Genomic DNA, 72,089 nt, shown 5'->3' with positions numbered 1-72,089 from the left:
AGAGTAGATGTCCCAGTTGAAATACCAAGACAACCCATAACACGGGAGGAATTAGGGGCATCTGAATTAAGTTCAAGCCAGGGTCCCATTGGACAGCCAGACCTTATGGTAACCTCACAGGTGCCATGGCAGTCATCGTCAGACCTTTTCACTGTTGGCCCATTGAGTCAACTTGTTTATGATGGAATCCTTGAGAAGTCCTGCAGCTCCATGGCTACTGTCCCATCCGGCCTTTCTGCCTCTACACCCAACCTGCCCCACAGCAGGTTGCAAGCAGAAGAACCACCACCAGCAGCAACAAGGATTGCTTTCCCGACTCCTGCATCTTCAAGTGAGACTGGAGATGAAAAGCACAAGGAAAAGGAAAAGAGCAAGAGATCCATGAAGCTTAAAAATCTGTTTAAAAAGAAAAATGATTCAGCTTCAGAGAAGCTTCAAAGTGGTCTACAGAAACTCTGATCATTGGCTTTTCTTTCTTTTTGTAAAGATATAATTGAACCAGACAGCCCTACAACTTTTAAATTGCAAATTTACTTGCACTTAACTGTGTGCTGTTGGGTAGTTTGGCCTTAGAATTAGGGGGTGAGGATCATTGGTGGCAGACTTGCCAAGAAAAACCTGATCCGAAGTGCGGCTCACTATTTTCCTGCTCTAAGGGTGCTTTATTTAGACAGTTGGAGGCACATACATAGGCTTGTTCACGACTCGTGTTCCTCTGTTTGTTGCACAAACACAGGGTCAGGCAGCAGTGCTCCTACCCCTCAGTTACTTATCAGTACTTATCTGATGTTCAGTGGAAAGGAGTTGTTGGCTGCAATTGAGGCCTGGGAGACAGAAAGCTTACATTTCTCCTGAAATCAGTATACTTCTTACTGCATTGTGCCGCTGTTCTTTGGATGCAGAAGATGAAGACATGCTCACTGCTCACCTCTACCAAGCCTAGTTCACCTAAAGACAGCTTTCAGCTGGGCCCTGTGCGGCCCTAAAGCCCCAGCCTGGAACAGGGGTGACGTGAGCCTTGTCTTTTAAACAGTAACTGCTGAAAGTTGCTGCATAGTTTGCAACATGTTTGCCTGGAGACATGCTTAGTTTTTAAGGATGATAGAAGAAAATCCTCTGATTAATTGGAGTTGTATTACTCCAAAAACACACCTTAAGATAATCAGGAGACTTAAGACAACTCTTTTTTGCACCTTGTGCCCAGATTGTGTGCCATTTACAGTAGATTGCAAAAGGGGGCCCTAAAAGCACTGTGCAGTTAGCTTTAGACCATTATAGCCATAGATTGATCAAATAGGGCTTTAAGTGTCTGAGTGGAGAGATTGACATTTTTTTCACAAGTCATTTTGTATTCAAAGCTGATTTATTTTTGTCATGAAGTCTTATGTAGGGGTATGGTTGAGATGTAGATTTCTTGAAGCTGTGCCTATTTTTCCTTGTTTTTTCTTGTTTTTGAAAATGTGCTGATTTTAAAATGACAATGCTCGTCTGTACAACAGAGACAAGGCTTGAATTGTATTTAAATCACTAATGAAGCTGTACTTCTTTTTTAATTGATAAGATTATTTTAAAGCCCAGTAAACATTTAAACAGAGATGGACACAATTAATCCAAACTTAAATTGGTTAACCGTTAATCCGATAAGAAAGACATTAACTTCTATGACAGTTAATCCGTCCATTCTGTTCAAAATGAACAGAAGTTACTGTTAACATTAAAACCATATGAAAGTCCGATGGTCAGCTGCCCTTGCGGCTACAACGGAAAGGGTCCTCACAATCCAAATACAGTAAAAGATTGAATCCAGAACACAGAATATCCTTAATGATTCACAAATTACCAAAGGCTAATTGCTCTTTCTCAAGTTATCCGTGATCCATCTTATTATGTAAGATCAGGATTTGGATCATTGCACTTTTAATGCAAAGAACCTCAGCATAGAAGCTCCTAGTAACAGGAATTTGGGTTATTTTTAGTGATCCAGATTATCTAGCTCAGCTCAGCAAGAGCTGGCTCTTACAGCTCTCAAACTGCTCTTTTTAATTCCTGAAAACTGTATAAAGTTTGGATAATATTTTTGTAGTTTACATCCACTTTAAAAGTGAATTAAAAAGTCATTCTGATATTTAACGATTAATGGATTTGGGGACGTGTCCCCAGCCTTACCTATAAGATAAGATAGATAAGATAGTCCTTTACTCGTCCCACAACGGGGAAATTCAAGATAGGATATTGGCCCTACTGCAATACTTTTTTTTAAGTAGGTGGGGAATAGGAAAACAGGATCATTTTAATCAGTATTGAACGGAAGTAGTGTATTTTTTTTAAACAAAGAAAATTACAGCTACACATTGCTTAAGAAAGGTACAAGAGTTTCTGAGTTTCTGACAATATTTGATTATCGCTACAGTAAGGAGGTTTTTTTTTCACATATTTACAACTGATTGTTGCTTCCTTGTCTTGACAAGTAATTTTACTCAGGTTTTATTTGGGTTTTAAAACCATGTTTTTTGGGTTAAAACAGCCTTTCTTTATTTCAAGAGCATTCAAAGTGTGAAATACACTTTGAAGGTGTGAATTTCCAGTAAATTGTTGCGTTATCAGGCACTAAATCAAGGTGATCTGAATCTCCTGTTCCCTATGCTGGCATCATTAAAGTTGCTTGCTGCTTTTTATTGTTTACTGCAGTCAGTGTTGTTTTTATGAGATGCTGCTTGACATTTTTGACAACTTGTTCACCAGAAAATAATAAGCAGCTTCAAGGTTTATGAACTGGTCGGATCTGACAGATTTATGTAAATGGTTTATCTAATCCTGTAGATCGACATAGACTCATTTAAGTTTATCTGAATTCTTCTGCGTGTAAAAAAAGTTTGCAAAAGGATTTTTTTATTCAGTGTATTTCCCAAAATGTTTGTATTGGAATTATTTATGGAGTTTTTTTGTTCCTTTAGTTGTTTACAGAAATAAATACAATGAGTAGCTTATTTATTATTTCTATTCACAACATTAAAAAAAATTTTTTTTAATTGCTTAAAATTGCGCATTTAATTTTTTTTTCTTGGCTAATAATTTTTTTTGTCACTGTAAAAATATTTTACTGCACAACTCAAAATGACCTTGTCTTAGACAAATGACATATAAAGCAATATCATGTGTTTTTGAAATATGATGATTTATTAACTTTAATTAATTTTGTATAGGAAATAAAAGTTGTGGTGAACTTAAGCAATTATTAGTTACGATTATTGTTGGTATTATTAAATAAACTGTCTAGGACAAGGGAGACCAGAGATTAACAAGTTAAGAACGTATTTCCCCCTGCTTCCTCTCTTTCTTTTATTTCCCTTTTATTTAGCATTTTTGGGACATGGTCTCAGTCACTTGATTTTTTGTCAGTCAGTTGACTACTAAGAAAGGGGAGACTTACCTTTTTGCACCTTTAAAGGGGTGAGAGGAGCCTCAGAAGGAGATTTTAAATTTGAAAAGGAAGAGTCCGATCCATGTTCATTTATTAAGTCAATTATACTTTACTCATGAAAGCTATTACTCAGAGAAGAAATAATGCAAATTGCAACTATTTTCATTTAAGGCCCATAGAGACCCCAATAGATGCCCTCCATTGGGGTTTTTAGTAGTTCCCTGCTCTAGATGCCCATGGAAGTAGTCTTTAATACAGTTTGAGAAAAACAACTAATGTAAGGGCGTGGAATTGGCCTAATGGATAAGTCACGCCCCCATATAAGGGGGAGGCCCGGGTTTGATTCCAGCTTGGAGCCTCTTTCATGCATGTCATTTCCCCACGTTCTCCCTGTTTCCTGCTACATCCACTGTCCTCTCCTCACTGAAATAAAGGTGTAAAAGCCCCAAATATGTATTAAAAAAAACAATATGTAAACAAAATGAGTATGGATATGACAGGGAACACATATACAAAGCAAATCTCCTTGTTTTGTCCATCATCGGGCCAAAACATAACCCTTGTGATGTACCCATCTTCACCCTTAAAGATAATTAGACACAGTTACATGAGTGTTATTATTACACTGCTTCTACCTCTGCAGAGATGTCTTTTGGTTGATGATGTCTAGCATTTGTTTTGCCGAACACAAAAAGTAAAAAAAGTTATTCTCAATGTTAAATAGAAAGAATTGTCCTGACCCGATTTACAATAGTTTCCTCTCTAGTGTTAGGTCTACCTGATAAACTTGAAGTTTTTGATCTACAAAGTAGTTAAGAAAATTAGTATTTATTGGCTGTGCAATGCTTACATATACAAATATTAAATAATATTAAACATAATTTACTATACCAAACTGTTGTAATGAATGATAGCAGTACCTGCTTTCTGACTGAAGTGATAAACTAGAATCAAGGAGAGGAAGGTGGACAGAACAGTTAAGGCTGGAGTGAACGTCATGCAAGATACAACAGGCACAACTGGGCATGGACTAGAGTCAACTGAGTCTGGATCAAATACACAATGTGGATTAGATGCCTTAAATGTATAGTTTTCAGTTTTCTCTGTGGTCTACAACACAACACAACACAACACAACACAACACAACACAACACAACACAACACAACACAACACAACACAACACAACACAACACAACACAACACAACACAACACAACACAACACAACACAACATGTTTGGGATCCACTTGTGGCTCCTTAAAATTTAGAAATGTATTCTTGTTACCTTTTTCCACAGATTGGAGGCTTAGTCTAGAAAGCTGACATTATTTTAGAAAAGAAGCACAGATAATTGAAAAATAAAAGTCAATTCAGTTTGCCTAAGTGCAAAGAAAACATGTACACTGTATGGTAAATAATGATTGGTACCTTAAAGAAATCCAGAATCAAGATGTCATTATTTGTATGACATTATAAGTAAAGACTTTTTTTTCTAAAGCTTGTGCCAATTCTGGTACCCCTGCAGACAAAACAATATGTCTTATCTCTTTGATGATCTCTGTGGATGAGTACTTGCTTTCTGGTGATAAAAAATCCATTCTGCTGTCTTTTAATAGCAACAGATATCCCTCACTGAGAATGCTGCAGAACATACAAAACAGGCTGCTTCAGTAGTGTTTACAAGCATAAGTATAGAAATTATGATGATAATCTCTTTAGCTTTGTAGGTCATAAAGATACATCTGAATCAACGTCCATCTATTTTATAACCAGCTGTAAATTCCTCACAGGAGCTTTAACTTGTTTTTTAAATATGTTTCTTTTTATCCAGATTCATCCATACCTAATGGAACATTTTCCAATAAATTATGAAGAACTGTCCAAATGCTTTTGTTGGACAAAATTTTTGCCAATGGTCATCCTACTTCCGTCTTCAGTGGAGTCAAATTAATTTTATTTACCTCATGCTTCAGTAATCTGGAGTTGTCTTTGTTTGGTATTTTTCTTTCCTATGTTTCTCTGTCAGACCGTATTATTGTTAGCAAACAATACTCAACACTTATTGATTTAAATGTTCATGTGCAAATGTATATTTTCTTTAGAACACTTTTAGTGCCCAAATTCCAATAAATAAGAATTGTGACTGTACCATGTTATTTAAAACACACACAATTACAATGTACAATAGAGGTCGAAACAGTGTGTTTACTAAATAGGACCCTAGTGTTCACTTTGCTGTATTCGTAAACCTTTTCTTGAGCAATTTTGCCCTCATTCCGTACTTTGGTCTGCTCGGTTCCACAGTAGCAAATGGCTGTTTTCGAGACGGCCCGCTATGTACTACCTAGAAATGTAGTATGCAGTAAGTACTGCATACTGCATACCGTGTTTGAATGTAGTATGTTGTATGTCTTTTCTGTTAGATCTGTTTTGCAGTATGCTGGGTCAGGCGTCACTAGATTTCCGGTTCCAGAAAACGGATGTAAACAACGGCCAAGCTGATAGCGAAACTGCTTCTTTAGCATTCACTTATATTTAAAAAGTTAAGAGGTGGTTTATATGGAATTTAATCATTTTCACAGCACCTAAAAAGAAGAAAAATTAAAAAGTTGAATATTAGTGCTGTGCATTGCGGGAAAAAGTACGCAAGGGAGACTGGTCCCATGCATACTGAGAAATTTTCCTGAATTCTGCTTGTCAAGGTCATCATAACAAAAAACTCTTTATCAAAGCATTTAGGTCTGGCAGCCAGTGTTAATAGAGGGACAGGATATTGTTTGGACTGTTGTAGACAACCCAGGATCAAACTTCTTCAGGTGTCTTTTTTGATAAATTTTTTACTCATCGTGTCTGGGCGGAAACAGAGTCAGCTGCCAGTCACGTTGAGAAGTGAGCCATTGCTGATGTGAACCATATAAACAATTTGCATCATTTTTACCAGTTAACTTATTTGACTTTCAGAATGAAGTGTAAAATACATTTCAAAAAGTAAATGAGAAATGTTTCAAAACCTAGGTGTGCGCTAACACCTTTGGGGGGAAAAAAATCTGACACTTTGGTCAGCCTACATGTCAGTGTAGTGCAGGGGCCCTTTTTTTTGTCAGTGTGGGTTTCCTGTTGCTCAGTCTACTGGGCGCTTTATACTGTTTACTTCTGGGAAACTGATTGTAGGGCTGTTTTTTTTTAAGGTAGTATACAGTGAAACTAATGTGTCAGGAAATACAACACCATGGACAACCATTTCGCAATAAATCACTTATTTGGTTACTTTTTTCATGGTCAATAAACTCTATAATTATTTTGTTGTTTCTGACACCCTGTGGGCCTTTACAGTTTTCAGAAAATGTATTGCTCCTTTGATGGCAAAAATTTAATTGTGTATGAGTTCATCTAGAGAGGATGTCTCAGGCTACAAGAAGAAAGTTACATCATCTGCATATAAGGTTAGTTTTGTTTCTATGCTATTTGGTTGGGCTTTTCAGGGGTCCAGATTAAACCCATATCATTCAGCGTTAAGTGTACCAATGGCAACAAAGTTGTTTCAGGAACACATATGTCAGTAAACCTTGAGGTTTTGTTAAGATTAATTATGAATGAATGGAAATTTACAAAATTTAAAGCGTATTCTGTATTTGGCAACTAGACAGTATGTAGCTTGTAAAAAATGTATAGTATTAAATAGCATCACTATAATCAAGTAAATGAAAGAAAGGCATTGTCCACATACCATTGTGGTATTAGATCAATGGTATTTTATGCTCGTACTTGAATCAGAAAGATGACATTAAAAAGAGAAATCTGATATCTCTACTTAAATAAACTGAAATGTGTTGATGGACAAAGAGGAGGATGAAGCCCTTTGCTGCTTATGAGGACATCGTTTTATTAGCACACAGTTTACTGATGACAGTGCAGAGATACATTTTGTGCTTCTCACTTGGTTTTGCATTGTAAATGTTTCCAGCCACAGGACAAAAACTACATTAACAGCTCCCTCAGTTGGTCTCACAACCAGCATTGGGAAGTGTGTCCTTTGTGTAAAGCATATTAACAGACATTAAGTCTTAACACAGAAACAAAACTAATGCTCGAAGTAAGGTGTGTCATGATTTAAACAGAAAATCAAAAAGCCAAGGACCCAACTGCAGACATGTGAAAGATTAAAAAAGCAAACACAAAAGGTGAAACAGAAAATCTTACTCAAACCAAATACAGGTGTGAGAATAAGACACCGGTGAAATAAAAGTTAGCAATCAAACTAGAGCGAAAACACAAGACTTATAACTAAACCAGGAGAAAGTACTACAAAATAAAAAAGGAATCATTACACGCACACACACCTACACACACACACACACCTACACACACACACACACACACACACACACACACAGAGTACCGAAACACAAGGGTAATGGGTAACAATATAACACGAGAGATGATAACTTAACAATGCTAGATAAACAGGAAGTAAAATAAGACATGTAAAACAAGGTAAAAAAATAGAACATAAAACAGGAACTGACTAAGGGATTACAAATCAAGCAAAATACAAAACAAAAAGAGCACATGTGAAATAATCTCCATAATACTACATGAACAGAAACAAACAATAGCAAACCATTATTATATTACAAATATATATTATAAAAAAAAACTAGATGTATAAGTAAATTATTAAAAAATGTTTTATATTCAACATGACATTTACTTTGTCTGTTATGTTTCTGTTAATATGAAATCAAGTCTGTCATGTTTGCAAGTTGTGTGCTAAAATTTCCTCTGACGTGTTTTTCTTTGTTCCCCCATAATTTGTCCGAAGGAACAATTTTTCCAAACCTGACACCACATTGAAACCTCTGTGAGGAACTTTCTGTTGTGTGCCTTTGGACATGTCTTTGCTGTTTTTTTCCTTTACAAAAATAGATTGTGTTTTCTGACATAATATCTAATCCTGCTCTCTTTTAACAGCCAAACTACTACTCACTGTGAATATCTTCTGTATTGAAAGTATTATTTCTTCAGGGTGCTGTCAAATTTCTGGTCTGAACCATTTCCCTTTGCAGTTGTTACAGGCATAACAAATTGCATAAAGAAACAATGATTCTCGGTTCTGTTTGTCTTGTTAGCTTGTATTGGTCATAAAAGGCCTCACTGTCACTTTTGGTCTGTTTCATAACCAGCTAAAAACTCTTCATCCTTCATGTAAGAATACACGAATGAAGTGAATGTCCAGGTAGATATCATTCCCTTATTCATGGTGTGTTTGCCCATCCTGAGGCCAGAACAAAACTTGTGTCAGACACAAGTCTTCATCCTGTGAGACAATTTGACATATCTTATTTTGAACAATTATTATTCAACTTCAGCAGTTGTGTTGTCATTTCATGAGATTTGAGACAGTTTTAAGATAAATACAATGAGAATACAAAGAGACAAGAATATAGTTGTAAGAGATGAAGATTTGTGTTAAGTTTATTACCTGATTCTGACCCATCCTGAACCTGCTGTCAGGTCTTGTCTTGAAACTTTGAGGTTCTTAAAAAAACAAATATAAAGTTATTGTGAAGTACTAGTCAATAGGGCAATTACAGTTATTGTTTTAATATAATTTAGAGCAGGAGTAAAAAAAAAGGGGATTCAGGTAAGCAAATGAGAAATAACAGATACCTGTTTTTTCACAGAAGTGATAGACCAAAATAAAGGAGAAGAAGGTGGAGAGAACAGTGATGGCCGGAGTGAACACAATCATCCAGGGCACAACAGGCACCTCACTGCTGCCGTTACAGTTACTGTTACCGTTACAGTTACCGTTATCTGTAGGAAATACAAATAGATGACATTGCTTTTAATCATTTGTCTCTCTGGTTTGGCTTCTCGTCATGCAGACAGCTACATTTTCTGATAATATATGAACCTCCGCTGTGTTAAAGCGCTAAAAGACTTGTTTTTTTATTTTTTGCTCCTCAAGGATAGAACTTTTCATTGTAAAAGTCATTTCAGTACAGAAAAACAAACAGTAAAACAGGGTTCTTCTATGACTGGTGAAACAATGGACTAAATGTTTTGGACAATACTGTTTGTTGCTGTTGTCTGCAGAGTCCCTGAAGTCTTGCAAAGGCATTTTTTTTGAGCATTTCAAATTATTTCGGAAGCGGCTTTGCACGCCATTTCTTGCCACGTGCTATGAACTCAGCATTGACACTCAATTTTGGCTCTAACACTTTATTTTTATCTGAATACAACTGCAACATATAGGATGTTTCAGGGCCAACTTAGCCAAAGAAAATGCCTGAACACAGAAAGCAGTAACTATGCTAACTGTGGGATAGTTTTGCTACACTAGAGATCAATAATACAGCTATGGTCTTGCAAAGCATAACATGGTTAGTTTCTATAACTCTACATCAAATCCACATAATCACAAGAGATGATATTCAATTTGAAAATCCAAAATGCACTTAATGAAAAAATGATGGCAATAGGTCATGAGGTTTCTCATTTTCAAATCATCCCTTGTAACTTCATGCATTTAATTACTGATTAGTATTGAGTCAGTTAGGATTCAAATCATTAACCTGTTCATTATATTAAGAAACATTTACTTATGTTTGACATCTCATTATAATCATTTCAATTATTTTTTACATATTTAAAGAACCGCTTGTACTATGTAGTGATCAGACTAACAAGATTCATTGCCTACTAAGACTAAAAAGAAAAAGGAAAAAAAAAAAGCCTGACCGGAATATGTTCTGAATATGATCCTTGTTGTGACGTTGCCATAGATGTAAATATCTCTAGGAACAATGTATCTTTCCTTATGCTCCACTCTTCGCTGACCAGTTCCACAGTAGTACAGGCCCTCATCAGAATCTGTGATGTTCTGGATCAACAGGTCGTAGGATTCAGAAGAAATGTTTCTAACAAACTGAAAACGATTAAAGATTGTCAAAAGATCAGTTGAGTCTGCTGCCTCTATCAGTGAACCTCGCTTTGGTTTTAGGACCAGAGAAGGCTGGTTCTCATGAGAGCAGTTTCTGTACCACACAATGTATATTCCAGTGGATATTTGGCAGTCACAGTAGAGAGTGATGTTTTCTCCTGGTTCGACTGTCATCACCAACACTGATTCACAAACACAGTCATGACTCAATGAAACAAATGCTGAAATGCAAACACAATAATGAGAGTAGTTTAAAATGAAGTCAGTGTTACAAAACTACATGCAACAACACATAAAGGTTCCTGCCAAACAAAACAACTACAATATGATTATTTCAAAATGGAACTAAATTATTGCTGTTAAATTTAGTGAGCTTCAAAAACTTACCTACGAGAATAACCAAGAAAAGACGCATCCTGCCCATGAGTGAAAATGAGTGTCAAAAGGAAGTGAAGCAGGTCTTACTCACAGATACAATGACTTAACATTAAAGGAAGTAAAGGTGGGGATTGACAGTATAGTGAAACATTTTCTTTGTGGCTATTTTATTTGGTACAATGTGATGTGATGTTCTTGACCCTGAGGAATCTTAAATAAGAATCTTTATTGTTACCATGCAACATCTTTTGATAGATAATTATTTCTGAAAATGCGGCCTTTGGGACCACAACTAAAGTTCAGTGTAAGCTCAGCTAGAATGGCTGTTTCATACCTTCCCTTTAGTCATTAATTCATTGTTTATTCATATCACTCTGTACGCCTCTTCCTTCCAATCCTTTTATTCCTGCTTCTCTCATCACTGATGCCTACTCTCTGAAGAACTTCTACAGTTCTACAGATGTCCAACCCTCCTCACATCCTGCATACTTCATTCACCACAGCTACCAGTGTCTCGACTCCATAGGTGGTGGTGTGTGGGTAGACTTTATCAAGAGTGAACAATTCTTTTTAATAATATTGCTTACTTGTGATAGTCTCTCCTGATTGAAATAGTGTTACTTAGTTATCAGTGATAATCTCATTGGCTTAGGCTTCCAATTCCAACAAGTCTGTATATTCAAATATGTCAAAAACTTGTTTTTCTTTTATGAAGGAATCTGATAAGAAGTCAGAGTATTAACAATAACTGAAGTACATTATCTCTGAATGGTTTTCCTCTCTGCATTGTGGGTCTTTGTCTTGTGAGTGAGGGAAGTGTACATGGACTGTTTCAAGTCTGAAAAATAGCAGCATCTTCTTTATCTGCCAAAAACACTTCATCCTAAAGTTTTTAACTTCCATTAGAGAGACGGTGTTGAGTTTGAGTGTAATATTGTCAGGTTTAATTGATTAGCTTCTGACTATTTAAGGCATTGCTAAAATCCTGAGAATAAGAAATAGAAAATTGTACTAAAATAAGAAATAAAAACTCAGTTGAAGTGATTTCAGTTGTGTTGGTGAGGTTCCAATTTTGAAACATTTTGCCTATAATGATACTACATACAGGATTTCAGTTTTAAATATTAATTCTTCATAGGGAATGTTTTTGCTATAATATATATTTCCATTTTGTTTTGCAAATACATAGCACTTTCATATCATCAGATTTTCTTGCAAACATGATGTTCCATGTCAAGGAAAGAATTTCTTCTTTTTTTGTTGTATTTAGCCGAAACAGCTCTACACTGTCACATCAGGGGCCTGCATGCAGAAACCACAACACTTTCCATCCATTTCTTTAGTGTCAACCTCACAACCACCGGAAACTGTTAAGCTGGTCCTCTCGAGTGGTGTGAGCATTTAGACATTTGTCTGAGACATGCAATTCATGACCGACTAAATAGCCATCTATTGAGTGAAATGTCGGCATTCATTTTTTACTCTCCTTTCTTGCTTATCACCTGGCTGTGTTAAATACTTGATTTTGATTAGTCAAAACCCCATAACAATGGTTATTGATTCTTAATAGCTACGTGGCACTGGATACAGTCTGATCACACACATCACTAACAGTACTAACATCATTATGATTTCACCTTTTCCTGTTGACAATTTGACAAAAATGTTGCTTTCTGTTAGCATTGGAAACATGGAGGATATTTTTAATACTACAGTTTACTTGGAGAACACAAAAGTTTAGATTGTTGGTAATAGCTGACCAATCACCTGATGAGAAAAGAAGACTGGAAAGGGTAAAAAAAAGAGTACAGAAATTACAGAGGGATATTAATACACCCAAAGAGCTGACTGAAAGAGATATTGACGAAGTTGAAGAATACAGACACAAAACAACCACAAACCACGGCAAGGTATAGGCTTTGGCAGTTTTACTACAGAAAAGTTGGGAAAAAGATCTTATTGATCACTTGTAGTCTCATGTCTATCATATTGTTACTTGTTAAAGTGGACAGGTATGAAACAGTGTTGACATTAGGCTACTATGCATCTTAGTCAATGATTATATTTGTGGTGGGTTTTGGGGCAGTAAAAGTAACAGGAAATAATATAAAAGAATTTGCCTACTTACAAATGTCAGGGACTCTGTCAAATGAGGTGAGTCACCTCGAGAGCACTTACATACATGAATAGGGAAACTTGCAAAGATCGGACTGAAAGAGTAACTGTTTTGCTGTTTCTTGGAATCTTTACAGATGTAGTTGAAACTTTAACCCTACCAAATTTCACTCCAAAAGATATATATCATTACATTATAAACAGTGTTTTTCTGCACTGCTGTCAGGATACCAAAATTTAACTTCCATACAGATTCCAATGTTTAGTGTTACGATACTGAATTGATATTTGAAACTGAAACAATACTTGTTCCATACTCGAAAAGCGGGATGTCTATAAAGGTTTATCACGTTTGGACTATATAGTCTAACCCATTTCAACATTTCAGTCCAAACCTTGTTTTGTCAGAAAAAAATAAATCGATATTGTGTCATATTCTCAACACCATTGTAACTGCAGTCTCAGTGGTAAAGATAACAATAGCATCATGAAACGGCTACAACCCTCTGTTCTAAGTAAGACACTCTACTAGATAAGCAACTCAATCACGTTTTTGTTTTGTATTTATCCAGGAGCCTCATGATCACTATGGGCACTGTTATGTTTGCGAAATTTACGTGGTAGTGTCTCTTGTTTACTGGCTGTGTTCTTTGATGCTACAGAGCCACTATGGAAGAAGTAGCAAGTACTGTTAGCAAGTAACCAAATGCTATTTAGCTGTTTAATTATTGTAATAAGCACACATGAGACCCCCAAATAATGGCAGCTAATTGCTTTTGCAGTTATGGAATCATATTTTAATAGGTTTGATATTAACAGGCTACTTTTTCACGTTACAATAAACTAAAACAGCTCTACACATCCTGCAAGCTAGCTGCTAGCCTATATGCTAACCTGTCATGTTTTTTACTCCTTGAAGAAATATGGGTGTCTGTTGCTAAACTGTTTGGGGAAGTTTGAAGAGTTTTCTCCCTTTTTTTTTTTTTTTTTTGTGATTAAGTGCCCTAATAGTGTATTCTCCCCATTTTATATGTAAGGGTGGCATGCACGGTTTGTGAGTTAAGTTTAACACCCTTAAAAGTCTTCTTTCATTTTAAATGTTTAATCTGTTAATTGTACCATTAGATGTATATTGAACTACTTAGTTTTAAAATGTACTTTTGAAAATAACAGATACAATTTACAAGAATATAAGCATATCTCCTGCTTCCACTGGACCATCTGTGACCCCTTCTGCTCCCTCTACCTCTGCACAACCAAGTGATACTGCATCAGGTACTTATAGATCTTTGTACTTCTGCACTGGATGGTTTGATATAGTATGTTCTGTTACATTATTTATTTGTTTGTATTTTGACATGTATTTTATGATCAATATTAGTGTTATAACAATTTTATTAATGTTTGTTAAGGTTTATTTTATTTTTAATTTGAAAAAATCTGTAAAACATAGCTGTAGTTTTCTTTAAGTGTGTGGATATTGTGTTCAGAGGTGGAGCTGGCTGCAAAACAAGGGGCACTAGCTTTAGTTAGCCTTGGGCACCAAATTGGTTAGGGCCTGCTCTGCATGTGCGGGCCGATTTCTGCATTAAAAAATAAAGGAGGGGAAGGAGAGAACAGTAAAGTTGGTCTGAACCTAGTTAGTTCACTGCAAAGCATCTCCATTAGAGATCAGTAGAGTGCCATGAACAGCTGATGTGGCTTACTGTTGAGAGATTACAAAGTGGCAATTTACCCACTTTTGAGCATTTTCCATAAATCAGTTAATATTTGTAAATACATACACTGAAATATCTGTAAGTTTGAATTATTACTAAAAAGTGTACTTGTCCTGGAGATAATCATCTACTTTGTCAAGTGCATGTGCAGATGAAACCACATTCTACATCCACCAGACAATAACTCGCATGCACAACAAGTGCAACCTGAGTTGACCCCATTGGACTTTACAAAGGTAGATGTGGTCACTCATAGGAGAAAGAATCAAAAATAAGTAGTCACCATATGTTTAAACTTCTCCTCTCTACACATCTGACCACTGCTTTCAATAAGTGGGCTATCGATGTGTCCTACTCAGTAGGCTACTGCTCTGTTTTCTTGCATGTGGAGCATTACAGTCGGATTAGGGTCTGTTCGTCACTGTGGGTTTTCTGTGAGTATAACTGATTCTTGTAATTCTGTGGTGGAGGGTATTTTGAACTTGTGGCAGACTTGAGATAAAAATAGGAAATTGCCTAAAACTTCTTTGTATAACAATAAAAAGTTATGTTTGACAGACTTTCTATTTTGAAATTAAAATGTCAAGTTCAGCCTTAGTAATTCAAGAAAACAGCACAGAGAGACAATGCTATCACTATGAAAAAAAACAGACTGTTAGTGTACTTCATCAGAAATATGTTGACAATGGCCTGGAATGCTTAAAGCATGAAAGGTCCCTCCTTTCCGACCACACAAGACCAACAAAGGGACACACACTACGGACCACCTGACAGTGAACATGAACATGTTGTTTGGAACTCACCAGCAAACACAAGTAATGAACCTATTGGTCAACCTTCCATTGGCTCCTGAACGCACCTGATTGTGGCTCTAATGTGCAGGGATGTGCATTACATTTTCGTTTCTACCGAAAATGTAATGTCATATGAACCTGTCCACACATTAATTTATCCCTGCTGGTAATACTACAACACTACGTACAAATGTGCAAATTTAATAATAATAATAATGATACAATATAGTAGTAATATAGTATAATATAATATAAAACAATATAAAATAATATATTTTAATATGATATGATATAAAATAATTAAATATTATATCATATTATATCACATTATGTGATTACAATATTGCATTATTATTATTATTGTTATTATCATTGTTATTATTATTATTATTATTATTATTATTATTATTATTAATAATAATAATATTAATATTATTATTAATATTCTTATTATTATTAGTAGTAGTATTATTGTTGTTGTTGTTGTTGTTGTTGTTGTTGTTATTGTTATTATTATTATTATTATTATTATTATTATTAGTATTAGTAGTAGTAGTAGTAGTAGTATTGTTGTTGTTGCTGTTGTTATTGTTATTATTATTATTATTACTATTATTATTATTATTATTATTAGTAGTATTATTATTATTATTATTAGCAGTAGTAGTAGTAGTAGTAGTAGTAGCACTATTATACCATATTACATTATATTCTTTTATATCATATTATTAATATTTATTACAACTGATTGCAACATGCAAAACCTTGAACCTATGAAAAAAGGGGGCCCAGGTTTCATGTTGTCAGGGGTGTTGTTTCGTAAATAGACGTCGTCTTTACAGAATTTCATCAGAATTATCTAATTTGAATATCCATCACTTTTGAATATTCATGTGGATTAATACAGAGTGTGTGTTCATTCCAACAAAAAGCACAACTTAAAATCTTTGACCCTGTGAGAAAAAGTAATGCTGAAGTTAGATTTAAACTTTTAAAATATATGTTGTCTCAAATATTTCTGAACAACTTTACTCATAAATGGGATTTTGGTTGGTTGTTCGTGTATGTTATCTTTACAAACAGTATAAATATGTATACTATTTCTAGTTACTTATAAATAATTTCTGATTTCAGGGCACACACACATTATTAGCAGTGCAAAGGATCACATTTGATCCTTGATCTGCACAGATCATGCTCCAAGGTGTTTAAGTAAGCAATGTTTAGAACCGTGTGCACCATGGAGATCCACTGTAGAAATGTGAAGACATTTTAGTTTGTATTTAATGTTGTAACCCGAGTTATGCCCAAACTGTTACAAAGATAAGGGCTGATAAGTGTTGATATTTCATTGTATCTGATAGCTTTATCTTAACTGCTCTCCCTCTCATGTCGTCTGCATTTATTCAGAGTATCAGCTGATTGCAAATGTAGCAACAACGCTCCTGCTGTAGCCCATAGCTGTTAAGTTTGTGTTAGTATACAAACTCTGTTGTACAGTGCAGATTCAGTCCCAACCTATGGTTCCAACACACATTAAAGTAGCAGCAAGTACACAGATACACAAGCTAAATGAACAGCATGAATATGTTACATGTTGTACTGATGCAGCTTTTTACATCATGGAATGTTATATTCTTATCGCACTTTCTAAATAAAAAGGAGTTTATGTTCTTCTTTGTACTTGTATTAATTATTTGAGTTGTGGCACTGTATATAAACTGTATATATAAGATAATAATTATATATATATTATTTTAGTGATTAAATTATCTTAAACCACAGTCACACATAGACAGCATACTTACTGAATATGATGCTTGTTGATGCATTGCCATAGGTGTAAATACTTCTGGATTCAATCCATATCCCATCCTTCACATTCAACTGTTGAGTTCCACAATAGTAGAAACCTTCATCTGACACAGTGATGTTCTGGATTAACAGGTCATAGGATTCAGAGGACTCATTCTTCACAAAATGGAAACGTGAATGGGCAGGTGGTGTCATAACATATTCCCTTGTTTGAAGGGCAAGAGGAGGCTGTTTCTTGTGAGTGCAGTTTTTGTACCACACTATGTAAACTCCAGTTGATCTTTTGCAGTCACAGTAGAGAGCAATGTTTTGTCCTGGTTCGACTGTCACCTCCAACACTGATCCACAGACCAAGTTATGGCTTAAGGAAACAACTGTATGAATGCAAAAACAATCATATAAGCAGTTTGAAATGCGCTGTTACAGGATTGTGTTGCAGAATTAGTCGGTGAATTATTTGTCTTATTCTCTGAAAACAAAAGTAAAAACATTAAGTAAATTATCCAAATAGGATATAATAATATGACGATCATTACCTGCAAGAACGACCAGAAAAACGTGGCACCCCTCCATTAGTGACGATGTCAGAGGTGTAAAAGACAGTGAACAAAGATCTCACAAATAACACACACACACACACTCTTCCATTAAAGGAAGCATAGGTGGTGATTGGCCAGTCAAGTGGAACATTTTCTGGTTGTTTTTTTTCAGAGGTGTCATGCATTTTGGACTTTGATGTTTCCCCCTCAGCAAAAAGTGTGTCATCATTCATAGTTCAGCTGGCAATACTATTCTTGTAGTGTAGATTTTTGTATTTTTTGTTGTATTTTGAAGGTAAGGATGCGTAGGTAAGAACATTTGACAGTGTTATGGGAAAAATCATCTATCTGAAAAAGGGTTGTGCAGCATCATTATCATCAGCATATACTGTAAATGTAAGGTTATACTGAAAGTTGTTGTTTGATAACACTGTAATGACTGCTACAACTTTAAAAGATGGAATGAGAATAGTTTTGAGTTGTCCTGTTTGTAAGACTGAGGACACTAGTGTTGTGGTTGAGAGGAAATGTTCCAGGTTAAAGGCTCAGTCAGCTTCAAAAGCTTATAAAAACTACCAATCATTGAAAGAAGCCAACAAGACAGTTTTCTGTTTCTGTTTCTGTTTTCCAGTTTTTTTTTTGGTTTGGCACCAGGTTTGATAAATGTTGAGAATGGCACAACATAAAGAACGTCTGTTGAACTGTGCGATAAAATATAAGCAACATAAACAAATATTTTACTACAAAGAGAATATATGTGTAAAAGTCATCGTTCATCCTTGATGTCAGACTATAAAAGTTTTTAAATTTAATATTGCATCAGCCCCAATATAATATTTCTACCACTATATCAGGCTGATAAGATGACACATAAATCATTCTCAAACAATGTAAGCCTTTTTTAAGGGTAGTTTTTGGCCTTTTGCATTTATGGGATAGAACAGCAGGGAAAAACTGAAAATGTGGTGAAGAGGGAACAGGGATGACGTGCGTGCACCAAAAGGCAGTGGGTTGGGGTCAACCCAGGACCGATGCACCAAGAACTTGGCCTCCAAAAATTTCTGGTGCTTGCTCTGCTAACTGAGCTACATTTTCACCTCACATACAAACCTGTGAATATTTAAATGCCATTCATTACACACTTTATCATATCGTTTGTGGGGTATGGACCTTAATAACATACAAATAGACAGTTATGTGAAAGTATCAGCATTGCCAATCGGCTGAATTGCATTGTAAAATATCAGCATATACATCTGCAAGAAATCCAAGATAAAGCATCCATACTGAACTAATACCTCAATTGGTACTTGACTTTCCAAAATTATACATACACAATGTTACCGTAGCCCTTAAATCTTAATATTATTTTACGGAGCCCAACAGCACCAGGGTTTTGTTCTACGCAAATACTGGACATTAAAACTGTCACTGAAAGTCGTGCAGGTACATCCAGTATGAACAATTAGAAACTCTGTAATGTATTTATTTGTTTTTCTCCTGTTGTTACTTATTTAGCCAGTAGCAATATTAACATGTCTATAGCATAGACTGTATAAGATATGTACGTAGTATCCGTGACGTCACCCATTGTCACGTTAGAAAAAAATTCACCCACCGTACAGTGTGTGCCAATAGAGAGATTAGCTACGAAGGGCCAAGATGTTTTTTGAACCAGGCTGTAAACATGTTTATTAATGCTGCAAAGATCGTTTTTTTTCACATTCATGTCTATGTGGTTTCCAGTGTTTCTGCAGCCAGCCTCAAGCGTATTCTCGATGAATTGCAGTGTATAACACTACCACATGAGCTTCATAGTTTGAGACTGGAGGTTGCCGCTTTGTCTATAGATGGGTTTCAGTAAGTATTTTGGTCGGTCAAAAGATCAGCTGGGGTCATAGTCTTTTCTCCATTTTAGTCAGACTAATAACCCCCAAATATACGTCTATGATCACAATTACAATTCTTTTGCCTTCAGAAGACCATGTTAGTATTAGTATAGTCATCTTGCAGCAGTTTCTTGTTTTCGCTGCCTCAAAAAAATGCCAATCTTACTATGAAACACACCCTTGGCTATCAGTGAACATAAAACATCCTCAATTAATCCAAATGTATTCTCATCATTTAGTTTCAGTTTAGTTGTAAAAACAGCCAATTAAGGAACAGCTGTCCTACCTTACAGGCAAATGTTTAAACGCAATTTTCATCAGTATCCTTCCATATAAATTGCTTTTCATGGCCTCAATTCTGAATCCACTGCCTTACTGTTGTATAGTACAGAGTCTATGCTGATCTAGTGATCAGTGGCTTTGATTTAAACACATCCCCTGACCAAACAGTGAGTCCTCACAAAGCTGGGACACACAGATGACACTATTGGCGACACTCCTTTAATGAAGCTGCGTGTTAACATAATAGACAGCTGGGTATATGCATTCACAGAGTCAGTGTGTTCCAGTTCAAGCAAAAGTGCAAGCATACCAGAAGTATTTCAAAACATTTTTAATGGGTCTGAAAACCATAGTTGCCAGGTCAAAGCAGTTAACCTGACAGCTTATTTGCTGTTTGGGCAGTTCATTTTGCTTAGACCTGGTCTTCCTGCATTAAAGGCATCAAAATGGCATAAATGAATCTGTCTGTATCAGAATGGTAGCTGGAAAGAGGAATTTAATTTGACACTAGGATTACAAACTTGCAGTTGTATGCCTCACCTATCAAATTAGAGTTCAGTCTGTCTGTGTTACTGCAGCTAGGATTTGGGGATGGAGGAGTATTAACTGAAAACATTTGAAATAATTCTTAGCCATAAAAACAAACAATGGCAGAAGTATAATGCAGGGGATGTAATCAATATGGCTGGACAAATATCTTAAGCCCCCTCCCTCTCTCTCTTTTTCTGGTCAATTTATCCTTAAATCGAGGGTATCATTTGTGCCATTAAAAAACAAGTTGTTCCTGAGATATAGGGTTCCAGACAGATATACCTACATACAGTGCATACAGACAGGGTTTTCAGCTTTGCTGTTTTCAGCCTCACTGCAGCATTGAGGGAGGGGCAAAGGGCCTGCAGAAAACCACAACTGTTTCCATCCACTTCTGAAACGTCAACCGGTGGGTCACCAACTGCAGCCTTGTGTTTGACTGTGTAATGTGTGTGTGTGTTGCATTTTCTTAGATAACGACATTTGCACAGGAAGTTGTTCACAGGCATACAGGGCAGTGTGAACCTTTAGAACTTTGTTTGACACTTGCAAATCATTACTGACAGAATAACTTGCCAGTGTTATAAAACTGGCCTCATAATCTGTCTTTTTCTTTTTTAAATTTCCTTAACCAGTGTGTACACCCTGCCTGTGTGTAATATGCTGTGATGGATGTTTATACCTACAGCACTATTCTATACTAAAGCAGCAGCTAATGCAACTTCAACTACCAGCTTTCAGGCTTGTTGTTCCTTGCAATATCGCTAGATGGCAATATGGCTGTTTATGAAGCCTTAAGGAACAAGCTGCCTGTTTAGTGCAACTGTTAGTGAAGCAGTGTTATTTTCTTGCCTTTGTTGCAGATTAATTATATGAGTGGTGATGATTTGTGGATTATTATTAGTAAGTATTAGTATTTAGGAGTTCTGCAATAATAACACTCAGTGATATTAGTCGCATCATGGCCACTTAACTACTTTGTGATAACCCTCTTTGTCTTGCATTGTGACATGAAGATAATTCACTTGGTTGAAGACTCTTTAAATGTAAATGTTCACCTCTGCGTCAGTTCCGCAGGCATAACTTTGTTCACAATTTTTAGCATCAGATCAGTGGTCATCACTTTTTTTTATTGCATTTGCGTCAGGTCAGTCCTCTTTGTTCAGTCACTGGTCATGGCTTTTAATTTTTTTTGCTTAATATCTGCAGCCTTTTTGCTGACTCATGTGCCAAGTCAGCGGCTGTCACTTTCTTACAATTTTCACTTTTTCATTATATTTGTGACAGGCCTGCAATGATCACTTTTTAGATGTTTTTAAAATTAGAGTCACAGTCATCACTTTTACGATAAATTTTGAATCAGGTGCAAGGACAACACTTTGCGTGGTCTTCACTTTTTAATGTTTTTTGTTTTGGTCACATGCTGGTCGACGATGATTTAGAAAAAATAAAAATAACTTTTTTGAAGTTTGCAATTTTCCATGAGGATTAGTCATGACAACTATTTCTATAGTGAAACAAAATTATCATGAGCAGATGCATTTTCCCCCCAGCTATTATGTAGATATTGAAATCATAACCAATCATTGGTCCAGGAAGTTACAATAATAAACACAGTTACCAACAACAAAAACACAGCCATCACATCAACATCTAGAACGCTAAAGAGACCCCTATAATTATTTTTGCAATTTAGAATGTAACAGGATGTAATGCAGCTCAGGTGCAATTGATAACTAGGTTTCACAGTAGCCCATTTTTTCAAAAATGTTCATCTTATCTACACGAATTCACTTCTAAATTATATAAGTCAGAACCCTGCTACAACTGGACCATCAGCAACCCCTTCTGCTCAGCCAAGTAATGCTGCAGCATGTACTTATAGATCTTTGTACTTCTGCACTGGGTGGTTTGATATTGTATGTTCTGTTACATTATTTATTTAGTATGTTATTTTGTATTTTTTTTACATGTACTTTATTATCAATATTAGTGTCACAACCATTTTATTAATGTTTGTTTCGGGGTCTTTTTTTATTTTAATTTTAAAAAATCTGTAAAACATAAAGCTGTATGCCAGTTTTCTTTAAGTTTGTGAATATTGTGTTTTGAGGTGGAGCTGGCTGCAAAACAAGGGAAGGGGCACTAGCTTTATTTAGCCTAGGGCACCAAATTGGTAAGGACCTTCTATGTATGTGCGGGCTGATTTCTGCAATCAAAAATAAAGGAGGGGAAGGAGAGAACAGTAAAGTTGGTCTGAACCTAGTTGGTTCACTACAAAGCATCTCCACTAGAGATCAGTAGAGTGCCATGAAGAGCTGATGTGGCTTACTGTTGAGAGATTCCAACGTGAAAATGTCCTCACTTTTCAGCATTATCCAATAAATAATTTACTATTTGTAAATACATACACTGAAATATCTGTACGTTTGAATTAGATTACTAAAAAGTGTACTTGTTCTGGAGATAATAATTTTCAAGTGTAGCCCTATGACTGTAGATGAAACCACATTCTGCATCCACCAGACAATAACTCACATGCACAACAAGTGCAACCTGAGTTGACCTCTTTTGATTTTACAAAGGTAGGATGTTGTCACTCATAGGACAAAGAATCAGAAATAAACAGGCTCTGGTGGTTGTAGCTCTGCTGAATGTCCAACTGAGGTTTTGCTTGTCAGTCGTCACCATATGTTTAAACTTCTCCTCTCTACACATCCGACCACTGTTTTCAATAAGTAGGCTATCGATTTGTCCGACTCAGCAGGCTACTGCTCTGTATTCTTGCATGTGGAGCTCTACAGTCGGATGAGGGTCTGTTCGTCACTGTGGGTTTCCTGTGAGTCTAACTGATTCTTGTAATTCTGTGGTGGAGGGTATTTTGAGCTTGTGGCAGACTTGAGATAAAAACAGGAAATTGCCTAAAACCTGGCAAACAATCAAAAGTTATGTTTGGCAGACTTTTTATTTTAAAATTAAAATGCCAAGTCCAGCCTTAGCAATTAGGTCAATAACTCATCAACACAACATTGATTTAACAAAAATGACACTTCTTTCCAAACACAAATAGGTAGACTGCTAGCCATCAGTGTGACTTGTCCTCAGAGCCGGACAACTTCCATTGGCTCCTGAAGGAACCTGACTGTGGCTCTGATGCGCAAGAACAGTCAGCAAAAACAGTCATGAAAAGAGAAGCTACAAAAGTATTCAATTATGTTTACACCGAAAATGTACTGTTATATGAATTGGCCCACACATTAATTGACCTCTGTTGGTAATACTACAACACTGACAGCAAATGTGCTTTTATACAATTTGGGGGATTTTTTAATCATTGTGCAACCATCTGCTTCCATGCAATCATTGTCTAAGGGGAAAAATACCCTCTACCGCCAATAGCATTCAGGGTCATATGAAATAAGGAGCATAAAAAAAATAATGAGGAGGCAAAGAAACATACTAGAAGACAGTTTTTTTTAATTTCTTTACGTGCGATAAAAGTATCTATATACTTTGATGATAGATAAAACTTTTTTATCTTCAATTTTAATGAGCATTTTAATTACTCTAAGAGATGATGAAGCTGGTAGTGGGTCATATACTGGTTGAAATTATTAAGCTTTTAGTAAGCCTTTTTTTTTTTTGCTGAGGTACAACAGTGATGGCTTCTTAAATGAATACAGCAGTATGAGTATGCACTTTCACCACTAAGTTCACTATACAATTTTCTAATTTAAATCCTACAGCCTATTATATCCTTGAGGTACGGATCGCAGAGTAGGTGCTGAAGTCAGAACTCTGTGTTTTCTTTTTCCTTAGTCTCTGTGATGGGGTTCGGATTTCCAGGGCAGCATAGCACACATCTTCATCCTAATATTTTCAATGTGTTGTGAAGAACCATAAACATGTTTCAATAGATGGTATGATTTGCTTTTTGTCATTACAGTTAAAAATAAACTTGAAGATATCAGCATCAATGTAAGGTCTTAATGTTAATCACCTGGTTTCCTCTTGTTTGGTGTCTGGAGTTGGCAATTTTCTCATCAACTTGTTCAGCTGTAAAATTGATATATCATTTAGCCACAACCTAAAAAATCACAATACACCTTAAAAAAAGGTGTCTTGGAAAGTATTTAAAGTTGGTAACCTGGTCAATTACTGTAAATTGTCAACAAGGTCAATTTTACAGAAGGGTTAGTTGAGGTAATTAATTAGGACAGAGGAAAAAAAAAAGCTGTGTGGATAAAAGTGACAAATAATTATTACCTTTTTTCAGACAGCAGTGATGACCCAGTAGAAATGAGAACAGAGAGGAGAGAACTGCAAAAGTTGGACACAGAGAGAAAAGAAGAATCCAGCACATGCCACAGTCCACACAAGTTTCATGGTGATTGGAGACTTGGACACTGGAGTCTGAAACACACAGTATTTTTCTGTTAGCTCTGTGATTGATATTTATATCACCAAATGTTTTGTACAGTTTTGTATAATCACACGGAGATTGGTTATTCCACATCCCCTGAATTCAAGAAATCCAAATATTTCCAGGAATGTGTTCAGCACAATGCCGGGTTCTAATTAATATTGGCACCAAAATTGTAGACCGCTTGTCCCTAATATCTATTCAGCCAAATAATCTTTGTATTGTTCTACTTAAATAACTCCACATTGCTTTTTGGGTTGAGTTGTCATACTGCTGAAAATGCACAGGGTATTGCTGAAATGCAATGCCATGCATCTGTAAGACACCATCATCTGTAAGCCTACCAAACAATTACATTTCAATATGGCAACTGTTGCCATATGTTTCAGTAAAACACAAGAGTATTGTGTTTCAAATCTAATACAATTTCATGCATGTTCACAACCACTTATTGAGGTCCAAGATAACTCTGATTTGGCAGGAATTATTAAAACAGCTATTATTCATTGCTAAAAAAATTCCCAATATGCTGCTCTCATTTTTTCTAATCATGATGCAAATCTAAATTGTTTGTATAGCATTCAAATGTTTGTCTACTTTGTCTTCTTAAAAGCCTGCAATAAAAAAGACCATGTTTTGTCACTTTCTGATGATTTGCTGGAAACATTGTTTAGTTATTTCTTGTATAATTCAAGCATTTGAATAAATCAAGCGATAACTTACTTATCATAATCCTTGTGACATTTCCATAACTGTAAATGCGTCCATGAGTAATTTTATCTTTATCTTCTACATTCTGCTGTTCAGTTCCACAGTAATACAGTCCCTCCTCTGACCCGGTGATGTTCTGAATTAGCAGGTCGTAGGATTCAGAGGACTGGTTCTTCACAAAGTGCAATCGAGGGACAGGATTCAAAAAGTCTTTGACTCCAGAGTAAAATCCATGTTCAAATTTGGTTCTAATAATGAGAGAAGGTTGGTTTTCATGAGAGCAGTTCCTGTACCACATTATGAATACTCCAGTAGAAATTTGGCAGTCACAGTAGAGAGTGATGTTGTCTCCTGCTTTGACTGTCTTTAACACTGATCCAGATGTCCCAACATAGCTGTATGAAGCAGCTCCTGTAATACAAAGACAGAACAAGGTCAATGCATGAAAATTAATTAATTTCAAGAATAGTTGATAAAGTTGTATTTGTTAAAAGATTACCCCAGATAACAGCGACATAAAATAGCAGCCTGTCCATGAAGACAATCAGGAGTTGAGAAACAGTGAAATAGTAACTGGCATGTTTGAACTGTGCAGACATTTCCCTACAAGGAAAGGTAACTCTTGATTGGCTTGCGTAATGGAACATTTTCTTTTGTGGTTGTTTTGTCACTTGTACAATTGAGATGTGGTGTCTTTTTTCCACGACTCAAAGCATAAGTGATGATAATATCAAGGTCAACTAACCATACTATAAATTCAAACTTAATGCAGAATTTTTTTCTCACTCTTAAAGCAACAGAGATACGCTCTTCTAAAATGCTTGTTGTTAACTAGTGTTAACTAATGATAATTACTAGAAAACTGGTTACCTGAAGTGTCATTAGTAAGTTATTCATATTCAATTACAAATGTCACATTAACAGAAACATGCTGATTTAACGGCCCTGTTTTGAGGAAATTCATTATTTGCACATGTGGTTTGGCCAAAAAACAGCCTAATATATCAACTGACTGAATGACAGCGGGAATAGGTGTTGTTGAAAACCAAAAAGTAATTGACTAATTCACCTCTGCCTGTTGACACTGTGGCAAAAGTATTAGTTCCTGTTAGCAGTCTAAATCGGTTGGATAAACAACATGGAGGAGCATTTATACCATTATATTTTGTCCTGTAATTCAGAGTTTGTTAATGCATCTGTAAGTTGCTGATTGATACAAAGTACTTTACACTGTAATGTGCAGTAATAATGGCAACATTGTTAAAAGTTGTGGGATTTTCCCTTTTTTTTTATGTTTAAAGGCATGTCATCTGCAAAGCTCTGAGAGGACAGAAGTTCAGTGAAGACAGAAATGTCAGCATGAATATTCCTGCAAAAGTCCTGGTTAGCTTTTCCAGCACATACCTTTAGTGGAAGTTCTCAGGTTAATGCGAATTTAAACAAATAACTGGGCTCACGTTTTAAGTTGACAAGGAATGTAAGTGTACAGTTTAATGCTATTGACCCTTCAGAACAAGACAAGACCACTCCTCCCCCTGTCAGGATACTGCTCATTGTGTAGGGGTTGTAAGTCACCTCACATTATAAGATAAGACAAGATGAGATGGATGGATGGATGGATGAGATTCAGATCAGATCTGCGTTGTGATCACTGATGCTCTGGTGTTTAAAACAGACTGTGAAGTGTGAGAAAAGATCAGGGGTTATAACTAGTTGAAAAAATGCCATTAATAAATAAAAAACAAAATAAAAAAAATATATATATCTGTCAGGCTGAGAGCATCAGGGGAGGATGGCATTTTAATATCTCAAGGATATTTAAGTCAATGTGGCTATTCTTGACTGTTTTTTATTTCTTCTAAAGTCTCAGAAGCTACAGTGCATAGTTTAAAATCAAGATGTTGAATAGTGATTGTGCTCATGATCAAACTTTACCCAGTGGTGTATTTTTATTTTTTTAAAGCTATATTTTTAGGCTTTTTCGCCTTTATTCGATAGGACAGCTGAAGAGACACAAGAAATGTGGGCAGTAGAGAGGGGGGGAGGACATGCAGGAAATGGTTGTGGCCGGGAATTGAACTGTTGAGGACTGTAGCCTCTGTATGTGGAGTGCTGGGACCGCTATGCCACCAGCGTCCCCCAGTAGTACGTATATTTTAATGTCAACGTCACTTCTCCACTAGAGGTCAGGAGAGTTTCAAATAAGCCCAGTTATACCAAAATTGAAGTGACTCTTAAAACAAGCTCTACTATACTTTAAATGTAACCCTGAATTACTTACATTGATCTATGTGGCCCCTGTTGACAATATGGTATGTCTTATCTCTTTGCTGATCCTGTCTTATGTGTGTGAAGAAAAACTCTACTCAAGTCCTGCTTCCTTTAACTGGCCTTATGTACAACTTTTTTGAAAATCCAGACATGGGCTATTTCAGCCTCAGTACTATGAACTCACTTTTTTGAAATATGACACATGGCAGGCATCAAAAACATCAATGTATTAAAGCTTCTTGTTGTTGGTCCTGTGTTTACCTTTCAGTAGCATTTAGCTAGTCCTTCTTCCTATAAAGCTGAATTAATTTGAAAATACTTAATAAGTAGTACTTACTATTTTTCACAGCAGAACAATGAGCTGTTTTTGGCCTGATTGGCTGGATTTTGTATGGTTGTTATTATTCGGGTCTTCTTCTATGTATTGTATTGCCTGGGAACTGTTTACGATGAAGCTGTGCTCTAACCTGCAGCGTTAGTGGGTTTGCTTATTGAGCTCTGCAGTGAGGGGCTGTTAGTCAGAGTGGGTTTCCTGTGAGCTGCTGATCCCGAGGTGTTAAGTGATACATTTGAGGTAGACATAGCTGCACACTCTTTCTTGTAACTTTTTTTGCGTAATTCCTTAGAAACTTTCAGTTCAGGCCATGAAGCGGCTCTGTCATTCAACCAGTAGCTGTCTTTTGTGGTTACTTTTTTTTTGATAATTCCTTTAAACTACAAAAGTTGTTAAAGTTTCATTTTCTCTTGCAGAAGCAGCTCTGACATAACAGATTCTCACTCTATCAAACTCTACTGGAGATGTGAAAGGGTTGATGGTTAACTTAAGATAAAAACAGGAAATTGCCTGAGAACAGTCGTGATACAGACCAGCAGCCATCTCAGCCGTTATGAAATGTTCCAGATCGATTTCAATCATGAAAAGGAATTTGAAGCTGAAGAGTAATCAACCATGAAAAACAAGTTCTTATCTGGAGTTTTTATTTATTAAGTTATTATTTTTACAGCTCATTAACTTTTAATCAGTCAATTATGTGGCACACAGAAATAAAATACACAAAAAGCACATTATCTGTTTAGAGTGTTGCAGTTCATAAAACCAACACTGATCAAAACAATGACTTAGAAAACATTGGAAGTGGAAGCATATAGTTGTAACTTGATAAGTAAAGTCAGTTGCAGGAGTATCAGTTGATTTAACTCTAGTCAAACATCACTGTTTTTTGAACCAGTAAAAGACAACAAAACAACTTTTTTACATATAAAACCCTCTAGAAATTGTAGACATGGCTGTAGATGAAAGCTCAGATTAAACAGGGACAAAACAGAATCATCTAGATGCAACAGAATTAAAAAATAAGGTTTCTGTTCTTTTGTTTAAGGCCTGTTACATCCTAGAAGTATTAATTGCAGAATAGGTGCTGAAGTCAGAACTCTGCAGTGTCTTCTTCTTTGGTCTCTTTGTTGTCTGACGGATTTTCACTGCAGCATAGCACACTTCTTCATCCTAAGATGTGACATTAGTTCTTTAGAAACTTGCTCATGCTCTGATTTTTTGTTGTGATTCATTTTATTGCTATGATACACCTACCTGGTTCAGTCCTGTAAAAGCTGTATTGTCAGGTCTTTGCTGACCACCTGTATGTTTTGCTGAAAAGATATAGCATCAGCACAGCATGTCACACACAATGCAACTCACAGAATGAAAGACATTTTTGTGGATAGTTATGTATAATATTTCTTACATAAATACATTGAGCTTTAAAAGTGACATGTTACCTTTTTTCTTACAGAGGCAATAGACCACAAGTGAGGAGAGGAGACAGGAGACAACTGCAGCAGCAACAGCTGTACACAGACAGAAGATCAGACTCCAGCACACAACACGGTCCTCAACGGGTTCTGTATCACAACTGAAATTGAGTGGTTCTGTATCAGAACAGAAGGTGAGTCAGTTGGATTCATTTATCAATGATCTTAGCAAAAAAAGGTCAAAATTACTGCATGAATGTTCTAAAATGTCCTGAACAAAGCTTTTTATGTTGATGCAGATTAATATAATAGTTGTGCCATGGCCACAGGAACCCGAAAACCATAGAATAGGTACATTTAACCCAATTTAGCAGATTCCGTCGGTAATGGGTAACTTATGCTTTCATTGAGAATAAAAAAAGAGGTTCAAGTTTCATGTTATTTGGAGTGTTGTCGTGTCAATAGACATTGTTTTCACTGAATTTCATCTGAATGATCTATTTTGAATACCCATCCTCTTTTTAAATGTATCTGGATTAATACAAAGTGCACAGTGTGTGCTCCTTCCATCAAAAAGCACAATTTATAACCTTTGACCTTGCTCGAAAAAGTAATGCTGAAGTTAGATTTAAACTTTTAAAATATATGTAGTCTCAAATATTTCTGAACAACTTTACTCATGAATGGGATTTTGGTTGGTTGTTCATGTATGTTATCTTTACAAATAGTATAAATATGTATACTATTTTTATTCAATTATACATCATTTCTGATTTCCGGGCACACACACATTATTACTGGTGCAAAGGATCACATTTGATCCTTGATCTGCACAGATCACGCTCCAGGGTGTTTAAGTAAGCATCGTTTAGAACCATGGCATGGAGATCCACTGTACAAATGTGAAGACATTTTAGTTTGTGTTGAGTTTTGCTCAAACTTTTATAAGGAAAGGGGCTGATAAGTGTTGATATTTCATTGTATTTTGCTAACATCTCATAACTTTATCTTTACTGCTCTTCCTCTCATGTCGTCTGCATTTATACAGATTATCAGCTGATTGCTGAATGTAAAAACAATGCTCCTGCTGTAGCCCATAGCTGTGAAGTTTGCGTTAGTATACAAACTCTGTTATACAGTGCAGATTCAGTCCCAACACACATTACAGGAGCAGCAAGTGCACAGATACACACGCTAAATGGACAGCGGGAATATAAACTGTGTGTATATATATATAGAGAATTTTGATGAATAGATTAACATCAACCACGGTAACACATAGACAGCATACTTACTGAAAAATGATGCTTGTTGATGCATTGCCATAGGTGTAAATACTTTTGGAATCAATGCATTTCTCATCCTCCACCTTCGGCTGTTGAGTTCCACAATAGTAGAAGCCTTCATCTGACACAGTGATGTTCTGGATTAACAGGTCATAGGATTCAGAGGACTCATTGTTCACAAAATGGAAACGTGAATGGGCAGTTTGTGTCATAACATATTCCCTTGTTTGAAGGGCAAGGGGAGGCTGTTTCTTGTGAGTGCAGTTTTTGTACCACACTATGTAAACTCCAGTTGATCTTTTGCAGTCACAGTAGAGAGCAATGTTTTGTCCTGGTTCGACTGTCACCTCCAACACTGATCCACAGACCAAGTTATGGCTTAAGGAAGCGACTGTATGAATGCAAAAACAATCATATAAGCAGTTTGAAATGCGCTGTTACAGGATTGTGTTGCAGAATTAGTCGATGAATTATTTGTCTTATTCTCTGAAAACAAAAGTAAAAACAATAAGTAAATTATCCAAATAGGATATAATAATATGACAATCATTACCTGAAAGAACGACCAGAAAAAACGTGGCAACCCTCCATTAGTGACGATGTCAGAGGTGTAAAAGACAGTGAACAAAGATCTCACAAATATCACACACACAGACTCTTCCATTAAAGGAAGCATAGGCGGTGATTGGCCAGTCAAGTGGAACATTTTCTGTTTTTGTTTTTTTTCAGAGGCGTCATACATTTTGGACTTTGATGTTTCCCCCTCAGCAACAATCAAGAGAGTGTCATCATTCAATACTTTGGCAATACTTTTCTTGTAGCATAGATATTTGTACATTGTATTTTGGAGATTCTGATGCATTGATAAGAAAATTTGACAGTGGTATGTGAAAAATCATCTATCCGAAAAAGGGTTGTGCAGCATCTTTATAATCAGCATTATACTGTAAATGTAATGTTATACTGAAAGTTGTCGTTTGATAACACTGTAATGACTGCTACAACTTTAAAAGATGGGATGAGAATAGTTTTGAGTTGTCCTGTTTGTGAGACTGAGGACACTAGCTTCTATTTCCAACAAAGTCCTTAGCTTTATGACCTTCAGTTCATAAGTCACATAAAAAAAGAGCATCTCCCTAGATATATTACGTACATTTTTTTTTAGCTTTCTCAGAAAATGCACCTAATCATCAAAAGTTGATATTTTTATTCTATGTCCAGCAACATGAACTGTAAGTTGTTCCACTAACCCAGTTTTCTAACAACACATAAAACCTCAGAGGATATGTGTCTGATAAGTTGTTAAGAGATAGAATAATTGAAGTTGTTAACATTGTTACAACTTCAATTATTCTGTCTCTTCCACAAAGTAGATGCTCTGATACAATGGGTTCCTTTGTGCACATGTAACCACATACATGTATTATCAGCATTTGATTGTCTGATAACGGGCAGCTGCTGATAATATTACTAAATGTACAACAATATTCACCACATTTTGGCAGGTTTCTGTGACTCTTAGGTTTGCTGTGTTGAATGAGAACAAAATATGCACCAGATGAAGGTAAAATTCTTTCTTCATCAGCATTGGCAAAAGCAAAAAAATCCTTTAAAACAATGAACAAGATCACAGATGTTATTAAGATCACATCTGTTACTCTCTTGTTTCTAGGTCAACCGGATGAATGGAAACTTTTCAGACCACATTGACAGACTATCTACACAGCCCTCACCATATGAAATATACAGTGGGTACGGAACGTATTCAGACCCCTTCACTTTTTTTTTTACATTTTGTTGTGTTACAGCCTTATTCCAAAATGGATTAAATTATTTTTTTCCCTCAACATTCTACACACAATACCCCATAATGACAAAGTGAAAAATATTTTTTTTAGAAATTTTTGCAAATTAATTAAAAATGAATAAAACACTTTTATCCTCAGTTTCAAAAATGTTTAACAATGAACCCTTTGGGCTGCTGGTTTACCTACAGTGGTAATCTCAGGTCTTGAAATAAGAATCTATTACGGAAGTGCTACAGACTGCAGTTTCTCCAGTGTCCACTTGAGGCTGGCTGCAGAAGCCTTAAAGCCACGTACACACCCATTCAGAAAAGCCCATCTTAACATGCTTACAGTCTTGTTCCAAAAATGTTTTTGGTCTAAAAATCTTATGTCTATTTGCACACATTGTTCGGGGGATGCATTTTTTAAAAATAACTTTTTAAAGATTTTTTGTATAATTAAGGGCTTAGCTAACTTGACTGGCAGGCAGGCACACTATAGCTATTAGCAAGTAGGCTAAAGTCTTGCCTCAAGTCCTCCTCTTTGCCACATGTTACGTCGACCTAGGTTGAGTCAGCATTTCCAATATGGCGACCAATGTCGATAGCCATCCCAGCAGTGCTCTAGAAATGAATTGGTGACATCACAGAGACTACATCCATATATCATACAGTCTATCATTTAGCTCTGTAAGTAGAGCAGGCGCCCCATATAGAGGGTACAGTCCTTGTTGCACTGGTCATAGGATTGATTCCCTGTCCTGTCCGGATTTGGTGCATGCCATTCCTAAATTCCTCTTTCTTAATGTCCTGTGTCTTTCAGGCTGTCCTATCAAATGCATTCAAAAGCTCCCTAAAAAACAAATTAATGAAAATAATAACCCATTCCTTGAAAGCACCTAACAAAAGTTTGCATTTCAGATTTGCAATGACAATGACACATAAACACTAGTGGTTTCTGCCTCTGTTTGGCGGTTATGGTTCAGAGGAAATGTTCCAGGTTAAAGGCTCAGTCAGCTTCAAAAGCCTATAAAAACTACCCATCATACAAAGAAGCCAACAAGACAGTTTTTCTGTCTGAACTTTTTGGTTTGGCAGCAGTTTTAATTTATTCTGAGAATGGCACAACATAAAGAACGTCTGTTGAATTGTGTGATCAAATATAAGCAACATAAACAAATCTTTTACAACAAAGAGAATATTTGTGTAAAAGTCATCATTCATCCTTGATGTCAGACTATAAAGGTTTCCAAATGTAATATTGCACATTGCAAGGCTGATAAGATGACACATAAATCATTCTCACACAATGTAAGCCTTTTTTAAGGATAGTTTTTTGGCCTTTTGCATGGGTGTAGAACAGCAGGGAAAAACTGGAAATGTGGGGAAGAGTGAATTTGGTGCGTACACCAAAAGGCAGTGGGTTGGGGTCACCAGGATTTTGTTCTACACCAATACTAAACATTAAAACTGTCACTGAAGGTTGTGCAGATATGTGGCCAGGCTAAAAACTTATAAAGTTAAAAGCACTGATTATATAAAAGTTGCCAACAACGCCACCTAGGGTTAAAAACTGTGAGCCTCGGACTCGTTAAAATACTCAGGTTCTTAAAATCAGGGGGAGCAGAGTTAAAAATCAGACAAAAGAAAATTAGAATGAACAATGATCTAGTTTATTAACAATAAATAGATTACAAAAGAGGCGGCAGCTGTAAGAGCGACAATAAAATATTATTTAACAAAGGCAAAAATAAAAAGTCCAAGTCCGACGTGGAGCACTCCTTCCACGTCTCTGAACTTCGGGTGTTTCTCAATGCGGTCGCCTCGCGTTGACTCTTCGAAAGACGTTTTTCTTGGGTCGGAGTTCGCCGACTACGACCCAGGCTTTTGTGAATTGGCATTGGCGGATACTTGCTGCTCCGTCGACACTTCTTGATGCGGGATCCCTCATCTCTATGCCACGCTGTAGTGCACCTGTTACTTCTTTTTTTTCTGACCCTGTCACAGATACATCCATGTATGAACATTTCGAAACTCTGCAATGTATTGATTTGTTTTTCTCCTGTTGTTACTTATACAGACAGTAGCAATATTAACATGTCTATAGATGGGTTTCAGTAATTATTTTGGTTGGTCAGCAGGGGTCATGGTCTTTTCTCCCTTTTAGTCGTACTTATCACTAGTGATGGGAAAAAAAGCTTTGTAAACCACTAGTTGTATTGTTTGACTCTTCTAGATGGCACTCTTGGTTTAAAAATAAAGGCTCAATGAATGGCAATTCAGTGTGCTTTCAACAGAGAGTGCCATCTAGAGGGCTCGACAAACACAAGAAAAGGTTCATGAAGCTTAATTTTCCCATCACTACCCCATAACCCCCAAATATACTGTGTATGATCAAATTCTCATCATTTAGTTGTAAAAACAGCCAATTAAGGAACAACACTCCTACCTTACAGGCAAATGTTTAAAATGCAAATTCCGTTAGTATCCTTTCATATAAATTGCTTTTCATGGCCTCAATTCTGAATCCACAGCCTTACTGATGTATAGAACAGAGTCTATGCTGATCTAGTGATCAGTGGCTTTGATTTAAACACATCCCCTGACCAAACAGTGAGTCCTCACCAAACTGGGACACACAGATGACACTATTGGCGACACTCCAAAGACAAATTCCTTTAATGAAGCTGCGTGTTAACATAATAGACAGCTGGGTATATGCATTCACAATGTCAGTGTGTTCCAGTTCAAGCAAAAATGCAAGCATACCAGAAGTATTTCAAAACATTTTTAATGGGTCTGAAAACCATAGTTGCCAAGTCCAAAGCAGTTAACCTGACAGCTTATTTGCTGTTTGGGCAGTTCATTTTGCTTAGACCTGGTCTTCCTGCATTAAAGGCATCACAAAGGCATACATGAATATGTCTGTATCATAATGGTAGCTGGAAAGGGACATTTCATATGACACTAGGATTACAAACTTGCAGTTGTATGCCTCACCTGTCAAATTAGAGTTCAGTCTGTCTGTGTTAGTGCAGCTAGGATTTTGAGATAGAGGGTATTAACTGAAAACATTTGAAATAATTCGTAGCCATAAAAACAAACAATGGCAGAAGTAGGCCGACATAAAGAAGGGGAGGTTGCAACGTAATCAATCTGGCTGGACAAATATCTTAAGCCCCCTCCCTCTCTCTCTTTTTCCCTGCAGAACATCACATGTCAGCAGGCCCTTCTCCTGACAGCAGAACAAACAGGTATGTCAGACAAGTGTTTTTATAAGACACACTGATGTCAAAATTAAGATGGTCTTTAACAATTAGGGTATAAAGATGATATCACATCATCCACTTTTTCACAAATATTGTATGACTAATGGCCAACAACTTGACCTTTCACAACCAAATTCTGGTCAGTTCATCCTTAAAACAAGGGTAGCATTTGTGCCAAACTTTAAAAAATGTCTTCAGTAGTTTCCAAGATACAAGGCTCCAGACGAACATACAGACATATAGTACATACAGACAGACATACTGATGAGAAAGGGCAACCACAAAATATGCCTCTGGCCACAACTGTCGCAGACATAGAAACAGAGAAAATGTCACTTGAACTGCATATCAGGGAGAGTGGTAAACACAAATGGTGTAAATCAGAGAGATGTCCACAGACTTATTAGATGATGCTGATTACAATGAATTGAAGTAGGAAGACAAATTAGCACAACTTAAATGCAAGGTGGACTGGAGTGGAAGCTTTTCAGAACTGCTTATTTCTGAGTGTTTATGTGCGCCTGTGTTTGGTCTGGCTGTCTGTTTCTGCAAAGTGCATGTGTATTTATTTTCACAATACTGTGGCTATGTGTGTTGCTGCAGATGTTATCCAGAGGATTTTCAGCTTTGCTGTTTTCAGCCTCACTGCAGCATTGAGGGAGGGGCAAAGGGCCTGCAGAAAACCACAACTGTTTCCATCCACTTCTGTTAGTCAACTGCTTGGTCACCAACTGCAGCCTTGTGTTTCTCTGTGCAATGAGTGTGTGTGTGTGTGTGTTTGTGTGTGTGTGTGTGTGTGTGTGTGTGTGTGTTAGTGTGTGTGTGTTAGTGTGTGTGAGTGTGTTTTCACATTTGCACAGGAAGTTATTCACAGGCACACAGGGCAGTGTACACATTTAGACACATTTTTTGACACTTCAAATCATTACCGGCAGAATAACTTGTCAGTGTTATAGAGCTGGCCTTATAATCTGTCTTTTTCTTTTTTAACTTTCCTTAACCAGTGTGATTTCTTGTAATTACAATCATTTTTTGAGAGAGACTTGGGCAAATGAGCAGAACAATTATGGATTACCATTCAGACAAAGACAATTAATAAGGAAAAACAAAGAAAAAAAGGGTAGTAAAAGAACATAATTTCCTTATTACAGTATTTATTAAAAAATGTAGATAAATCAAGCACTATCCAATTTTAATAGTTAGAAATAAATCTAGTGGGTTTGTATTTAAAAGCATGAAAGGTCACTCGTGTCTGTAATTCCATTTCTTTGTAATTCACTCAAAGACAATAGAGCCATCCACATGAGAGCTCTTTTCTAGTGCCAATCTGCATAAAGCTTTTGTACAGACACGAGTGGTCTGACATTGGTGGGAAGAGTACATGTAAGGATTGAAATTAAGGAAACTTCTAAGTGATACTATGACAAATGAAGAGGTAACTGAGATTAATTTGTCTGAATGTTACAATAAAGAAGGCCAACAACACTTAAAACACAAAACTGTTAAATTACTGATAAAGTGAGAGTGTGAGCATGAAAAGACTCACCGACATCCACCTGGGAGCAAATGTTCTTCAAGCACTTGTTTTCATCTCTTCAGCTGTAGTTGGAGTATTTGCCTTTGTATAAGTATGTATTTATGGAAGAGAGCTGCATTCCTGCCTTTGTGTGTGCACTCTCTATCTTTCATGTAAATGACTGGAATGTGTGTGTGTGTGTGTGTGTTTGTGTGTGTGTGTGTGTGTGTGTGTGTGTGTGTGTGTGTGTGTGTGTGTGTGTGTGCGTGTGTGTGTGTGTGTTACATGTGCATTTGTTTGTACACCTTGCCTGTGTGTAATATGCTGCGATGGATGTTTATATACCCAATGACATACACAAGGTCAGCACTATTCTGCACTAAAGCAGCAGCTCATGTAACTTCAACTACCAGCTTTCCGGCTTGTGTTTTCTTACAGTGTCACTAGATGGCGATGTGGCTGTTTATGAAGCCATACGGGACAACCTGCTTGATTAGTGCATCTGTTATACAGACTCATGCTGCTCATCCCCCTTTAGTGAAGCAGTGTTATTTTCTTTCCTTTGTTGCAGATTAATTATATGAGTGGTGAAAATTTGTGGAAAGTATTAGTATTAAGAGTTGTGCAAAAATAACACTCAGTGATATTAGTCGCACCATGACAACATAACTACTTTGTGATAACCCTCTTTGTCTTGCATTGTGATATGAAGATAATTTACTTGGTTGAAGACTGTTTAAATGTAAATGTTCACCTATTCAATAATACCTAAAGGGTGGTTCCTTTACACTAGAAAATAAGTATGCTGCTTGCTTATACAATAATATACCTTGAAAAACAGTGAATGAATACATCCTGAGATGAATGATATGTTGATTACCTAGAGTGGACATGATATTTTGCACTTCTATGCAGTTCATTTTTCATCCAGCAGAGCACTCCTGCAATTTCTGAGGTTTCAATCATCCACATTTTGCTGATTTTCATTTGAGGTGTTGACTCCAAGTGTTCAGAAGAGAGACAAAAAAACAGCACCACTTGCAAAGCAAGATTTTCAACATCACGTGGTTTGGCTTTTGAAATTAGAACATTCCTTTTCTCACAGTAGACTTTTGGATTTGTCCTCCAAAAAGATTTACTGTTAAGAAAAGTTATTTTAATGATAACTCTTTTCTAATTGAGTGTGCCAGTGCTTTGAGTGAGTGAGCAAGCATAAAAATACTAAGGCCCTAAATAAGATCACCTCAATGGTGCACATTGCTTTTGATGTTATCAGTTGCTGTTATTCTGCTTAGACATACCTACATGTCAGTTTCTTAAATGGTCTATTATGACAAGAGCAAAGGAGGAAGGAGGTCTGATGATATTATAATAGGATGACAAAGACTATGTAGGTGGTCAGGTTTGTGGATGAGCGGATTTTATCAGAGTCCAATGGGTTGTTTTTCAAATAAAGCAGTTGCTTATGCATTACCGTAAATGTTGTATGAATAAAAAATGTAATCATTAGTTCCCTCACGTACCTTAAAACTCTGGCAAGGAACTTTTGATTTGTGCAAATTTTAGCATCACCTATGGATAAAGCAGTCTTTTCAAAATTTCATGTACATGTGAAAATAGTTTTCATGCACAAAAAAACATCTCATCCTGCTGTCTTTTATCAGTCATCTTGCTTGCCAGATTAATGCATTTTTTTGGAATTGTGTTAAATTGTTGGCTTAATTGATTGATTTAATATAATACCATACACACTTGTTATGGGTATTTCAGTGCTTAGTCCTTGCCTAGTCATTACATGCTCCCCCTTAGCAAAATTGTATGCAAACATGGTTTTCATTTTCACCATTACGCTGATGACGTCCAAATTTACATCTCCATCAAATACATAATTTCTTCAATCCTCACCAGATTGGCCAACTACCTCTCTGAAATAAAAACTTGGTTGCAAATCAACTTCCTTCAGCTAAACTTTGACAAATCCGACATCATAATCATCAACCCCAAATCCCTCTCCAAAACCAGCCAAAACTTCTGCCTCACTGTTAACAACACAATTGTCTCCATCATCACATATTCGCAACCTCAGCATAATTCTACACACCAAACTCATATTTGAACAGCATTACATCAATATAACCAAAACTGCCTTCCTTCACCTAAAAAACATAGCCTGTCTCCGCCCACCACTCTCCTTTTTTCTCGCTCTGCAGCTGAAACTCTGACCAGTGCTTTCATCACATCCAGAATCGACTACTGTAGCAGCATTCTTAAGGTTCATCATCCAAAGTCCTTAATAAACTCCAGTACATTCAGAATTCAGCTGCTCATCTACTCACTCACTCTCATTCCCGTGACCACATCATCCCAGTTCTCCAAAACTTCCATCGGCTCCCAGTTCCCCATCACATTTAATTCAAAGTCCTTCTCCTAACTTACAAATCCCTCCATAACCTGACCTCTTCCTATCTCACTGACCTGCTTCACCCCATAAACCCCTCCAGCAGATTCTGCTCTTCTGATGTAAACCTCCTCTCCCCACCACAAGGACCAAGCACTGAACCTGGGGTGACAGTGTTCACCATTGCCGCCCCATCCATCTGGAACTCTCTCCCCAAACATCCATGACTGCACTGACCTACCCACTTTGAAATTCTAGCTAGAAAACCCACCTTTTCAGAACTGCTCTTAACTGTTGATAATGTGTACACCACTGTTTTACTGTGCTGTTTCTTTAATGTGTCTTCTAATGTGTCTTTGAAAAGCATTATAGATATAAAACATATTATTCTTATTATTCTTATTCTTATTCTTATTCTTATTATTATTATTATTATTATTATTATTATTATTACATTGTTGTGAAATCCCTTTAAACTGTCCCTTCAATTTCTTAAATTTGCCCCTCAATCTTTGAAATTGGGTTCTCAGGAGAAACAAAGAAAGACAAAAGAACTGCAAGCCCTTACAGTTCAATATAATCATCCTCATAAAAGCCAGCCACAGACATTTTATAGATTTCCACAAAAGCCTGTCAGCTGAAATGCCCTCCAGGTGCAGATCTACTTAGACGTCATATGCAGAAGGTCATGGCCAAACCAAAATAATCTACCCTCCAAAAGGTTGTCCCTCTACCCATTTAAACTGGATACCACACTGGTGCTGTAAATTGTTATACCATCCCAACAGTTAGAATAAAAGTAATCCTTCAGTTGCTATTTGTGTGATTTTTCAATGAAAAAAGCAACTATGATGACATCAGTGCCATTGCCATTAAGGACACCATCTTGATAATGGTCATGACTGCATTAGGATACAAAAAACTACATCTGACTAAGAGCTTTTTCTCTGTCCTACATATCAGCCGAAATATCTCCTTCCATGCCCTCGCTCATCACTGAATAGTAATACATGAGAACCCCCACCAGTGTTTACCAGGTTAAACATTTTGGATTAATACAAGATCACTGGGAGAAACTTTCAAAAATGGTTTACAAGTGAGTTTTTTTGAGAATTTGAGGCCAGTGAAACACCCTGACCTCGTTGTTGGCCTCCAGGCCACCTTCTTCCATTGCTTCTTGGTCCAGTTCTGATGCTCACATGCCCATTAGAGGCACTTTCAGAAATTGACAACCCTGACCGTCTGAGACTATGCAGCCCCATAGCAACAAACTGCGAGGCATGATGTATTCTGAAAACTTTCTATCAGACCCAGCATGAACTTTTTCAGTACTTTCAGCTCTTCCGTTGGATTGTCAGATCACATGGGCCAAGTGCACCACTGTGCCTTGGCTGCTCATGACACTGTTGCCAGTTCACCTAGTTTTCCTTCCTTGGACCACTTTTGGTTGGTACTGACCACTGCAGACCATGAACGTCCCACAAGAGCTGGAGTTCTGGTGATGCTCTGACCCAGTTGTCTTGTTAACACAATTTGGCCATGTCAAAGCCACTCACATCCTTACCCTTTCCCACTTTTTCTCACTCCAACACATCAATTTCAAGGACAAAATTTCACTTGCTGCCTAACATATCCCACCCGATGACAGGTGCCACTGTGAAGAGATAATCAATGATATTCATTGCACCTGTCAGTAGTCATAATGTTAGGACTTATGAGTTGATTTCTACATGCAGTTGCAGTTACCATTCTATATCGGTAGTGTACTGTAGTTGCAGTAGTTACTAGTAAGACTGTAAATAAAAGTAAGGCACTGAAAAGGGAGTCATAACCTGGTAGCTCTTTTTCACTAAACATTGGCTATCCTTGGATCCCTGAAAGTAAGCTGTCGCCCCCAGAGGCTATCTTGTCTTCAGACAATTGCCAGGGGTTACAAGACTTGTTTAGTCTAAATTATGATAGTCAAAGATTGTCCTACGAATATGAGTGAATACTGGTATAATAATACTAATAATGTAATCTCATATCGTCATCTTATACTTCCTTATGTAATTTACATCTTAATGCACTTAAAAGAAAATAAATTCACCACAAAACTTGATCCCATTCAGCAAAAAAAAAAAAATCTCAATTTTAAAAGTAATGATTATTTTTTTGGCTGTGAATAGTTGGAGTTCTTGTGACCTGCAAGCTTCTCCCTATTTGCCTGCATGTTGGAGCTGCCATCTGTGCACTCACTTGCATGACTTAACCCAATGAGTTTCTCATTAAAAATAATTTTTCAGAATATCCTCACCTCTAGATTTGCCAGTGAACAGTAGAAAGAAAAAATGTTTTTCCTTTTTACAAATCTTCTTTCAGCAACTTAGCTAGGCACACAGCTGGGCAACATATGTCACATTTGGTCTTTTCATCTTCAAGGAATATGAAGTAAATCTTTGTGGGCAAATCTGCTGTTAACAAGGCACTTATGTCTTCACTGATCTTCTAGCTGCCTCATCTTGGTTGAATCAAACAACTTTGCTCCTTTTCTTTGCCTGGTGCTTGCATTTTTTTTGTTATCAAGGCCTGCAAACAATATGTCTGTTGAAGCTGTTTGAAAACAGCCTTTTTACTGTCTGTTCCTCGAAGAAAGGGTTCTTTGTCCTTGCCAGATCCATGCATTGTTAATGCACACCTCAGTTAAACGCTTTGAGGTGGAGGTTGTTCTTTGCATGAAATTTGTTGCTCACAAAGTAAAGCAGATTCTGCCAGAGTTTGATGCACCTGGGGTCACTCCCAAGTGGTATGCATGATTCAACAATAGCAGGTTTCTGCCCTTGGAACCATGACATTTTTCTTTTGTAAATCAAACACAAAAGGTTGAATTGGTGACAAATAGAGTCCTTCTCTTCCCTAATTTTCATTTCTACTGGTATGATTTTAAAATGCTTTTTTTCCTTTCATTTACTTTGCCATTCTGATTAATAGTCAATCACCAAATAAGGCAAAACCATGTGCGTGTGTGTAGCCTTGAACAGTTTTTTTTTTCTCACGAGGTAAAGGTGCAACCTAATTGATCAAGAAAAGCTTCTTACTCATTTAGCTTCACAATGTGAAAAGCTGTACTTTTAGTCTATAGTTCCATCTTAACATTAAATGAAAGTTTAGAGATTAAAACCTCATGGGCTACAACCCTGTTTCCAATAAGTTATAATAAATCAATACTATATGTTCCCCCAGTTATGATGTGGAGACAAAGTTATCTCTGTATGGGTTATATTCTACATGAAATGCTACATTTCTGTAACACATTTGATTGTGTGTGCATGGGGCAGGACATCCAGACTCCTGTCAGGGGGAGGTTTAGGCTATCAGCAGAAGATGGCTAAGCTGATTATCGCTGAATTGTGACCTCTTTGTTATCGTGAGCCACATATCGCATATCCTAAAGTTACATTTCAAATCCCATCATGAGTCACCTGGCAATTCCCACCCTGTGTGCTAAAGTCCTGAATCCTGATCGTTCTCCACAGTACATTTTCTTTTTACAAAACTCATGGCTTGGTAGGAAATCAATGAGGGAAACAATGTTAAGAAGCAAGAGAAATGATGCATTGTGGGCATTGTGGGTTTCTTAATCTTGATGTTCAGATTCTGCATTTGGGTGTGGGATTGGATTTTGTTCATGGAAGTGTTTTTCTTTCTGTTTGTTGCCTGAGTAGCAATTCCACTGGTGTTCCAGCAGGTAGTGGTCACATGAGAGAAGACAGTCCCATGTTGGAAGGGCCTTAATGTAATCCCAGAACCCAACAGCAGCTCTTTCATGATGCTTAAATGGGTTTCTTAAACCAGATCTGCTAGCAAGTGCAGCTTCCATTAACAACCTTTCCCGACAAAAAATGTAATTTCACTCTATCATTTCCCTTCTTGTTTCTAAAGTTACTACTCAGATTGTAAACAATCAAGGGATGAGGAAGTCTTGGTTGGTAGTCCTGTATTGCTAACTGCTTGCTACACTAACATTTTTCAAAAATTGACTGTCACTCCCTAGAGGCTATTTCAGAAGATAAATGATGGTTTCAGAGACTGGAATATGGTCTTAGGGGTTTAAATGTCTCAGAAATATAAACAACATCCCTTGTCCCTGGTCATGATGGTAATAATGAAACAAAAGTAAAATGCAAAGTTTGCCTTCAGGGTTTCTGTACAAAACATACTGTGAACAATTACATGGGACATCATATCCATTAAACCCTAAGAACATTGAGCAAAAGAGGCGATCCGGGCACTTTTTACTTAGCAGAGTAGCACAAGTTTATATTGAAAGTGTTATTTTAAGATAAAATGCTGCTTTAAAACACTGTTGCAGATTAGATCTGTTTAAGTGTCTGGTAGACAAGGTCAGGAACTTGAACTGCAAAAGAAAGTACTTTAGGAAGCAGGAATAAACAAACAAGTAGAGTTAAATGTATAACCGTGCCAAACACTAACATTACTCTAGAGGGAAAGATAAAGAAAAAACCAAAAGCCACTCTTCTCAAAACAACGTCCCATCAAGGTCAATTTGTCAAGCGTTCTCATCTTCCCTCAAGTGCACTGCAAGCCTCATCTCGTGAATACACATTTAAACAACAGGGAATGTGTCTGCCAGTAAGACTCATTCAGTACTTATGGCTCGCCTGCTTTGTAGTCTGGAGAAAGGACAAAAAAGCTCTGCAGCAGCTACGTCACTGTGGAGCTGCACACACATGAGACAAATTACCCCAAATCATGCTCCGAGTGACTCCCTTTGCTCCTATCACACAGAGCCAATTTTGACCACACACACACACACACACACACACACACACACACACACACACACACACACACACACACACACACACACACACAAATACAAATACAATCATACACAGAAAGTGCCATAGACCCATGGTGCTACAATGCATGGGAGCATCCACCCACACACACACACATACACACATACACACATATAAACACTTACTCACTCATACAGCTTACTCTCGGCATGCCAAAACTGGGGTCATAGCCACTCAGGGTGAATGAGTGCCAAACAGACTTGAGCAGATGAAGAGATGTGGGGAGCCCAAACACACACATACTCACACCATCTCTCTCTCACTGGTTTTTGTGTGTGCCCCTCATGTCTGTTTGTCTAAGTGCTTCAGCCTAAACTGATGCTGTTTTTCACCCATTAGCCTTATTAATCTTTTTAATCAGCAGAGTGTTCACACTCGTTAGCATCAGGGCTAGCCACACGCCGACCCAGCGGGGATTAACATTCTGCAGGTTAGTCACGATGTCAACCGCAGCCTCAGAAGCCAAACGAGTCCCATTAGCAGCCAATAGGTGACTTGTTCTCAATTACTGACCAATACAAGATAATCACACTTAGTGACATTTCAGCAAGCAGTCCTGCATGGATTGTACACATGGCTTACACACATGCATATACACACACACTCATATACACACAATCAACCATACATGCACACAAAGTGGAGCATGTTAAATGAAGCGAGGGAGACAAGGAGGGATGAGTTAAATGAAGGAGAGAAGGGAAGCTTTCCCCTCCACCTCATCCTAATCTGTTGTGATTGTATCCATAGTCAGGTCTGTCTGTGGCCAGATGGTCTACAAAACACACACACACGTACACACGTACACATGTACACACACCCACACACACACACACAGACACACACACGGACACACATGCACCAAATGCATAAGGATGCCCAGAAGCTTTAATTCTCTTAGGAAAGCAATCGAAAATACAGTAAATTTGCCAAACCTCTTTAGGTCCCGTATTACTTTTTCACTACCAGCAAATTGGCAGAAATAAAAAAGAGAGATAATAGTAGAAAAGGCTAAAAGATATTTAATTAGAAGAGGGGAAAAATTGAAAGATGAAAGAGAGGAACAAGCAGAGAGAGGGCAGTATAAAGACAGAGAAGAGGGAAAATAAAGCACAAAATAAGACTTCTCTTTTTTTTTTATCTCCTCTTGTGTTGTTGCAGCGTGTGACTGTTTCAACCCGCTGGCCAAGGGGTTTGTGTTCAATCACACTTTCCTTTGAGACGGAAATTAGAGTGCTCTCTCTGAGGCCTCACGGCACAGACATTCACATACATGCACAGAGAAAGCCTTGGACTTGCACACATTCCTGCCCTCAGCACACAAATTCACACGCATCCATGCACACACGTGCTAGTCTTTGAATAACCAGATAATGCTTGCCTGCCTAGCCAGCCGACTGGCTGGCTGCTCATGGGCAAGTCTGACATGAATCGCGTCTGATGCCTGTTTTTGCACTCTGATAATTCAATTAGGATGGAGGATGGCTCGTGCTCTGCTGCACACACCGGTCAGAAGTTGTGCCAACACCCCAGGCCATGGGGTAATAGTGAGAGCAGGGTTATATTACATGATGTTACCTGCATGGGCTGACAAGAAGAGACAAGGTGTGACCTATGGGGCATCTTACCCAGCTCAATGGCAATATGACCCAACACGCTCCGCAGGGTGGCTACTTAGAGCCAATAAATCATAAACACCAACACTCATGTATGAAAAAAAATGTAAAGGGAGAAAATAAAGCTGTGCTGCTTTAAAACTGTTTGCATTCAGCACACAAATGGCTACAGCCTTTATCTACTTGAAAATACTGTAGGAGTGGAACAAATGCATGTGTGAATGTTACTACTGGGTCTCAGCATGATTTATCAGATTTCGAAAAAAACATTTTTAACTAAGGGAACATATTTGTAAAAATAATTAACATCTCCATTAGAGTACCACAGACTTTTAGAATATATGCCAAGAGATTAAGCTGGTTGACAGCTTGTGGTAGCTCAACAACTTAGTGTTTAACATACTTTTTTTTAATACTCAGTTCTGTCTCTTAGTCGGACACTCATTCATCTACAGTATAAAAGGCAATAATATTATTCAAAGGGTATGTATAATGAACATGAGATGGCATCGTGACAATGCATAACAGAGACACAAGACTACAGATGTAAAAAGATACAAGGCATATTGAAGAGCAAAGCCAAATGACGGACATTCCCGTGACTACTTCTGTTTGAAATTGAGCCTTTTGGGGAACATGTTGGGTTTTTTTTTTTTTGTGCAGAGATAGAAAACAAATATCTGAAAACAGCCTTGTTTCTTGCCACTCCATTTAAAAACAACCCCAATACCGAAAAAGTTGGGAGAGTGTCTAACATGTTAATAAAACACAATATGATGGTTTGCAAATCATCAAATTGAAATAGTGCAAAGAAAAATATTCTCATTTTATATTTGATGCCAAAAAGTTCTGGCAGGGGGGATATTTACCATTCTGTTGCATCACTTCTTCTTTTAAAAACATGCTATGAGCGTCGGCAAAAGAGGAGAGCGGTTTCTGTAGTTGTGAGAGTGAAATGTTGTCAGCAGTTCAGGGTTCCCTTTGTTATATATGCACCAAATCTTTTCTATGGGTGACAAGTCAGGACTGCAGGCAGGCCAGTTTAGCACCCAGACTCTTCTACTACAGAGCCAAGCTGTTGTAATTTCTGCAGAATGTGGTTTGGCACTTACCTGAAAAAGGCATTGTCTGGCTGGCAGCATATGTTGCTCTAAAACCTGTATTTGTTTGGCATTAACGGTGCCTTCCCAGCAGTGTTGCAGTACTTGAGTCTAGGACTCAGACTTTTGTCTATCTAGAGTCCTGACTTTTAGAACCTGTGACTTGCATAGAACTGGAGCACTGATGACGTAGACATGTACTAAGATTAGAGCATTACATGTTCAGACTAGGACTCGGGAATAGAGAAGAGGACTCAGACTTATTCATTAATAAAGACTGTTTTATTGCTTTTGTTAGATTTTATAAGGCCCTGATAAATTATTAACTTTAAAGCAAGCTGGCACATGTGTTTGCCTTCATGCATGTTTATGTATCATCTTGTTCTTGCATGGATGCCTAAAGAGATGATATGAATCATGCATTTTGCTTCCAAAGGTTTCATTGTAATTGCAAGCAAGAGTAGTGCAGCACGTTCGATACGTAAAAGAACCATCGAGGAGAAGACGGTGACAAGCTCCAATTTGAACAGACATTTGTTCAGGATGAACCAAGAAAAGTAAGCAAGATGCCACGCACCAGGTAGTGTTGAATACGGGAATCTATCCTATGACCAGTGTGATGAGGAATGCAGCCTCTGTTAATGGGCCAGCTGCTCTACCGACTGAGCCAAACAACCCCAAACTGTTTTCTAAAGTTATTTAGGGTTACTCTACAAACCCCAATTCATCTTTTCCACTACTTCAAGCTCCTATGAGGGACCGTCTGTTTTTTCTTCTTTTTTGCACCCCTTGTGGACAAAACTCTCTCTTTCTTTTCTTATTTTGTCCTGTACATGTGAAAGTTGTATTGTTGGACAGAGAAATGTCATCATTCTTTTGCTAATTAGTCAAATAAATCAATAACTGAGAGTATTTGCTACAGGAAAAAGACTGAAAAGGGCAGTTTCTTTACTGTGCTGTAAATCACTTCTGACAGTCCCTCACAGTCGTTACAGTCATTAAAAATTACAACATAGAAATTGTCAGTCTTGTCTTCAATGGTCTTCTTTGCTTATGTAGATCTTAATGAGGCATCACTGACCCAGTGGGTCTTTGAATGGCACCCTTTCAAACCGATGTTGATCCCTTCCGTTATCAAGGGATCGCCTGTAAAATACAAAATAAATTGCTGTTGGAGTTTATCTTTGTTTTTCAACACTACCATAGTTACTTGTGTCTATTTCTATCTTCAAACAAGCAAAAATCAGCAGATCATTATCTTATAAGTTGCAATAAAAATAATTGATGTACATGCTCAGAGAAAAGCTTGCAGCTCAGATACAATAAAAACACAAGCATACACACACAAGCAGATCACATATGGTCATCTCCATTGAACGAGATAAGCACAGAAAACTCACTCTCCCATAAAAATCTTGCTGCCCCCCATCACCACCCCAGCACATGCACACACGCACACACACACACACACAGTTAATGCTTTGCCTTTCTTGCCCTCCTTCTACTTGACTGCTCCACTAATGCCATTCTTGTCATGACACCAATGTTTTCTCCTCCTTCTACACGTTGAGCTGTAGTGAATATTGTGTCCTCTTAACTAGGGCAAGCAGAAGGCCAGTGAGCATGTTTATGTTCAGAGAAAAATGTAATATGTGTCTGAGTGTGTGCCAGTGCGTAGTTCTTGGTATCTTAAAGGAGCACTATCGTTGGGTCGTTTGGGGGGGGGGGATTGCGCCCCTCAAAGTAAAATTCACTCAGGAAGCATTTGTTCCTGGAGGAGATGAGTAAGGAGATGGGTTGTTTTTCCAACCCTGACACACACTTGAACACACTCTGAATACATACACACAAAGAAGCACAGACTACGAGCTTAAACACACACTTGCTTACGCCCCTTCTAGGGCAGTGAGACGGGAGATGAGCTGATGGAGGATTGCAGGTAGAGGCTGATATTAAGGGTGTCTTATTTTTAGCGGGGGATGGAGGAGTAGAAGAGAACTTAGGCTGCACCCTTTCCATAGATGAAAACTACACAAGAGGCATGAAAAATAAATGAATGCAAAGCCTCCCCTCCTGAATCGTGGAGTGATTGAGGTAGAGAAAGACAACAGAGGGGTAATGACTGAAGATAGAAGTTATTTATCCTTCCTCTGAGTGCTTCCACTGTGACCCCCTCAGGGCACTTTGCCTTCAAGCGCGACTGAAGCCATGCACGCACATACACACACATAAAGAGACATACAGTTCACAGGTTCAACAGGACCCCTTTTAACATGTGAACTGATCACATATGGTGCTCTTTACAAGGTCAGGCACGCACTGTGTAAGCCTGTAGCCTTTATTCTAGCAGGGAATCCCCACTGAGATAGAAGGAAAACCAAGCTGAGAGCAAAACAGGACATACAGATCATGCAAAGGCTCATAAAACCAGAAAGATAACAGAAACAAACCAAAGAGCGAGTGTACGAAATACAAACTGAGAGAGAGAGAGAGAGAGAGAGAGAGAGAGAGAGAGAGAGAGAGAGAGAGAGAGAGAGAGAGAGAGAGAGAGAGAGAGAGAGAGAGAGAGAGAGAGAGGGGTCGAGGAGTAGTACAAACTAAATGCCATACAGACTGAAAGTAATTCAAAGCTGTAACAGCTCCCAATAGAATCATCTCTCATATTTATATCAATTGCTTTGAACTCTGTGAGAAGAGCTCGCTCTTTTAATCTGAAGTCTTCCTGCAGGCTCTTCCTCAGTGTGAGGGCAGACATCGAGATAGATTTCTAGCCCATATTTGTTGACAAAGCTTTTGGGACAGTCAGCAGAAGGGAATCTTGGGAGCTCCTGTTGTAGCCACCTCTACAGTTTTCTGTAATCTAAATACATAAATAAGGGGAGTACAGACAGTATGGGTTCATGAATAAATACAAGATACAATAGTGACTGAGCATTCACGTAGCCCAAAAAAAATGTCTGTTCAGTCCTTTTTTTAGTATTTTTCCCCCCTAACAAATCCCAGAACACTATGATAAATAGCATCTAATATGCAGAGATACTAAGCAAATGTGCATACCCAACAGGACCACATAATCACTGTGCTCACAGGCCTCTTCCAAACACAAAAGCATTTCTCATCAAAGCGAACTCTGCCAACCTTTAACCCCAAATTTGAAGAGAAGAGTAGGGTGTACTTTTTTTTATTTTCACTTTCAAAGCATTGATAAAATTGCTTTGATGATAGAATGCCTCCTTACTTTCAAAGGACTTTTGGATTAGCCAAGGTTACAATATTTGTTTAGCTTGGCTATAAAAGCAAAAAAAAACCTTTTCTTTTAAATTTTGAGTGTGGGAATAATTTCAATAAGACAGTTCAACCTACGAGATTATCTGTGTATTGAAACTACTGCTCTTATTTTGAGAAAAATATGAAAATAAATGACTGCACCATCAGCATAAACATTATCTTTTCAAGTCATTTGAATTTATAGTCTTGTCAAAACACTTGACACCGATCTGAGATCTAAAATTGATTTTAACATATTTCAAGTGATATATTTGAAAGTAATTTCTTTTTTACCGTTTACAATCTGAGCTAAACTTTATATGTGATGTATTTTTGTTCTTGAGCTTGTTACATCTATATTTCTGAGTGCTTCATGATTTTATAGTTGAAATTGATACTCAATATCTAAAAAAAACAATCCAATTAAATTCATACACTTGTTATGAGGAACAAAGTATTGCAAAAGCTAAAAATATTAATTCAAATACATCATGATATTTGGGGTTACATAAAAGTTGACCCCCATCCATTGGCATCTTTCAGGGCAACCCAAGTAGCAAGTATGAACAGGATTTGAATCTGATGTGGTGATGAATACGGATTTTGGAACTCATAGCTCCTCCCCTTTTGAATTGTATAGGAACAGAGTTAACAAAACACTATCATATATTGTGTGAACAAACCTAAAATGTCTGTCCAGAATTACATTTCAGTCAAACATATAATGCTGTAATAGTTAAAAATGTTTGAAGATTGTTTTTCACATGCAGAAATTTGTGGAGTGATGTGATGATAAACTTAGACCCCCAAGGCAGGGCACCTGCAGTTTGAAGCTTAGGTGGTAGTGGAGCTGAAAGTTTGAGCTTAGTACTAGAGCAGGTCAGGGATGGTAATGATAGAGCAGAGGGAGAGACTCTTCTAGCTCAAATAGACCTCCAAATTTGGATGACATATTTGTCAGATGATTATGAGAATGTCAAGTGTAAAGACATTGCAGCTTGAGTTACCTGCATGATCGAGCAAGCAGGGGCTGCTCTGGGTACGCATTTGTTGAGGATATAATGCACCCATTGTGTTCTGACCCTGAGCAAATCTAAGTTACTTCAAAACTAGTGACCTTTCAGTCACAAGGGTATTTTTTATTGTCATTGGTCACAGATTCAATCAATCTAACCACACATTTTTGAAATGAATGCTTTAGATCCTTTTCAGTGTCCATGGCCCTCCAGCACCACTATTTGTTGAATGTAACATTTTTCTTCACAAGTTTCTTTTTATTCATAAATCAAAACCACAACAAAAAAAGCCATTTGAGGAAACTCTGACAATCAGTTACTGTATGTTCAGTCTATTGCAAGCACATAAAAAGCTGCAATGTCTGTGCGAGCAACTGTCCTCCAATATGAGTGCATGTGCGTTTTGTCTGTCTCCATGTGTGTGTTTGCAGAGGTAAGTACAGTATGTGTGTGTATGTGTGTCATCTGGCCTATGTTAGCACTTTGATGTGATCTGATCACTTGTGATCTGTGCTTTTGGGGCCTCAGTGGCCTGTGGGAAGAAAAACATCATGGTGTCATCGTGTTTTAAATCTCTGTCTTCTGCTCTGCTAATTGGTAAGAGCCACAGGCCGTACTACAAGACAAACGCAGCGCCATCAGGCCCACAGGGACTCTGATGAGTGTGTGCGTGTATGTGTGTGTGTTTGTGCGTGTGTGTATGTGATTGTAAGTGGGCGGTTGATTAGGTATTCAGGAGTGGATGTGTACGGGTAAATGTGTGCGCTGTGAGAATGATGATGACTTTTTCTAATATAAAACGTATGCATGATTATTTTGAAAGTACGTGTAAGACTTGTCATGTCTCTCCTTGTGGGCTATTATCTGTCATATCCTTTTACTGGGTGTAATTTGTGGTCTTTCTTTCTTGTCTCTGTGTATATAAGTGAGTGTGTTAGCACAAATGAATCTAGTGCTTGGTCTTTTGTAAAACTGCCCAAGACTTTCTCTGTCTGCCCCTACTCAACCTTATCCAGTCTACAAGCCTTGACAGCATGCTCGGGGTGGACAAGGTCAAACCTCTCCAGCGTGTCCAAACAACAATTCATACTTTAAACGGTCCACTCTGCCAGTCCCGTATTGTTCACTGGCAGCCATCTTGAGCCCAGAGCCGACAGTTTCTCTCTGACAAGTTCAATGGCAGCCTGGCTAGTGGGTCATGCCGGTACACGTGGGGCCAAATCTTGTCAGAAACCTGATGGCTCTACACAGGGGCTGCTTATCTTGCAGACAGCCTCACTGGCAGCACTGCGGCAGGTGAAAGAGAGGTAGGGAGGAATAGGAAGGAAAGAGAGTAGAGAGAGCCGAGAGTAGGGCATGGAAGCGAGAATACATAGGGAGGGTATGAGCAACTGGAGATAAAGAGGGGGAGGACTAAATAAAGAAGAGAGGAAAAGGAGGGCAAAGTTTGGAAGGGATAGTGGAGCTGAGGGAGAGAAGAAGCAGAGGAGAAAAGGAGGGATTGGAGCGGGACTAAATGAATGATGAAAGGGAAGATTTAAGAAGGAAATGAGGGATTTAAGAGGATGGGATGAGGTGAAGTGGACAGGGGGAATGAAAGATGTAGGAAAGAATAAAATGAGGAGTAATGTGATGGGAAACAGGAGGAGAGGAAGTGAGCGGAGAGTGGGGAGGGAATAATAAGAGAGGGAAAAGGTTGATGCAAATTATTTGAGCCAAACTACAAAAGGGCAAGAGAGGTGGTGGAGAAATGTTTATGACTGGATAAGAAAAGCACTGAAACATGGTAGATCTTAACAGGAAGCACATGAGGGAAGATAAAGAAATAGAGAAAAGACGTGCTGATAAACCTCCTTTGGGTGATGTGAGTGAAAGCAAGGGTGAAAGAGTGGAGTGAGGGTGGCGGAACAAGCAAGACAGATGTGAGACAGGTTAGCCACTTAAACAGTCAGGCATCAGAGATACAAGACTGATAGGAGGGATGGGTCAGAGGCAACTGTAACCTCCCCAGCTGATGCTCATTTCAGTTTTTTTTCTCTCCATTTGAAGAGAAAATTGAATTTCTTTTAGTGAACAAGGGCAGTGACACCAGGCTCATATCTGATCAGCCTGTGAATTTACAAGTACAACTACATCAATAGATTTATTTAACCTGTTATTGTTGAGTACATACACATGGGTCAGCTGTAGAGGCTTACAGAAGAAAACTCAATGAGAGAAAGCTATTACTATTTGTATAAGCTTGTGAAAGCTAACAGTTCTGACTCCTACTGTATGCATTGGTTGACAAATTAATGAATGTATGAAAAACACAAAACAAGCCAGGAGTGGCCAGTGCAGTTTATCTGCCACATACTATAAAAAATTACAATATCATTATTGGAATTTTGGCTTTTGGAGCTGGTCTTTTTTGGCCACTTGAAGGACTGCAGTATATTGCGCATGGCTTCATTCTTCAACACCGGGGGGTTGCTCCTAAGCATTTCCCTGAAAACTACAAAAATAAAAGAGAATGCAAGGCGGTTGAAGAATCAAAAATGAAGCAAAGGAGAGGGTTTGAATGTAATTTAAAAAATCCGTACTAGCAGGGGCACATCCAGACTCTTTTGGCTGGGGTGGGTGGCACAGCTGGGGCGCTGACTAACGCAGGGGTGGCATGACGAATGTGTGTAATCCACAAATGAATAGTGGCATTCATATACCTTTTGTATGTCTACTAATCATGTCTACTTTGGCGATATAAAGTAGAGTATCTCAAATATGCCACAATCCTAAAGCAAATTTATGTCTGAAGTCACAATGTCAATAGCAACTTGGGTGGCAGATTTCAAGGGGCGAGGGGGATGCCCCCACTTTAGCCATCCCAGGACCAACCCCTCTTAAATGGCCTCCTGTAGTCAAAGGGGTTCATCATAATGTATCATGTGAACATGACTGTCATTTAACATGACTAGAAGAGACAGGGGCTGACCAAATCAATGAACACAGCAAAAAACTTTCAGCCTGTTGTGTACTGTACAGCTATGTGTGTATGAGTGTGTGTCTTCATGACAAGCACCGCTGCTTTGACATCCCAGGTGACCTTTTAAGGCTGCATGGTGGGACTTAGATATCTCACCATCTTGTCTACCTCCCCTCCTCGTCTTTCCTCCTCTTTCCTATAATAGAGGTAATTACTTCTCATCTTCTCATCTTATCTAGAGCCTCCTCCTCCTCCTCCTCCTGCCATTCTCTCCCTCTTTTTCTGCTTTTCTTCATCACTTATTCCTCACCGCTCTCCTTTTCTTTCAGCACACACCCCTTCACTATCAAAAGCTCTCTTCTTTTCTATAAAAAAAGAAGTCTATTTCCCTTAAAAGCTGACAGGGTGGTTCTGATGGTGATTTGGCAGCGTGTCATTGCGGGTAATGGCGTTTGGAGTTCCTAGCTTCATTGGACTACATTATAAAGTGTTTGATCTATATGCACCCTTCTTAGCACCCTTTTCCTTTTTTTTCCACTGAAGAGATCTTTGACAGGCGTAGAAATGAGACGGAGGACTCTAAGAGACTTTTCAATCTCTTCTGAAAGGAAATTGGAGCAGGGGGGCGGGCAGGCTGGTAGAAAACGGACAAAATCTCATATATTTCAGGAGTTTTCATAAGTTTTTTTTTCATGGGTAGAATGGTAGATTTAATAATATATCAACTCCCCGCGATTCAGGTATTATGGTTGTGGACTGCTTTAGAAATTCTACACAGCTTTTCTTGTGCAAGTGATGTCCATCTCCATGGTAGTGAATACATCTAGAAATATAACCTACTGCGAAGGTTTGATTTTTTTTGTGTTTGGAACCTGCTATAACAGCGAATCTGGTTATAGCACTTTTTTCCGATATAAAAAAAAAGGTTACAAAACCCAATGCAGCCCTTTTCAGATTTTGTGTCTTAACTTAATACGTCGTTTGATGAGCTTTTTGTCAGCCAGCAATAGAGCACAGTGTGATAAATGAAAGACTGGTGGAAGTCTGACTGAGAGGGATATACAGATAGGAAGTCTTGAGATGTGTTAACCCATCATGCTGTAATGAATGTGTGCCATCTGTCTCTGCACCTCTATTAAAAACTCCTTCAGAGAAAACCACAATCACATGTACACACTAACACACTCTCCCAGCACCTCTAATTGCTGCGTGGGCAGTCACCTTTGACATCCTCAATCAAAGGGCCTTCGCACTTACATATGCATCACAGAGGCTCCTGCGTCTGTGTACTGCTGGCAGAGACATAGTCCTGTGCATGCACACTGTACAGTACACGTTCTTCAAGTGTTGTAATGAGAAGATCAATTTCATACATTTCAGAACCCCTCTGCAAGGTTGTGTAGAAGTGCGCTGACATACAGCTGCCGAGAAAGCCAGCACCTCTTGTGTTTGTGACAGTGTGAGTGTTGCTTTGAGCTAATGAAGTTAAGAAAAAGGTGTGGTGGAAGCGTGGGAGGATGTCTTGCAAGCAATCTTAATAAACATCACATCCACTTTTAATTAACAACATTTTCTTATGACGACAAGGTACTAACAACCAGCAGCACTCAATCATGCCTGAGGAAGTGTATTTGCACATGTGCGTGCCGATATCAAGGTGTCTGTGTGAGATTTGGAGGTGTGTGTTCAAATGTGTGCGTGTGTCCCTGTGTTGATGCACTGCAACTCCCCCTCCCTCTTCATGCTCAGTGCCCGTGTGTCAAGAATTAGTGGAGCCTCATAATTGCATGAAAACTAATTTCATCTCTGAAAACCCTATTTAATGGCTGCAACTTTATTGCCTCATCCTCTGTGGCTATAAATTATGTGAATTACTGCTCTTTTGCTTATTAGTACGAGTAGAATTTAAGCTTCTCAGCGGATAATAGATCCAGTTTAAATAATGGTGTCTTGTATTAATTATAGTGTCCTCATTTACTACAATAGACCCTGCAAAACAACATCCAAATGTAGTCCATTTCTGGAAACGGTTTTCCATGTTTGACGTTAAAAATCCAGAGTGCATTTAAAGTCTGTAAGCTTTGTGAAAAATCAACAAATGTTCACAAATTATAAACATCAGACATACCGAGGGGTTTCTAAGTACAAACAATAAAATATTTTCCTATTTGATTCATGTAGTATCCAGCCATGGCATGGTTTTCTAGTTTTGTGTGTTCATGGTTTGAGAAATCAATCTGTGAGAGGTCCTATCTGCTACTGTTGTATGTGAATTAAATTCCCCTTCTGACATTCACATCATTGAAAAGTTAGAATTCAGAATTTTTTTAAAGCAACATTCAAAATTAAATTGCAAAATTCAGAAGAAAATTTTAATTTCACCAACAGAGCCACGGTTGTTGGATTATTGAACCCGTTTCATGTGTGGGAGGCTCAGAACTCTAAAGGATTTTCACAAAGTTAGAGCCTTGTTTCAGTGAGAAGATGTTTGTTTGTTGGCTTGATGCTTTTTGTAGTTTGTTCTTCTTTAGCTGAACCATCATTGTGGTGCTTCAACTATTCGCAGCCAGATGAAGTATCTGGTTTAAATGTAATTTAAGCAAATAAGTCTAAATACATAACCTAAACTGTGTGCATCACATAGCTCCCATTAACTAAAACAGAAACATCCTAAATCTACAGTTTGTTAATTTGGTAACATGGATTACATAATATTACTGTAGGGATACTTCAAACATGGACTGTACAGTAGGATTCCACAGTACCTTCTCACTAGGAACATTTTACCTTATGTGGAGTCTGGGTAAAAAAAGCTTTAACAACATTTTGGTAGAGTCCAATGAAGTGCAATCTATGCATCAGCTACCTATCATTGACTTAAATGCATTTCCACCTCTTGTTGTTGGAAAACAAGAAGAGTGGAGCCATAATATCACCCATCATGGCTGCAGACAACTTGAGCTGTTGAAACCATTTGGAGCCAGAGGCCTGACTGGATATCAGCTCATGGAGCTGGGGCTTAACATCCCACCCTATCCCTACCCAAAACACCAATTTAACCAACCAATAAAACCACTGACATCCCTCAGGTCAGCACAGACCAAAGCATAAAAGATTCAGGTGTTGATCTGAAGCAGACACCCACAACTATGGAAAGTATAATGACTTGTGTTATAGTTAGTTTTGTTTCCTCTTACCATTTCTCCTCTGCTCTTCTAAGCCAGTGTACATGGCACTGCAGGGGCTACATCTGTCAACAGAGCTGTCAATCATGGATATATCCATCACATAACTTATTTAAGATACACTTCTTAGAGAAATACTCAGGACATAAATCAACATGATTTTATAATCAGATTTTGTAATGCTGATTTTATCATTTTACCCATGTCCCATCTGTTAACATGGAGGAGGCAGGCTTCTATGACCCATACTGCAGCCATTAAGGAGAGCTCCAAATGTTTTGCCTCTAGCTTTTTTATACAGTATATCCAAATTTAGACTAGATTAAACAGGGAAAATAGTGGATGATGACAAAAACATTTTGGGAGTTTATTTATGGACTTGTTTAGGTTTAGGAGGGACATGTTGCAAACACAAGGCATACAAACTGTGAGTAATAAATTAAATGCACTCTTTAACATTTGGTTAGTTATCCCACTTCATGTTGTGATCTCAATGTGGAGCAAAGTAATTGCACATTGCATATTTTTTCTTATATAGTGCAGGCCTGCTGTACAGCAGATTCTAATGTTTCTGTTGATGAACAAGATAATTGGAAGAGGCGCAGTCTGACTGATATGTGGTAGGCCGCGGTGGAAAGCACATGCAATGGATCATGGTTCAATGATGATTAATAGTTGTGTAAAAAGATAGTATTGAAAGTATGAAAACAGTATCCAAGAGTTAACTAGATTATGTCCAAATTGGCAAATGGAATTTATATCTGCATTAAACTGTCAGTCAAAAAGCCTGTAGGCGAGCTGATGATTCATGTGGACTGAAAGGGAATTCTGTATGATTTGCATTCATTATGTTGTGACTTTGTTCAAAACTAGCTGTCATGTTTGACTTGTAATTAATGATTAAAGTCATGTATATATGTTTGACGCAGTCCATGCAAGTTACTATTGTGATTATTTTTCATGTTCAAAAAATCCATTGTGTTCTACAAAGCATTTTTTCCAAGGTTGGGTGTTTGGTTGGGGATGTGGGGGTTACAATTCCTCTCTCTCTGAGCAGTTTTGTTCAAATGACAAGTTATTCAAGAAGATGCTGAGCCACATCTGAATTGTTGTTACTTAATATCTCGCCCCCCTGCTGTGCCTCTGTCTGAGTCTGTGTTTGTGTGTGTGCCTATTCGTGTTTATATGTGTGTGTTTGTCTGAGTCACAGGAGAGTGGGGAGTGAAAAATGGAACAGGGGAGAAACATTTCTGAGAACATCTAAATCAAAGCCAAAGAATAAAGAGCCAATTTCAGTCAGCCAAGTCACGTTGAGCACATTATTCTATGAATTGAAAATATGCAAAGAGTTGATATTTTTCCATCCTGACTCTGACATCATTACTCGCTGCAGGAATACATTAAGCTCAACACAGCAGATAATTATTCACTGACATACATATTAAAAACCCATATTTGCAGTCTCGTCTTATCAAATGATACGTACCGTGAAACAGTGATGATGACCATTAGTACATGAATGTAAGCATAATGGTAATGGCTGTTTCAGTGATTGAAACTAAAGCTCAGCATTTGAATGGGATTCATTTAAAGACTAGAGCTAGTCCTCTTGAGAGTTTGAATATTTATCTGCTCAATAAGATGGTGAAGTTTGTGGAGTACAATTGGCTTTTGAAATAGAAATAGACATTTCTTAAGAAGCCAGTGTTACAGCGTAGTAGTTACATAAAGGGGCTTTGGCAAAGTATATTTTAGAGATCCTGCAACACCCGCACCAGTAACTGAATGTATGTGTCAACCCACACATGGAACTTAAATAATGACAATTGTTTTATTGCTCAGCTTGGAGATTGAATGAGAGAAGTTTTTTCCATTATATAGTTTGACAGTCATTTCCAACCAAGACATTACATAAAGCAGGGGTGGCTGTGGCTCAGTGATGGAGTTGGTTGTCACCCAATCAGATAGTTGGTGGTCTGATCACAGCTCCTGTGGTCACATGCCAAAATGTCCTTGGGCAAGACAGTGAACCCCAACTCGCTGCTGCTGACATTGTCAGTGGTGTGAGAATGCATTAAATGGACTTAGTTACTACAGATGTTCCTCTACTAGTATCACCCGTAATCTGTGTATTTGTTTTATCTGATTCATCTAACCTTTATTTAGCCAGGTTGGTCCCACTGAGTTCAGATATCTCTTTTCCAGGGGACACCTGGCCAAGTCTGAATATGGTGTGAATGGATGAATGTTACAAGTGGTGTAAAAGCACTTTAAGTGGTCAGAAAGATATAACAAGTGCTACACATGTACAAGTCCATTTACCATTTGCCTCTTAACAGAATTCATATTTTCTGGAGTTTACAAAAAATCAGTCAGGAGAAGATTTTTTTTCACATTTCACATCTGATTTTTAAGCTTAAGTTGCTTTATTGAATAATGTTTTACCAAATTTAGTTACCTACTCTGGTTGTTTTGGAAATTACACCTCTGCAATTTTTTCAGCCCCCCTCAGAAAAGAGGATGGATAAAGATATCCTATCCTAAAAACAGGCACAGCACCTCCTGACAAATTGAGCCAAGGTAAGCTGCATTAACGTCAGTGGCAGCTTGGCTTGCAGCCCCCTTTGGCCAGGAGCCCTTGGGGGACACAAGCCAAGCTGCAGAGAGACACTGACTTTTAATGTAAACTGCCAAATGGAGTGAAAGTTCAGCTGACATTACATTCTCTGATAGAACTGCACCATTGTTTGATATAATCATGAAACAAATGACTTGAGAACACTTATTTTTTCCTGCTCTCAAACAGTAGTGACTGGTGGCAGCCATAAATCCTCCAAGGTAGTAGTGCAGCGCTTTTTGGAAGGCCACTGCTCTACAGTGGTGAATGGATAATATGAGGTAGGTTGATTTTATTCAGGGGTTACAAACCATATAATCAGCTGATGGGTTTACGCACTGATACCCGATCTCACATTTTAGTGATACTGCAGGCATATTCTGATGCTATCTGTACCTGAACAACTCTGATGTTTGCGTACCTTATTTCAGTGACACATAAAACAAAGCCTCACAATATCGAAAAAAGCATAAAAATTGAAAAGCCACCTTTAAAGCCTCATTCAAGAATACCATCGGTTGGTTGCAGCAGCATGAAAGCAGGACTAGAAGCGATAGACTATGAAGCATAAACCTCAAAGAAAATAAATATGCCATCAGATCTGCCAGCATCTCTAAAGAATAAGAGAGCATAGATAGTAAGGGTGTTAGTGGAGAGCTAGGGACCAGACTACATACGGATTTTGTATTCATAACACAATCATCCAACAGGCAGCGGGGAGGTCAACAACAATTGCCTTCTGAAATTTTAAATTTGCATTAACTATTCCAGGGAGAGGAGCAATGGTTTTTTCTGTGATGTACTACAAATAAGACATCAATAAATGCTAATGTTAGATTACTAACTAGACCTGTTGTGGTGGTTGCTAGAATTTTTGTCATAATTTAGGAAATACAATGAACCAATATTCATAGTTCCTTGTGTGTTTATTCAACTGCACTTAAAATCTCAGAGACAGTTATGTAATGAATAAAATATTATTCTAGCATTAACTCTGTTTTATTAGATAATAATCAGTCTTGTCTGGGCTGGAAATATCTTGTTAAAGCTTTCTGTACCAATAATTACGATTGTAAATTAGAAGAATAAATGATGCTATAAAAATGATCTGGATTTTGTATACAAGGACATTTACTGAAATCCTTTTTAATAACACAGAAACAGTTACATGATGGAGCCCATGTATGACAAGTTATCTTGTAAGATTTAAGATAAAGTTTAGATTTCTTAATTTAGAAGATATAGGTATGCAAATTAAGTACACATTGCACTAGAAAAACCTAGAAAAAAAACCAACTTAATATTTGACTTTTCTCAACTTTTCCAAACCGCAGCGATGTCTTTACAGTAACATGACAAGTACTGACAGCAATTATAATTGCATTAACTGTAGAAACCGCACTAACTGTTGCTTTTTTCAAGGATTTTAACCACACTATGTTGTAACTTGTTAAGTAGGGTTCCTATAGAGAGCCAATTAATTAAACTTATTTGTTATCAGCTGTCAAACTTGAAAACGATAAAACCACCAGAAATAATTACGAAGCACACAGTCACACCTACAGTACGTACTGTACATGCTCCAACACAACCTCTGCGTTGAATCTGTCACGTCACCTGCTCACTGTGCAAAAACCTTTTTAAAAGAAACTGTCACATCAAAGGATGAGAGAGGAAGAAATGCTTTAATAAAATAAAACTGCACATTTCAAAGCTAAGACCTATGTGAAATCATTGTCATAAGTGTTTTTGTGTTGTTGTGTGTATCTTAGACTCACAATTGTGCTTTTGATATAAATGTTATATACGTTTGATAACTTTCTTCAGATCCATCTTATTCCAAGTAATTCTCCCAGTGGGTGCTCAGGGCTAGACTGTAACAATAGGGTGTTATGGTGATTAGAGAACTTGGGTGTGTTCCTTCTTCACCGAACATTAAGATTGGTTATCGTCTTTGCTTTAGAGTTGTACATTATGGTTAAAATAAATGTATTTATACCTTTATTTATAACTGTAATCTTTTACCCTACACTATGTTTTTTGCCATGTTCTCAAACTAGTATACCTCCCGAAAGCCTTAAGTTAAACTGCATAAAACTGCAGTGCACCTTATTAAAAACCCTGTGTAAATGACAGGTCTTTGACAGCACACATTTTCACATTTTGTCTCTTTGCACTCAAAAGGGTTTCAATCTGTGACAGGTTTGTAATGGGGTACCTCGTACTGAGGTGGCATGAATACACTTTTTACGGCAGCGTTACCATTAAAGGGCTTTCAGAAGGATAAATGAGGTGGTGTTTTGGTAAGAAAAGTTGTTTTCTTAACGTAGATATGAAGACTTTGCAAACATGAACTGCCTTATTGTCAGAAACAAAAGAGCACCACTTATGCAGTAAAGCACTTCTTGTAGTATCACAAGATACAGCTGAAGAAACAGCAGGGAGTTTTAAAATTAAAGTATTACATTTCAACAAAGTAGACCATCTTTATCTATTGTTTGGCCACCAGGGTTGTACGTAGAATGTGCAGCACAGCTGAAGAACCACTTGAGCTGTGAAATATCCTGGAAAAGTTACAATGATGTACTGTTTTGAAAATAGCAATTTCTTTTGATGAGGCCATAAGTCAAGCAAGTAAAGCATTAGTTTGCACATTAACATGATAACATACTTGTCTGAACAGAAAACCATGGAACCCTGTGCACACATATTAGCTTGAATAAGTTAATTTACCTTACTAACATGCAAATGTATGCAACCACCTGCTTCAGGAACTAATGGAACCAATTGATGCAGCCAGTGGTGAGGCTTCTACCAGTGATCACCCTCAAGATACTGTGTTTATGTGTTCAAACACAGACAGATGGTACCATGTTGATGCAATGCCCTGTATTCAGTGCACATGGGGCTCAGGCATCATAAACACACACTGACAGTGTGGGGAACAGCAACCTCAAAGCCAAATGTGAGAACTTTGGCTGATTGGTCTGTGTGTCTTTGCCCACAGATGCAAAACCAACAACGCTGTAAACTGAAGCAACAACAACATAAAAATGTAACAGATGAATCATGGCGTATAAGTTTCTCATGTGTATAACTTTTAGTAACACTGTCTATGTGGCTCCAAAGCTGGAACTGCTAAACCAACTACTTTGTTTCAAAAGACTCTTTGAAGCTCACATCTAATTCTATAATGAAAAATAATTTATTTCAAAAATAACAATAATAACAATAATAATAATTATAGAAACACACAGAATAAAACAAGGTATGATGTTAAACTGTGTTTTTCAAGCTTATTTATTTATATATTTTATATGACAGGGACAAGCCAGTTTCATAGTACAACTTCTGCCAGTTAAAAACAGCTGTAGTAAGTGATGTTACATTTAGAGATTATAGCTATTGCTAGTTTCCAACTCATGTCCCTAGTTAGTCTTTCAGTAAATTAAATGAAAGAAGAAAGATATCAAGATTATATAAAATAATACACAAACAATAATAATTGCAGTAATTTAAAAAGAAGACCAGAGGGTAAATAATAAAATCAAGATTAAATAAAATAATAAAACTGTTATAGATCATAAAATAATTATTAAGAATGCTCGCTTCTCTGATTTAGCTTTAGCGCTCATGTTAAAGATCTTTAAATCTTCAGTTAATTTATTTCTGTTGGCAGTGTGTTCCACATTTGAGAGCCTTTATTGAAAAGGCCGACTGCCCCAGGGAGGTCTTATGATGTCCGCTTTTACTACAGTTTTTGGTTCGAAGTTTTGTTAATATTTAAAAAACAGTTTAAGGTATCTGAGAATTTTAAAACATTATCAAAACTGAGCAAATCAACATGCTTTAGTGGCTGACAGTGATGCTATCTCCTGGGTTTTTGCCCCTTGATTTTAAGGCTTGGTTGTACAGAGATGTCACAGGCTTAATCATAGTCAAAGGGGCTTGGCTCCACACTGACACAATAACACCTAAGTGAAAATATCATTGCATGCATTTAAAGCTGCTGTTGGTAGTCCTGGAATAAACATCAGTTCAGGGAGAGATTGCGAATGTCAACACTACCCCTCAACACTAGATTTCTCTCTCACTACATCCCTCTCTGCTCCTGTAAGCCCTGCCCACAAACAGATAGTAGTGCATGCTCAATCAGGATGATGTAGGAGGAACAATCGGGAGTGTTGTTCTGATTGGTCAGAGCTGACGGGAGCGATTGGAATTTATAAATTGCTGGATACAGAGTGTAACGTTAGCTGGTGTAGGTGGAGAGAGCTAGCCGCTCCGGATAGCCACTTAGCTCACAGACTCGACAGATAAGAATTGAGGTTTCCCACGGCAGTTTATTAAACAGAAAGATAGACAGTCGACCTTACGAAGCCAGGTCTCCACAGCCCTATAGTTGTTCAGCACACATGTCAAACAGAACGATATGTACAGCTTACACCAGCTCGTCACTAGATGAGTAGACTGAGAGCGCGTCTCTGTCTGACTCCTCTACAAAACTTCCCGGGCTCAGGAGGAGCAACTCCTCTGTATACCATCGGCCTACTCAGAAAGGTGGCGCCACCTTGTGGCGCTACCAGGTATAACCCAATTATATTCTGACTGTTACATATTCCCCCCTGGTGATAATAAGGCTGTCCCCAGCCGTACACAGCCAAAGAAGCAACCAACCTGCACTTAACATTTTGCTATACATAGACTAAATGAAACGTTAGCAGTTACGCACAGGGTAAAAACATGACATTTTAGCATACCGATACACATATCAGCTGTCAGCATAAAATGAGACCAAAATATCAACACTCTTAAAAGGCCAGGTAGAAAAACACATTAGAGAACCTCTCTGTGTCCTGTCTTTTCGCACATCAAACAATTATTCAACAAACGAAGGATACAAAGGTAGCCTTTGAACTCTGTAAGCAAACCCAAACAGTGGCAAAACTAGCTTTGCTAAGAATATCAATGTTAACATACTACCCGGAAAACTTTCAGGAATGCAAAGAGATCCGCACCAAATAACAATTTCAGGGAACATACATGAAATTTCAAACCAAAACAGCCTATTTCAGGTCAAGTCTGTCAGTGTGGAAAGAGTTTGTCCATCTACTGCCTGACCAACCAGAGGTGATCCGGGGGCAGCGTCTCGGTCTTAGGTCATAACTGCCAGATTGGTCTGTGCCTATGTCTGGGTCAGGCACAGCCAAAGTCAAGTCGTTTCCAGAGTCAGAGTTCATTTCCGGAGCAAACACAGTGTCATCAGGTGCTTCATAGTCCATGTCTGCGGCAGGGTTGTGTTCTTGTCTGTCGACCTGGGTGATGGGCACATCCAAGGCGTCAGGGTCGTCCTGCCCTGCAGTCACAGGGACAGCCTGCCTGCAGGAGGAAAGGGAGTCCCAAGTGTGGAAAGGCTGTAAATTGACGACATGAAAAACTCCAGCATCCCCACCACTGTCCAGCTTCGTGAGTCTGTAGTTGACCTCACCTAGTTTCTGACTGACACGAAGCGGACCCGTGAACAAGGGTGCCAGTTTAGCTGTGAAGTTAGCCTGTGCATCAGATCTAGGGTGGGTCTTCACCCTAACAAGGTCACCAACAGCAAAGTTTGCCTCACGGCGTCTCAAGTCATAGTAGCGGTTCTGTCTGTTGTGACTGTGGTCAAGTGCCGCTCGGGCATGGTCATGGGCTTCCTGGAGGGTGGCCCTAAGAGTCTCTGGGTATGGCACGCCGGGGTCATCCACGCCTTGACAGGAAGGTTGAGTTATGAGGTCGAGTGGGGTGTCCAACTCACGGCCATACAACATCATGGACGGGCTGAGTCCTGTACTCTCATGGGGGGCAGTACGCAGTGCAAAACAGATCTGGGAGAGGAACTTGTCCCATGATGTGTGTTTGTCCCCGATGTAGGCTAGTATGGCAGTTTTAAGAGTCCGGTTTACTCGTTCCGTTGCATTCGTTTGGGGGTGGTAGGCAGTGGTGAGCCTGTGCACAGACCCAAGGGTCGAAATTACATGCTCAAACAACTCACTCACAAAGGGGGAACCTCTGTCTGAGATAAGGTAGGTTGGTGCCCCATGTCTGGCGAAAATTTCACTGACAAACTTTCCCGCCGCCACCTGTGCATTCGCTTCCCTGACAGCACACACTTCAATCCACTTTGAAAAATAGTCGACGAAGACCAACAGGTAGACATTACCAGATGACGTTCGGGGCAGTGGTCCTACAAAATCCACTCCAGCGTATTCCCAGGGTTTCTGAGGTAAGATCGGCACCATAAGACCTGCAGGTGTCCTCTGGATCGGTTTGGTGAGTTGACAGACTGAACATGAGGTGACATACCGCTTAATGTCTGCAGCCATTTTGGGCCAAAAGAACCTGAGCCGCAGCCTTGCCAGTGTCTTAGAAAAACCGAGGTGACCTGCAGTGGGGTGGTCATGGTAGTACTCTAACAAGGTGCGCCGGAGTGCAGTGGGGGCATAGAGTTTGAGGTGTTTCAATGGATGCAAACCGCACCTGGTTTTAGTGTCCTTGTAGTACAGCAGGCTGTCGTAAACAACATACAGCGGGGTGTTGTCAGTGTCTGCCTGTGGGCTCAGCTCAAGGTCCCTGAGGAGCCGACCTGTGACTGGGTCATCCAATTGCATATGTCTCATTTGTGTTCGATCTCCCAACAGCACTGGGGGCAGAGCGCGGAGATCCAAGCTGCCGATGACAGCGTGCTCTGGCAGCAGATCCGTGGGTGTATCACAAGATGTCAGTAGGGGGTTTCGGGATAGGGCATCAGGCACACTGTTGCGTATACCAGGCTTGTGTATGATGGTGAAGTCAAAATCCTGAAGTCTGAGAGACCAACGGGCCAGTCGGCCGGAGGGGTTCGGGCGGGACATAAGCCACTTAAGGCTGCTGTGGTCCGTGAAGATGGTCACATGGAGGCCCTCAACATAAGGTCTGAAATGTTCCAGAGCCCAGATCACAGCTAAACACTCCTTCTCAGGGGTCGAGTATGGGCGCTCAGCTTTGTGGAGGGAGCGACTCGCATATGCAATGACCACTTCTCTGCCCTCATTGTCTCTCTGCATTAAGGCAGCTCCCAGGCCAAGGTCACAGGCATCGGCATGAACGAAAAAGGGGTTTGCAAAGTCAGGAAATCTCAAGACAGGTGCAGAAGTGACAAAACTTTTCAGCTTTTCCATGGATTCCTGACATTTGTCATCCCAGTGGAAAACGGCATCCTTCCTGGTGAGTGCATGGAGGGGTTCAGCATGTCGCGCATAGTCCTGGACAAAACGGCGATAATATCCCGTCAGTCCGACAAACTGTCTCACCTGTTTCACATTGGAGGGGGTTTTGAACTCAATGACAGCTTTGATGTTATCTGGATCTGGCTTCATACCTGTGGGCGTGATGCGATAGCCAAGAAAGGTGAACTCGCTCAAGCAAAACTGACACTTTTTGAGCTTCAGTGAGAGACCAGCATCCTTGAGTCTCCTCAACACTTCCTCCAGATCAACCAGGTGTTGCTCAAAGGTGGGGGAAGCGACAACAATGTCATCCAGATACACTGCACACGTTTTGTAGACGAGACCAGCAAGGACAGTGTTCATGAGTCTCTGAAACGTCGCTGGTGCGTTGGAGAGCCCAAAGGGGAGCACTCGGAACTGGAAGAGACCGCAATGTGAGACGAAAGCTGTTTTCGGTCTGGATTCCTCTGCAACCGCCACCTGCCAGTATCCACGAGCTAGGTCCAGCGTTGTAATGAACCGCCCTCTTGCCAGGAAGTCGAGAGACTCATCAATGCGTGGCAGCGGGTAAGAGTCCTTAACAGTGGTCTGATTCAAGCCTCTAAAGTCCACACAGAACCTTGGATCAGTGTTCGGCCGGTTTATGATCACAACAGGGGCAGCCCACGGGCTGGTGGATGGCTCAATGATGCCATCGCGCAGCATCTGCTCTACCTGCTCTTCGATGACTTGTTTTTTCGCAGGAGAAGAGCGATAAGGCGGAAGATGGATAGGCTTTGCATCACCCGTGTTGATCACATGTTCAGACAGCGAAGTGTGTCCAAGATGACCGTCGAAACTGTCATCATACTGAGTAAGGAGATTGAACATGGCTGCTCTCTGTCCAACATCCAGGTTTGCCTCAGCAACTTTTGCCATGAGAGAAGAATGCAGGGTGTCGAGGGACATGATGCTCTCTTCCTTGACAAAATGTTCAACATCACATTCCTCTTCATCATCCCCCAAAAGATATGGGACTTCATCCATGAACACAGTTCTGGAGGGGATGTGAATGGTTATCGAGGCTCTGGACATAAAATCCATTCCCAGGATGAAGGGGGACGACAAATCGTGGATTATGGCAAAGCGTTGGTAGAATTGCTTGTCCATGAAGCCGATTGACAGCCAAGTGACACCATCAGGGACACAGGGGGCGCTGTCCGCGAGGTTTACAGGTGGGCCGTCCCACTGATGCGTCTTGGGAGGATATGCACCATTCACCTGGACCAGGTCCGCTCGCACAGCTGAAAGCGAAGCACCTGTGTCAAGAGTGGCATTCACAGAAGAAGCATTAAACTTTACTTTGGTTTTCAGTGGTGCGTTCCATGAAGCCTGAGAATAAGTGTCCTCAACATGGCCTAAAACACATTCGTCTTGTAAGGGAGTGTCCGTTTGGGTATTGACTTTGGGGTGAGGCTCAACTAGCGTCTGGAGGGAGGATTGCCTCTGTGAAATGTCCTCCCTCCCCTGAAGTTTTCCGCCTGCCTCTGGGGTGGTGCGGTGCCTGATGGTGGACAGTTGGTTTCAGCCCTTGGTCCACCTATGTCTGGATGCCCAGTCTCTGGTGGGGTGGGGTCAGGTCTCATTGATGTTTGGCGAGGGGGTGACAAGACATGTGATGGCGCATTGCAGCATGGGCAGGTGCGAGACGTGAACCCTGGCCGAGAACATTTGAAGCAGTGAGGCTCAGTGGTCTGGTTTCCCCTGAGATGCACAGGAGGAGGTTGGTGGCTACTTGGACCCAGGACCGCATGGACCTCGTGAGCTCGGAGCAACAAGTCCATCACTGAGCAGACAGGCACGCCGTACAATGCAACTCTGTATTTTTCCATAGAATGTTTGCATATCAGCTCAACTTGCTCTTGTTCTGGGGGGGGGCTCTTCAATTTGTTAAATTCACTCAGCATATGGGCCACAAATGTAGGAAGGGGCTCACTTGGGGCTTGTACACGGTCAAGTATGCCCCTCAGGACACGCTCTTGGTTGTCAGAAGGCAGAAAGACGGTTCTGAAGAGCTGGCAGAATTGTGCCCATGTGACAACATGAGAACTAAGCGCTTTAAACCATTTGCTTGGCTCTCTTGCAAGGAAATGTGGCAGTTCATTTAGTATCTGAACATCGGTCAAGTTCATGGAAGATCTGTAGGTGTTGACAGCATGTAGCCATTCTTCAGGATGTATTTTAGCATCACCAGCGAACACAGGGGGCTCCATCCTAGAATGATGTAGTGCAGCTGCAATCATCCTAGACGTGTTGGTAAGATCGTGTGTATGTGGCTGCATATAAAAGTCTGAGTGGCCTGCCCGAGTTTCAGAGTAGGGTTTTGTATCTTGAAACGTGGCTTTAAACTGAGTCTCAGCAGGTGCATATGGAGTCGAAGCAGCCATGGGGATCGGACATCTGTGTAGATCTCCAGGACTGTCAGGGTCCCTTTTATCAATCCGATCCCAGTGTTTGAGCAAGTCCTTTTGCAGGTCTAGTGACTCTCGCAGGCATTTGCGTAGGTCGTCCACCTCTGCTTGTAAGTCCTTAACTTGTAGCTCAAGGTCTGGTGTCCTACGTTTAGGAGTATTTAGTCCTAAGAGAGACTCAATGTCTATGTCAGAGTCGGGGTCAATCTCAGCTGTCTGTAAGTCTAGAGGAGATGCCATTATATTATGAGAATATCAGAGCTGCACCTTCAAATTCACACTACAGCATTGTTTAAGAGCAAAAGTAACTGAACTAACACAGTGTAGTACAGTAGTAATGTTTCTCATAAACTATAAATCCCGTAGCACAGACAATATCATTTAAGAGTAAAAAACAATTTCAGCCAAACCTATAGTTAAATGCAGAACAAATGTGCAGAAAGTATTGCAAATCAACTCAATACATCATTTGTAATTACTCCGTGAATGTCCTTTTTACTTATTACAGCATCTCATACTCACTCAGACCAGACACTTGTAATAAAGTTCAAAACCGTCCGGAAAAAGGGCATAAAAAAATCTCCAGACAGTCAGAAGCGAGCTAAAAACGTAATCCAAAGGCAAAATCCAACAGAGAAAAATTCCGCGAATGGTCCTTTAATCCCAATAGTCCGTGTTATTCCTACTGGTGTCCCTCGCGACAGTTATCTTCAGTAAGAAGGCGATGGAAAAGCAAACACAACTCACACAGCGAACAAGCAGCGGCTCCAACACTCCTTATTTGACGGTAAGCAGAAGGGCAAGGCGAAACGTAAATCCAACGTCCCAAACAGCGGTGCTCCGGGAAAGCAAACGTGCACAGTCACAGTCAATGTAGCTCCAGAAGCTAATACCTTCAGATGTAGCACAATCTCGGGTGAGGAAAACGGCCAAAAATCCACTCACACGGACTCACACGGTGGAGAAATGCAGAAGCCGTCCGGTCCGGTCCGTCCGCGATGTTAGGGTGTTTAATGAAGGTCCAGAGAAAGATGTTCGGGCGCCATTTGTAACGTTAGCTGGTGTAGGTGGAGAGAGCTAGCCGCTCCGGATAGCCACTTAGCTCACAGACTCGACAGATAAGAATTGAGGTTTCCCACGGCAGTTTATTAAACAGAAAGATAGACAGTCGACCTTACGAAGCCAGGTCTCCACGGCCCTATAGTTGTTCAGCACACATGTCAAACAGAACGATATGTACAGCTTACACCAGCTCGTCACTAGATGAGTAGACTGAGAGCGCGTCTCTGTCTGACTCCTCTACAAAACTTCCCGGGCTCAGGAGGAGCAACTCCTCTGTATACCATCGGCCTACTCAGAAAGGTGGCGCCACCTTGTGGCGCTACCAGGTATAACCCAATTATATTCTGACTGTTACAAGAGGCATAGGAAAATACAGAGATCTGGCCATAATCTCAAAATAACTAATTTACACCTTATTTATTGATGGTTATTGATGAGTGTTATGACCTTTTTGCCAAACACAGCACAAAATAAGAACAGTTTTTTTTTTACCCCAATCCTACCAACTGCAACTTTAACCGTGCTGCTTTGTTAGAAAAAATTTGAAAATTTAAATGTATTCACCATCACATTTTTTTGTTGTTGTATTTTTCTGATTATATTGTTTTTTTGATGGAAAAGCACATGGAGATTTTTCAGCTCATTTTGATTCATACCCCATTCACATTTGATGCGAATCTCTCAGTTGCCTTGTTTGGTGTCTTTGCTGAAGCATGTAAGACTGTATCATCAGCATAGAGCTGAAAACCAGCCCCAAAACAGCTTTCAGGCAAACCATTAATACAAAGGCTAAAATTAAGTGGGCCTAACATTGAGCCTTGGGGAATACCCATTTATTTTTGTTGGGGAGCATGCTTTTTGAGTCGATCTT

The 72,089-nt window shown here is 38.7% G+C and overlaps 2 protein-coding genes across 2 annotated transcripts in view; one reads left to right on the top strand and one right to left on the bottom strand.

Annotated features, from left to right (window-relative positions):
* The window catches only part of stim2a (tromal interaction molecule 2a), a 13,906-nt gene extending 11,226 nt beyond the window's left edge, over positions 1 to 2,680 (top strand). The window contains exon 12 of the mRNA XM_034686992.1: positions 1 to 2,680. This exon is cut by the window's left edge and continues 1,042 nt beyond it. Within this exon, the coding sequence (XP_034542883.1) occupies positions 1 to 459 (459 nt within the window). The 3' untranslated portion in view covers positions 460 to 2,680.
* Positions 2,681 to 23,985: 21,305 nt separating this feature from the next.
* On the bottom strand, positions 23,986 to 26,160 carry LOC117816398. Its single transcript, XM_034688638.1, has 5 exons — positions 26,062 to 26,160; positions 25,575 to 25,973; positions 24,695 to 24,841; positions 24,429 to 24,484; positions 23,986 to 24,298 (listed from the first exon to the last, which is right to left on the bottom strand). The coding sequence occupies exons 1-5, from the start codon at positions 26,096 to 26,098 to the stop codon at positions 24,179 to 24,181; spliced, it is 759 nt and encodes a 252-aa protein (XP_034544529.1). The 5' UTR covers positions 26,099 to 26,160; the 3' UTR covers positions 23,986 to 24,178.
* Between the last annotated feature and the right edge of the window lie 45,929 nt (positions 26,161 to 72,089).

Source organism: Notolabrus celidotus, chromosome 7 (genome assembly GCF_009762535.1).
Source record: "Notolabrus celidotus isolate fNotCel1 chromosome 7, fNotCel1.pri, whole genome shotgun sequence".
Taxonomy (NCBI): Eukaryota; Metazoa; Chordata; class Actinopteri; order Labriformes; family Labridae; genus Notolabrus; species Notolabrus celidotus.
Note: the sequence above shows the minus strand (reverse complement) of the source record. Positions and strands in the feature narration are given on the sequence as shown.

Coding starts and splice junctions, on each gene's coding strand:
- LOC117816398 (XM_034688638.1), bottom strand. CDS start 26,098: ATGGACAGGCTGCTATTTTATGTCGCTGTTATCTGGG. Junction 24,842..25,574: donor TGTCACAAGGATTATGATAA/GTAAGTTATCGC, acceptor TGTGTGTTTCAG/ACTCCAGTGTCCAAGTCTCC. Junction 24,299..24,428: donor ACCAAACAAGAGGAAACCAG/GTGATTAACATT, acceptor TGAAAATATTAG/GATGAAGATGTGTGCTATGC.